Genomic DNA, 60,948 nt, shown 5'->3' with positions numbered 1-60,948 from the left:
TTTACATAAGTATTCATACCCTTTACTCAGAACTTTGTTGAAGCTCCTTTGGCAGCGATTAAAGCCTTTAGTGTTCGGTATGATGCTACAAGCTTGGCACACCTGTATATGGGGAGTTTCTCCCATTCTGTTCTCTACAGATCCTCTCAAGCTCTGTCAGGTTGGATGGGGAGCGTTGCTGCACAGCTATTTTCAAGTCTCCAGAGATATTCGATCGGGTTCAAGTCCAGGCTCTGGCTGGGTCACGCAATGACATTCATAGACTTGTCCCGAAGCCACTCCTGAATTGTCTTGGCATTGTCCTATTTGAAGGTGAACCTTTGCCCCAGTCTGAGGTCTGAGCGCTCTGGAGCAGGTTTTCATCAAGGACCGCTCTATAGCTTGCTCTGTTCATCTTTCCCTTGATCCTGACTAGTCTCCCAGTCCCTGCCACTGAAAAACATCCCCACAGCATGATTCTGCCACCACCATGCTTCACCGTAGGGATGGTGCCAGGTTTTCTCCAGGCGTGACGCTTGGAATTCAGGCCAATCTTGGTTTCATCAGACCAGAGAATCTTGTTTCTCATGGTCTGAGAGTCTTTACGTGCCTTTTGGCAAACTCCAAGTGGGCTGTCATGTGCCTTTTACTGAGGAGTGGCTTCCGTCTGGCCACTCCATCATAAAGGCCTGATTGGTGGAGTGCTGCAGAGATGGTTGTCCTTCTGGAAGGTTCTCCCATCTTCACAGATGAACTCTAGAGCTCTATCAGAGTGACCATCGGGTTCTTGGTCACCTCCCTGACAAAGGCCCTTCTCCCCCAATTGCTCAGGTCACTGTGTTCTTGGGGACCTTCAATGCTGCAGAAATGTTTTGGTACCCTTCCCCAGATCTGTGCCTCTACACAACCTTGTCTCGGAGCTCTATTGACAATTCCTTCGACCTCGTGGCTTGGTTTTTGCTCTGACATGCACTGTCAACTGTCCCCGTCATTTGCGTGAAGAGAAGACGGAGAAAAAGGAGGTCTGGCTGCGTTCTGAGAATTCGTAGGCGAGCGAGTAAAACTCCACTGCCGTCCGTTCTATTGGCAAACATGCAGTCATTGGAAAATAAAATTGATGATCTACGAGCAAGATGAATCTACCAACATGACATTAAAAACTGTAATATCTTATGTTTCACCAAGTCGTGGCTGAACGAAAACATGAATATCATGCAGCTGGCGAGTTTTACACTGTATCGGCAGGATAGAACAGCAGCCTCTGGTAAGACAAGGGGTGACGGTCTATGTATATCTGTAAACAACAGCTGGTGCACGATATCTAAGGAAGTCTTGAGGTTTTGCTCGCCTGATGTATAGCATCTCATGATAAGATGTAGACCACACTATCTACCTAGAGAGTTTATCTGTATTTTTCGTAGCTGTCTAAATACCACCACAGACCGATGCTGGCACTAAGACCACACTCAATGAGCTGTATACCGCCATAAGCAAACAGGAAAATGCTCATCCAGAGGCGGCGCTCCTAGTGGCCGGGGACTTTAACGCAGGAAAACAAATCCGTTTTACCAAATGTCCACCAGCATGTTAAATGTGCAACCAGAGGGGAAAGAAACTCTAGACCACCTTTACTCCACACAAAGGGACGCAAGGGATTCGAGGCAAGTAACACCGAAACACGCATGAGAGCATCAGCTGTTTCGGACGACTGTGTGATCACGCTCTCTCCACAGCAGATGTGATTAAGACCTTTAAACAGATCAACATTCACAAGGCCGCAGGACCGGACAGATTACCAGGCTGTGTACTCCGAGCATGCGCTGACCAACTGGCAAGTGTCTTCACTGGCATTTTCAACCTCTCCCTGTCCGAGTCTGTAATACCAACATGTTTCAAGCAGACCACCATAGTCCCTGTGCCCAAGAACACTAAGGTAACCTGCCTAAATAACTACCGACCCGTAGCACTCACGTCTGTAGCCATGAAGTGCTTTGAAAGGCTGGTCATGGCTCACATCAACACCATTATCCCAGAAACCCTAGACCCACTCCAATTTGCATACCGCCCTAACTGATCCACAGATGACGCAATCTCTATTGCACTCCACACTGCCCTTTCTCAACTGGACAAAAGGAACACCTATGTTCCGACGAGACAGCCTATATGGAGGAGGTCAGAGACCTGGCCGTGTGGTGCCAGGACCACAACCTCTCCCTCAATGTGATCAAGACAAAGGAGATGATTGTGGACAACTGGAAAAGGAGGACAGTGCATGCCCCCATTCTCATCGACAAGGCTGTAGCGAAACAGGTTGAGAGCTTCATGTTCCTTGATGTCCACATCACCAACAAATTAACATGGTCCAAGCACACCAAGACAGTCATGAAGATGGCACGACGAAACCTATTCCCCCTCAGGACACTGAAAACATTTGGCATGGGTCCTCAGATCCTGAAAAGGTTCTACAGCTGCACCATCAAGAGCATCCTGACTGGTTGCATCACTGCCTGGTATGGCAAATGCTCGGCCTCTGACCGCAAGGCACTACATAGGGTAGTGCATACGACCCAGTACATCACCGCGGCTAAGCTTCCTGCCATCCAGGACCTCTATACCAGCCGGTGTCAGAAGAAGGCCCTAAAAATTGTCAAAGACTCCAGCCACCATAGGCATAGACTGTTCTCTCTGCTACTGCATGGCAAGCAGTATCAGAGTGCCAAATCTAGGTCCAAGAGGCTTCTAAACAGCTTCTTCCCTCAAGCCATAAGACGCCTGAACATCTATTCAAATGCCTACCCAGACTATTTGCATTGCCCCCCCCCCCCCCCCCCCCCAAGGTGGACTCCAATCAAGTTGTAGAAACATCTCAAGGATGATCAATGGAAACAGGATGCACCTGACCTCAATTTCGTGTCTCATAGAAAAGGGGTCTGAATACTTATTAAAATAAAAAAACAGAAATTCCTTATCTACATAAATGTGCACATTTTTTTGTTGCTAAAAACCTGTTTTCACGTTGTCATTTTGGGGTTTAGTTTGTAGATTTATTTTCCCAGAAAATATCCAAGGCATGTCATGCTCGCTACTACTAGAGCCCCTTCAAATAATTCCAGTGAATAGCAATGGGTTGAAAAATGAACAGTCAATGAACAGTCAGTTTTATTCAGTCAAATTTGGAAATTCTCCATGTAAATGCTATAAAATCAACTTAAGGATCAATGAGGTATCTCACTGTAGAATAATGTTTCCTTAAAAGTTCATCTGAGATTCTATTCATACATTCAGTGCATCCAAATTATTGTTAAATCGTGCTCTAGGTCATGTACACTGTGCTCATGATCATGCAATGCATGCAGATTTAAATTGTTAGCAATAATACTGTACATTTGAAGTTTGATTTCAGTTAACAGTCTGAGTTGATAAATGAAAAACTTTTGAGGTGAGCCTTACAGCTCGCTGTGCTTAATCTTCTCTTGAACCAAATGCACTTTCTCAGGGAGGATCTTTGTCATGAAGGTGAAGCGGTCCCTCTTCAGGTGTTGACCAGGTACCTGCTCCAGCCCTATCCCCAGGTAATCTCCTTCTGGTCCGTACTGTGGCCACTGAACCAGGCCGACCCCGTTGGGAGACCTACACACACACACACACACACACACACACACACACAGTGAAGTTAATAACCTATAACTGTTACCTATTATTTTTGTTTAAACTATGTGTTTTAAAAACATAGAACAAGATCCTACCCTGTACGAGCAAAGTTGCCCCAGTAACTCATCATGATTCTGCTTAGCTGTTCATCTTCCTCTGTACATAAGGCTGAAAGAAAAAAATTCAGAGTTAGTAAACTCAGCAAAACAATAAACGTCCCCTTTTCAGAACCCTGTCTTTCAAAGATAATTAGTCAAAATCCAAATAACTTCACAGATCTTCATTGTAAAGGGTTTAACCACTATTTCAAGCTTGTTCAATGAACCATAAACAATTAATGAACATGCACCTGTGGAAAGGTCGTTAAGACACTTACAGATGTTAGGCAATTAAGGTCACAGTTATGAAAAGTTAGGACACTAAAGAGGCCTTTCCACTGACTCTGAAAAACACCAAAAGAAAGATGCCCAGGGTCCCTGCTCATCTGCGTGAACGTGCCTTAGGCATGCTGCAAGGAGGCATGAGGACTGCAGATGCGGCCAGGGCAATATATTGCAATGTCAGTACTGTGAAAGACAGCGCTACAGGGAGACAGGATGGACAGCTGATCGTCCTCGCAGTGGCAGACCACGTGTAACAACACCTGCACAGGATCGCTACATCCGAAATTCACACCTGCGGGACAGGTACAGGATGGCAACAACAACGGCCCGAGTTACACCAGGAACGCACAATCCCTCCATCAGTGCTCAGACTGTCCGCAATAGACTGAGAGAGGCTGGACTGAGGGCTTGTAGGCCTGTTGTAAGGCAGGTCCTCACCAGACATCACCGGCAACAACGTCGCCTATGGGTACAAACCCACCGTCGCTGGACAGACAGGACTGGCAAAAAGTGCTCTTCACTGAAGAGTCGCGGTTTTGTCTCACCAGGGATGATGGTCGGATTCGTGTTTATCGTCGAAGGAATGAGCGTTACACCGAGGCCTGTACTCTGGAGCGGGATCGATTTGGAGGTGGAGGGTCCGTCATGGTCTGGGGCGGTGTGTCACAGCATCATCGGACTGAGCTTGTTGTCTGAGCTTGTTGTAACGCACAGCATTGAGATTGCAGGCAATATGTTGAAAGTCACTGAGCTCTTCCGTATGGCCGTTCTACTGCCAATGTTTGTATATGGAGATTGCATGGCTGTGTGCTCGATTTGATATACCTGTCAGGTACGGGTGTGGCTGAAATAGCCGAATCCACAAATTTGAAGGGTATATATAGTGTACATTATTTATGGCAAAGATCAGGGGTATTGCAGGTAGAGTTGGTAGAGTATTTCTTTACCATCAATTGTAACATGTGATGTTGTGAAGCAGTATCCAAAAACAAACATAAGCTCATCTCCATGGTCAGACCCAACGAAACTCGGCCTCATCTTCTTAAGCATGCTGGGAGTTTGCTGGAACTCATACAGGTACACAGGCACACCTGCATCTGTTGGGTGGGATAAGACAATAACAATTATGGAAAGATTGCACACAACCATCTCGACAAACTAAGAACATTGATGAAACATAACTGCAAGCAGCCATGGCACGGTTCGAACTATGGCCCCACAATCAAGACAAATTGGACACATCACTCTAGGATGAGCTACTTCTCTACTCTTACCATGCTTGCCGAATATCAGAACTCAAAATCTAACAGATCATGCAATATGCTTTTGATGTACAGGTTACTGCTAAAATAAAGGAAACACTTGAGTAAATGAGTGACACAAAGTATATTGAATGCAGATGCTTCCACACAGGTGTGGTTCCTGAGTTTCTTAACATCCCGTCAAGCTTAGGGTCATGTATGAAAATGTCCAGTTGGCCATTCTTTTGGATACCATGGCTAGACTTTGAAAGAAGGGTCTCACAGGAGCATAAGGGGGTTTAAAGTATGTGTGTGTGTCTCAGTCACCAGATCTCAACCCAATTGAGACAGCGTTTTCAAACAAAACGATGATGGAATTTCTCGTGGAGGAATCCTTCCAATAGAGTTCCAGACATTTGTAGAATCTATGCCAAGGCACATTGAAGCTGTTCTGGCGGCTCGTGGTGATCCAACGCGTTAAGACACTTTACGTTGGTGTTTCCTTTATTTCGGCAGTTACCTGTATTTTGGACTATTTTTTATGTTGTTGACTACTTTAAACGTCTTCTTCTACAGAACTACTGGACGAATTGGTACCAAATGTGGTATATAGCTTCTATAGACGCACGTCTTTTTCCCCCAGACTCTACCTTAAATAACATGGCCACTATAAGCAAATGAGCTTGCATGATTATTTTTTCCTGTCCCAACAGCGCCATCATAAGTTCAAACCTAGACTCACATCCCTGAGCATGTTTGAAAAATGGAATCGCAGAGTCAAATAGATCAAGAGATATAGCGCCACTCTATGGTGGATCTCAATGTGCGTGCTTATGTTGAGTCTTAATAGTGTTTGGAACATGTGTATCAAGTTTTGTTACAATTAGAATATTTGTGTCTGATTTATATGCATTTATGTGCCAGACAACTACCTTGTTAATGTTAATGGTAAGTAGCGGCCATGTTGTTTGACTAACCTTGGTCCATAGATGCTATATATCAAGTTTCGTGCAGATCGGTCATTTGGTGCCAGAGGAGTTAAGTGTTTTAAAAATCCATCATATTGGGTTCTTGAGGCAAATTTGTTTAATGTGATGAGACGGATCAATGTACCAAATTTCAGGACTCTAGACCTTTCAAAAATGTGCATTTTCTTCTTTTTTTTACCCTTTTTTCTCCCCAATTTCATGGTATCCAATTGGTAGTAGTTACAGTCTTGTCTCATCGCTGCAACTCCCGTACGGACTCGGGAGAGGCAAAGGTTGAGAGCCATGCGTCCTCCGAAACATAACACAGCACAACACAGCCTGGGCTCGAACCCAGAATCTCTGGTGGCACAGCTAGCACTGCGATGCAGTGCCTTAGACCACTGCGCCACCCGGGAGGCCCCCCCCCCAAAATAAGTGCATTTTCAATTGCTTGTTATAGCTCCACCATGTGGCCAATTGGCATGGCATTGTGTGAGAGGGTGTGTCCCATGACTCTTTACCATCATGCAGGGCTGCATCCTCCTAGGCCTTATTATCTCACGGGAATTTGTATTTTTTCACCAAATTTAGTCCGAACCGGATTAATAACAATCAACGGCAACAAATACAATAGGGTTTCACCCAGTTTAGCTCCTTGAACCTCTAATAATTAATAGATTAAAAGGGAAGTTCAGGATTTTCCAACTTGATTTACAAGAATTTCACTACGCCCGCAATAACATTTGCTAAATATGTGTATGTGACCAATAAAAATGTATTTGAATTTGATGTCAGATGGAGTTGAGTTTTGTTGATTTGGTCATGATGAAATGTAGAATATTGGACAGTTCCCCCTATCACTTCCATTGATTTTATCTAGCAGTGACTAAAGTTAGTTTAAGTTTGTAGCGGCTTGGATTAGAGTTTCTCCTGGCCCATTGACTACTTTCAGGGTGAGGAAACATCTACATCCACTTTAATGTCCTTGACTCCTGAGCTTACCTCTGTGGAAGCCTGCTGTCGTAAGAGCAGGAATGGTAAACAAAGCATCCCCAACCAGCTCAATGAACCCATCACGGTTTTTAATCCGATCTCCAGAGGTTCCCAGGTATTCATCTGCTATCAGCTCAGTTATCCACTGATCCTTGGGCTGAATGAGACAAAGACCATTCAGTGTAGCCACAGAATGTATTGTAATCAGTAATGAGGCATTTCATCTGAGCAATTTCTTGGCAGGTGGGACTGCATATACTTACATCAGGGTAACATAATGCCAAAAGAGGCATGACCTGCTCCCGGTCTATTCCATCCACCCAACCAGGAGGTGCCATCATCTAGGGAGTACAAGGAGTACAACATTCAACCATTGCAATTGGAAAATTAAAATCAAGTCACAGTGACACTTTACATTGTCACTCTTAAAGGGATAGTTCTGGATTTTTGCAATGAGGCCTTTTATCTACTTCCCCAAAGTCAGATGAACTTGTGGATACCATTTTTATGCATCTCAATGCAGTTTGAAAGAAGTTGCTAATTAGCTCTAGCGCAATGACTGGAAGTCTATGGGAACAGCTAACATGCTTGTTAGAATTGGCTTGCGAAACTACCTCTATGTACCTTCATATTGGATGCAGATACATAAAATGGTATCCACGAGTTCTTCTGGCTCTAAGGAAGTAGATAAAGGGCATTGCAAAAATCCAGAACTATCCCTTTAAACATGTGTTGCTCTCCTTAGTAACGACATTGTATTAACATTTTACACAGTACGAGTGGAAGGTTTTTTGTTATTACAAAAGTGAAATAGTGACTTTCCCCTCATACCACTTGTATATTAATAAAAACATTACTACTTTCCTATGCATTTGAAAAGCAATTGCTAAAGAACGATTTATAACATGTTAATATGGCCTAAAGCTGTTACTATATGTGTTGAAACCGTCCCTAATTAGCAGAAAGAACAACTTTCTGTTGTTAACTTAATGTTCTTAACTTAAAGTGTTATCCAAGTCACATCCAATATTCAGTTGTTATACATATTGAAATACATGTTCAAAGCTGACTTACGTTTGCCAGTAGCCAACCTTCGTCAGTATTGGTGCCCGTCATAAACGGCAACTTGTGCATCTCATGGTTATGGAAACTCTCAGTCAACAACTTGGGCAAGAAATGCCCGCCAACAGTCACACCAATTCGCAACATTTGGTTCTTTAAAAAGACAAATGTTGAGAACATAGTTATTCAGGGGCTGCCAGTTAAAAAGTGCAAAATCACACTGCATTCAAGCAGTACGCCAATGGGGAAGGTTTATGCTCAGTACTCGCTCACATACATGGCTCGCTGGAAAACACTGTAGGCTATGTTGGGCCGGCTTTAGCCTTTTGGATGCCCTAAGCAAGATTTGGTTGTGGGGCTTCACACCTTGTGGCAAAATATGTTGGTGGCCCTCTCTTGATGGTGGAGATAAATATTTTAGTTTTAAAGTACATTTCCAGCAATTCTACACATTTTGTAATGACTTATGCCATGTTAATGTGATATCTGAGTGAAAATTACTAACAAAATCCTTTGTCGATATTCGGCCATGATTACTACAAGTTTAGATAACTGGCTAGACTAACTATCAATCTAAAAATGTTGACTGTCAGTGACTGGCATAACAAGAGAAAATGGCACCTGGTGTATTCTACTATTCCAACTCTCAATAGTAAGCAGAGACCCTGACTGAGTTACAACAAAAAAAAAGCTAATATAACTGAGCCTAAAAGTTTGTTGTGGCTTTTATATCAGAGAACAGTGCTCAAATAGTTCTGGTGTCCAGGACATCTCACCTGTTTATGAACATTAACTATGTCATCAGCAGTCAACTTCTCCACACAGTCTGCAATCTGCTCTGTGTTGCTGCTGTTACAGCCCAATATGGTTGCCACCATCTATGACACAAACAAAATAATCACTTGCCATGGTTGTGATGAAAAATTGATGGTGTGATGTATACCTATGACAGTGTTTACCTTTTTTTTGTGGAGAGAAAGAGTTTGAAAATACCTGGGCTACAGACAGGGGGTCGGAATTTATGATAGCGTCCATAGCTGCAGTACCACTCTCAGCTATCGCACGATGGAACAGACCAGCAGACAACGGTGAATGAAGCTAGCAGAAAAAATATATTTTTAAAGCCTGTTCAACAGCACAAACAATCTGTGTGTGTATATGTGTGTGTGTGCGTTTCTGTGTGTGTGCCCTTCTGTGTGTGTGCCCTTCTGTGTGTGTGTGCGCGCTTCTGTGTGTGTGTGGATCCTCACCAGTAACGATACACTCACTCCACCAGCAGACTCTCCAAATATGGTGACCGACTTGGAGTCGCCCCCAAAGTTGTGGATGTGCTCCTGGACCCACCGCAAAGCTTCCACCTGGTCAAGTAGTCCCATGTTCCCTGGGGCATACTTGTCTCCTGTGCTGTATGGAAGAGATGGGAAATCAAATAATGTCTTCAACATAGACCCAAAACAGGTGAAATAGACATCAAATACACTCATTAACTATGCCACCAAAATTAACTTTACAGTGTTGATCAGTGGTGGAAAAAGTGCCCAATTATTATACTTGAGTAAAAGTAAAGATACCTTAATAGAAAATGACTCAAGTGAAAGTCACCCAGTAAAATCCTACTTGAGTAAAAGTAAAAAAGTATTTGGTTTTAAATATACTTAAGTATCAAAAGTAAATGTAATTGCTAAAATATACTTTATTAAAAGTAGAATTATAAATCATTTCAAAGTCCTTATATTAAGCAAACCAGATGGGACGATTTTCTTTTTCTTTTTGTATTTACAGATAGACAGGGGCACACTCCAACACTCAGACATAATTTATAAACAAAGCATTTGTGTTTAGTGACTCAGCCAGATCAGATACAGTAGATATGACCAGGGATATTCTCTTTAAGTGCGTGAATTAGACCCTTTTCCTGTCCTGTTAAGCATTCAAAATGTAATTAGTACTTTTTAGGAATGTAGTGGAGTAAAATAAAAGTTGTCAAAAATATAAATAGTAAAGTACAGATTCCCCCAAAAACGACTTTAAAGTATTTTTACTTAAGTACTTTACACCACTGGTGTTGATACTGAAAACCCATTGGTCATTAAAGCCTATCCAACTGACAGCAGAGTCATGTCTTAAGTGTAAAACTAACAGTGACTCAATGATTCTGTGACTAGGGTGGGTCATCTAGGTGTTTGTGTGTCTATGTTGGCCTGTTATGGTTCCCAATCAGAGGCAGCTGTTTATCGTTGTCTCTGATTGGGGATCATATTTAGGCAGCCATTTCCCCTTTGTGCTTTGTGGGATCTTGTCTAGGTATAGTTGCCTGTGAGCACTACTCTGAGCTTCACGTTTCGTTTGTTCGTTTTGTTGTTTTTGTTCTTTTAGTTTTCTATTCCAAAATAAAGGATGGAAACATACCATGCTGCATCTTGGTCCGCTCATTCCAATGATCGTGACAGAAGATCCCACCACAAACAGACCAAGCAGCGTGGCCAGGAGGAGAAGACATCCTGGACTTGGGAGGAGAAAATGGCAGGAGACGAAAGCCTTCCATGGAAGCAGACGCAGGAGGCAGCTAAGGAGGATCAACGGCGACTCCGAAGTTCACGACCACGAAGGAAGCCCGAGAGGCAGCCCCCACATTCTTTTGGGGGGGGGGGGGGGGGGGGGGGGCACACGGGTTGGTCGGCGAAGCCGAGGGGCGAGTCTGAGAGCGAAGAGGAATGTTGGGATAGACTGAGCGAGGAGTATTGTGAGATAATTGAGCGGAGTGATGAGGTAGAGTGGATGTTTTGGTGTCTGGAGCAAGACAGTCGCCGTGAGGAGCGTGGGACCAGTCAGGCACCATGTTTTGCGGAGATACGCAATGTGTCTCCGGTGCGCATCAACAGCCCAGTGCGTCCTGTGCCAGCGCCCCGCACTTGCCGGGCTAAAGTGAGCATCCAGCCAGGACGCGTTGTGCCAGCTCTACGCTCCAGACCTCCAGTGCGCCTCCACGGCCCAGTATATCCTGGGCCGGCCATACGTACTGTGTCTCCAGTGCTCCTTCACAGCCCAGTGCGTCCTGTGCCTCCTACCCGCACTCGCCCTGAGGTGCGTGTCATCAGCCCGGTGCCACCTGTACCAGTCCCACGCATCAGGCCTCCAGTGCGCCTCCACAGCCCAGTGCGTCCTGTGCCTCCTCCCCACACTCGCCCTGAGGTGCATGTCATCAGCCCGGTGCCACCTGTACCAGTCCCACGCATCAGGCCTCCAGTGCGCCTCCACAGTCCAGTACGTCCTGTGCCTCCTCCCCGCACTCGCCCTGAGGTGCGTGTCATCAGCCCGGTGCCACCTGTACCGGTCCCACGCATCAGGCCTCCAGTGCGCCTCCACAGTCCAGAGCTTCCAGCGACAGTTCCCAGTCCAGAGCTTCCGGCGACAGTTCCCAGTCCAGAGCTTCCAGCGACAGTTCCCAGTCCAGAGCGTCCGGCGACAGGTAGGTCCCAGTCCAGAGCTTCCGGCGACGTTTCACAGTCCGGAACCTCCTGGCGACGGTCCACAGTCCGGAACCTCCTGAGACGGTCCGCGGTCCGGAACCTCCTGAGACGGTCCGCGGTCCGGAACCTCCTGAGACGGTCCGCGGTCCGGAACCTCCTGAGACGGTCCGCGGTCCGGGAACCTCCTGAGACGGTCCGCGGTTCGGGAACCTCCTGAGACGGTCCGGGAACCTCCTGAGACGGTCCGCGGTCCGGAACCTCCAGCGACGATCGGCGGTCCGGTGCCTCCAGCGACGATCGGCGGTCCGGAGCCTCCAGCGACGGTCTGCGGTCCGGAGCATCCCGCGACGACCCGTGGTCCGGTTCTTCCGGCGACGAGCCACGGTCCGGTTCCTCCGATGACGTGTCCACGAGCGGAGTGGGTACTTCGCCCCACACCGGAGCCACCCCCGACGGTAGATGTCCACCCGGACCCTCCCCTATTGAGTCAGGTTTTGCGGTCGGAGTCCGCACCTTTGGGGGGAGTACTGTCACGCCCTGACCATAGAGAGCTTTTTATTCTCTATGTTGGTTTGTTCGGGGTGTGACTAGGGTGGGTCATTTAGGTGTTTGTGTGTCTATGTTGGCCTGTTATGGTTCCCAATCAGAGGCAGCTGTTTATAGTTGTCTCTGATTGGGGATCATATTTAGGCAGCCATTTCCCCTTTGTGCTTTGTGGGATCTTGTCTAGGTATAGTGAGCACTGCTCTGAGCTTCACGTTTCGTTTGTTCGTTTTGTTCTTTTTGTTTTCTATTCCAAAATAAAGGATGGAATAGACACTGCATCTCGGTCTGCTCATTTCAACGATCGTGGCAGATTTATGCCTTCTGAGAGTGCTATAAAGTCAAAACATTATCGGCAGAGGTAGAAAGTTGGCTGTTAGAAGTTTTACAATATACGTTATTTTAATCCGTCTATCTGCATATTTCAAGACATGGCATATGAGGCTGCGGAAAGATACCCCATTGGGTTGCACCGTTGTAGTGAACACTCAATGAGAAAAAGGTGTAGATTCACTCGCAGAGCGCGGTAGGTGTTTAATACACCTTCACAGAAGGAAGGAATCGTGGTTACAGGCAGGCAATGGTCATACACAGGTAGGCAAACAGGCAAGTGAATCAAAACTAGGACTGAAGGCTATTATTGGTTCTCACAAACGAGCTAGGAAAAGGCTTAGTAGAGTCAAAACGAACAATACCTCACAAAGGCACAAACAGAATGAACTGAACTAAATAAGGAGCTGATGAGACCAGGTGAGTAACTAACACAGGTGAAACCAATGAACAAAAATGAAAGACAGGGCTACGTTCAAGAACACAAAGAAACAGAACACAAGGTTGACTAAGAAAATAAATACAGAACCTTACAACTGTACTTTTCTCGTCAATCATTTAGAAACAAATCTAATGACTCTCCATTGTTAGGACAGTGGATGAATCAAATGCATTATTATCTAAATATTGAAAACTACTGGGCTAGAGAGACAAACAAAATAGTAAAATTTGAAGCCATAAAATTTTACAAGCACTGGAGACATGCAAAGGATGAGGAAGGAGAGAAAATATTATTACGAGATGGGCAGCATGGGTGTGGATACGGTGGGAACATGTTGGTCTGAGCAAGTGTGATGTCATTAATGTCTGTATAAATGAATGTACGTAACTGTTAAGTTGTCTATTGTCTTCGTTTATTTTTGTATTGTAAGAAAGAAAAAAAAATTAAAGGTGTTGTGCCAAATATTTGTCAATGACGGCTGCAGAAAAGTTGGTTCCAATTGTGTGCGGTTCAGTAGTGGTTCAGTCTTACCTGAAGAACCCCAGCAGTCCCAAACGGTATTGGATCAGCACCACAACCACATCCTGGTATGCAGCCAAAGCAGAACCATCATATGTTGATGCAGAGCCCATGATGAATCGTCCACCATGGATCCAAACCATGACCTGAGAAACACAAGCAATACATGCTGATCATCTGAACACAAGCTGTACCAGAGCGATTGATGATGATTAATTGATTAGTGGTCTACCTTTAGTAGGCCCGCGCATCAATTTCCCTCAAAACAACAAAATGTTTAGTTTTATTAGGAACTCAGTCTGGGCCTTAACTTACTGTTAAGAGTTAGAATAGTAGAATACACAATGTGCAATTTCAAACTTCTGTTGTGCATCAGCAGTTTTTCTCTTGTTAGGTCCGTCACTGACTTTACATTTGCATTGCTCACTTTTGGGGGTTTTAGGCTGGGTTTCTGTATAAGCACTTCATGACATCTGCTGATGTAAAAAGGGCTCAATAAATACATTTGATTGATTGAATGACAATCAAAAAAAAAAAAATCGATTGGAAAATTAGTCTAGCAGCCAGCTATCTAAACGTGTAGCAATCATGGTTGAATTACCAACTGGGTTGCCCTCATTGATTTTGTTAGTCACCCTCACTCATATAGTATATTCAAAACTACAAACATTTCTCTCCACCCCATGGCAAAATGAGTAGAATTGCATGAAACGAATTGCTAAATCTTATTTTCGCTGTCAAGAGTATTTTGCTAAGCAATGGAGATGCCCCTCAACAAACTTTTGCTTAGGGCCCCACGCTAGCGGCAGTTCTGACTGCATGTATGGGTATGGATGAGGGTGTCATGATGTTGGCTTGATGGGGGAGATTTATGATCCCCATAAATACCTTTCCCCTTTTTCCTCTCTCTACTCTACCGATGTGACTTGAAAATCCCTTTGTTAACATGGAGAGTCTGGTGACATCAAAAGATGGGAAACGGAACCATATTTCGGTAATCCAACCAGTTGAAAATATGCGTTGGTACTTAATGAATATGATCTCAGATTAGTTGTTGTCTGAGACATTATTACTAATGACAGGATGACATAAACTGTATCTTGGAAAGTCGACACATTCTAGTTATCAGATTCACATGGAATGCAATTTGTGCAATTTAAATGTTTAAATAAGAAACTATTTGTGAAAAGATGAAATGTAATTTTAGCTTCTTAATGAGAGAACGGTTTGTCAGAAGAACACCACTCTGCTCACACAGAGGCCCCGCCCATGTGAACAGACACTGGGTGTAAATCTATGAAACACGGCCCCCTCTCCCAATCCTATATAAGCCCCTTGACGAAAATGAAACTTTCTGTTCCGAGAACGTTAGGGCCACGGTCCTACTTTAAAAGGGCTCGGATAATAACCTGTTCCAAGGACGTATGGACTTGAGGTCCCCACGTTGAAAGGACAAAGACCACCTACAGAACTAAGCCAACCTAACAAAATTAGCATCAAATTTCAATGTGAAGGTGACGACCTACACGCCGGAAGCATGCATTTTAACTATACTAGCCAGAATATAGCATGGGCATATAGCATGGCAACTTGGTATGAACTTTGAACTCTTATTCACTAAAGAAGTGATACCTCCTAGCCGTCGCATTAGCGCAGCAGCTGTAGACGAGGGCTAGGAGAGGACGGACAGAGTATCTGTTCTACCACAATACGACGGTACTACCAAGTATCCATTCTACCATCAGACATTCTTCAAAGGACAACCCGGCCTCACATCTACGACCAACCGATTGAAGCGCAGCTCAGAGTAAATATTTATTGCATTTTCCTTTTTCAAATTGGCGGTAATTTAGAATGCATAAGATACTGTATTTACGATAGAGTAGCTGCCTACGGCCCGATAGAGACATAGCTTCTCCCTTTGTTCCTCAGTCTTCCCGCTCTTTCATTCAAAACCCCACCCCCTTTCTTTGTGTAACCAGCTGTCATATCTGTTCTGTCCGCTAAGGACGTTTTCCTTTATGACATAATTTGTAATCAATGTATGATACATTCTGTGTATATGTAATTCTGTGTGATTATTTAGGTATTTAGTAAAAAAAATATTTAACCAAATTTTGTATTGCTGATTCAACTTGTTAGCCAGGTGTAACGGCTTTCTTCCTGGGATGAAAGAGAGGACCAAAACGCAGCGCGGCTAGTGTTCAACATGATTTAATAAAGAATATAACGTGAACACTACAAGCAACAAAACAATAAATGTGAAAACCGAAAACAGTCCTATCTGGTGCAGTACACAAAGACAGGAAACAATCACCCACAAACCAACAGTGCAAACAGGCTAACTTAATATGGTTCCCAATCAGAGACAATAACAAACACCTGCCTCTGATTGAGAACCATATTAGGCCAAACAACAAACCCAACATAGAAACACAAAACATAGAATGCCCACCCAGCTCACGTCCTGACCAACTAAACAAAGACTAAACAAAGGAAATAAGGTCAGGAACGTGACACCAGGGTTCGTGAAGATAACCAAGAATTTACAACTTTCAGATGAGACTAAACAAGGTGACGATTAAATATTGACTGCTATTGATGTAAAAGATTACTAGGTCTTTAAGAGTTTATTCGGAAGATAACATCTCTATAAACATTCTTTCGTGGTGCCCCGTCTTTCTAGTTAATTACATTCACCTGATTAGTTTACAGAGAAATTATTTTATAGAATAGCATGTCATATCACTTAATCCGGCATAGCCAAAGACACGACAAGGGTAAGCAGACCCCCCCAGCCACTGCGGCCCCTCATGATAAGTTCAGATTTTTTTGTGGCCCCCAGCCCCATCAAAGTTGCCCATCTATGGCCTAGTTGAATCCTGTGTGTTAGTGCATGGCTAGAACAAAAATGTGCACCTCTTTGGGTACCCAGGACCAAGACTTGATAACACAAAGTTATAATCTGTGTGTGTCTGCTATTAAACTTACAGGAAGCTTGGTATTCTCAGCAGGTTTAGCCGGGGTGTATATGTTGAGGTAAAGACAATCTTCTGACACTGCTGGGATTTCCACTTTGATTGACCAATTGGACTCAAGGTCTACTGTAAGCTGTCTGTCTTGAAGACACCTGTAAAACATGAAACACCTTTTAATGTCCAAGTTTCACCAGGTCTCTGTGCGCATTGTGTGAGCCAGGTAGTGGTTTGCACATTCTGCTTGCCTCACTGTGTACATTGACTGTGCTGGATTTGTTGATTTATCAAATTATTGTTGATTGATGATCTAACCTTTCTTCAACCAACCAAGAACTTCCTTGAGATGAATTGTGTGTTCATGACCTTGCTGATCTTACATGAGAGGCTGCTGGGTGGCGTCCCTTACTCTCTCCCATCCCTCCACAGGCTGGGGCGGGGTCAGTCTCAGTGGGCCAACAGGTGGTTTGGCAAACGGCACACCCAGGTAGGCCTGTACCACAGTCTCCTTCCCCTTTACGCTCACATACTGCCCTCTCAGACCCCCCAGTTTGGTCTGGACCACCGGCCCAGTTTTTGGCCTGTTGAGAAATCCACAGTTGACATTGCTTTACAAGAACTCTGAATGATGTTCTTCAGTGGAAAATGACAATGTCGGAGGTAAGGATACATTCAGAAAACACACAACAAATATAACAAAACAGGCATTGGATTGCAACTACAAGGACAGAGAAAGCAGGGAAGGCCATAAAACAACTAGCAATGCTCCACTTTACAAGAACAAAAGCCCTTCGGCTGAAAAGAGTAGGCTTAAGAGCCCTGGTGGATGCCCTAAGATCCTAAGGGGACCAAGAGGATTAAGTCAAGTAAGTCAAGTAGTCACTGTTTTAACTCAAGGAATTTCGTCAATCAAATTATTCATTCCCTTAAGGAAATGGTATCTGTTTGGATGAGGGGTATTAAAAGGTAATAAAAGGAGTACACCTGTGTCCAAAACAAAGGCCCCATCTCTTGACACCTTGAAGTTTTTCTCCACACATAAATTATATCGGTGCGATTACAAATCGGATGAAGAGGAAGAATTGGATGAAACGGCATCCGACACAAGGTCAGATTGCTCAAAACTCTAAATCACAAAGAAAGAAATGGTACTCAGTTGTCCCACGTCTCCCTGATATACAGTGCATTCGGAGAGTATTCAGACCTCTTGACTTTTTCCACATTTTGTTACATTACAGTCGTATTCTAAAATGGATTAAAACCTACACACAATCTACACACAATAACCCATAATGACAAAGAAAAGAACAGGTTGACATTTTTGCACATTTATAAAAAAGAAAAGATAAAAATATCACATTTACATAAGTATTCAGACCCTTTATTCAGTACTTTGTTGAAGCACCTTTGGCAGCGATTACAGCCTCGAGTCTTGGCTTTGACGCTACAAGCTTGGCACACCTGTATTTTCTCTTATTCGTCTCTGCAGAGTTGGATGGGGAGCGTCGCTGCACAGCTATTTTCAGGTCTTTTCAGAGATGTTCGAATCATGTCCAATCACCTGAATTTACCACAGGTGGTCTCCAATCATGTTGTAGAAACATCTTAAGGATGATCAATGGAAACAGGATGCACTTGGGCTCAATTTTGAGTCTCATAGCAAAGGGTCTGAATACTTATGTAAATAAGGTATTTCTGTACCAAACATTTTTTTTACCTGTTTTCGCTTTGTCATTATGAGGTATTGTGTGTAGATTGATGAGGACATTTTTTTATTTAATGCATTTTAGAATAAGGTTGTAACATAACAACAGGTGGAAAAAGGGAAGGGGTCTGAATACGTTCCGAATGCACCGTAAATGAACACAAATAAAAGAATGGCACCCTACAGATCACTGTGCTCCATCTTCTCTCGACCCAAACGCAGTTTCTCAGGAACAGTCTGTGTCAGGAAGATGAAGCGGTCCCTCTTCAGGTGTTGACCAGGTACCTGCTCCAGCCCTATCCCCAGGTAATGTCCTTCTAGTCCGTACTGTGGCCACTTAACCAGGCCGGCCCCATTAGGAGACCTACACACACACACACACACACACACACACACACACACACACACACACACACACACACACACACACACACACACACACACACACACACACACACACACACACACACACACACACACACACACACACACACACACACACACACACACACACACACACACACACACACACACACACACACACACACACACAATTGTAAATAATACTCTGTTCCTAAATATTAATTTCGTTCTACAGATACAGTGGCAGCAAAATATATTAGCACCGTTACACTTTTCTTAAATAGTTCCATAGTTCTTGTCAAATAAGTTAGAATAAAAAAAAAAAATTGTGACGTGGTGGAGATGGACCCAGGTGCAGAGAATGGACCAGACGAGGAATCAATGGTTTAGGATAAACGTAAATACTTTACTGAAAATAAGGTAACAGAAGGATCACAGTAATACTGAAAAAACAACAAAGGAGAGACTCACCGATGGAGAGGAGACACTCACCGATGCCCCCAGCAGAGAGCAGAAGGTCTTCCAATACCGTAAGACGAACTGGGGCCCCCGATCTGAGACAATGTCCTGGGGAAGTCCGTGTAGTTGAAAGACATGGGTAATCATAAGATCAGCGGTCTCTTTTGCTGATGGCAACTTGGGTAAGGTGATGAAATGGGCTGCCTTGGAGAACCGATCGACGACCACCAGGATAGTGGTAAGCCCTTGAGATGGAGGTAGCCCAGTGATAAAGTCTCCCGACAGATGAGACCAGGGCCGGCTGGGGATGGGCAGAGGTTGGAGCAACCCGGCTGGTCACTGACGTGAAGACTTGCTTTGGGCACAGATGGAACAGGCCGCAACAAAGGATCTCACATTCTCATTGATGTTGGGCCACCATTATTTCCGCCTCAGGAACTCTAGTGTCCGATTAACCCCTGGATGCCCAGTTAATTTAGAGGAGTGTCCCCATTGTAATACTCGGGACCGGGCTGATCGCGGAATGTAAAGTCTGTTAGTGGGTCCCCCGCCGGGGTCAGAATCTCTGATCTGGGCTTGTCGGACCGTGGTCTCAATACTCCATATCACAGGGGCCACAATGCATAAGCTGGGGATGATGGGCTCGGGGTCCCTCTCCTCGTCTGCTTTTTGATTCTTGGATCCCGGGCGATAGGTTAGTGTGAAATCAAACCTGTTAAAAAACAGAGCCCATCTAGTCTGGCGAGCGTTCAACCCCTTGGCTTCTTGAATGGTGATCAAGTTCTTATGGTCCGTCCAGATCACAAAATAATGAGGTGCCCCCTCCAACCGGTGTCTCCACCCCTCAAGGGCCCACTTAACTGCCAAGAGCTCCCGGTTGCCTACATCGTAGTTGCGTTCCGCTGGCGAGAACCATTTGGAGAGAAAGACGCATGGGTGCAGTTTCTTGTCCTCCTAGTTCTGCTGTAAAAGGACCGCCCCCACTCCGGTGTCCGAGGCATCCACCTCCACCACAAAGGGACAAGTCGGATCAGGATGAACGAGGATGGGTCCAGAGGTGAAATGTTCCTTGAGCTCCATGAATGCCCTGTCAGCCTCGGGGTCCAGCGAAAACAGGTCTGGGACTTACGGGTTAGGACCGTGAGAGGCGCTGCCACCGCACCAAAGTTGCGAATAAAACACCTGTAAAAATAGGCAAACCTGAGGAACCACTGGACCTGCTTGAGTGAGGTGGGACGGGGCCAGTCAGCGACCGCCTCAATCTTAACGGGATCCATTTGGATGCCTGCAGTAGAGATAATGTGACCCAGGAAGGAAACTTGGGATACGTGGAACTCACGCTTCTCTATCTTGACATATAGTTGACTCTGCAGGAGGCGTCTCAGGACTTGGCGAACGTGCAGTATGTGTTCCAGAAAGGTCTTGGAGAAGATCAGGATCTCATCGAGGTAAACAAAAACGAATCGATTCAACATATCCCTAAGAGCCAATTGACCAATGCTTGAAAGACTGCCGGTGAGTTTGATAATCCAAAGGGCATGACTAAATACTCATAGTGGCGACTAGGGGTGATTCTCACCAGATTGTAAGCATTGTGGAGGTCCAGTTTGGTGAAGAATTGGGCCGTTTGGGCCAACTCCAAGGCAGCGGAAATCAGGGGTAGGAGGTAACAATTCTTGATTGTCATTGTGGCCGCTTGCCTCTTACTGAAGGCCTCCCGGAGGTCGAAGTATTCGGGAGGGAGAGAGGAGAAGTCTTGGTCTTCAATGGATGCAGGAGAACACAGTGAGGCTGTTGGTGGGGGTCTGAGACATTTAGTAGGTGACCCGTGGACCAGGAAAATAGTGGGTTATGTAGCGTTAGCCAGGGGTACCCTAGGATAAGGGGGTTCTCGGGAGCCGTTATCAAAAGAAAACTAAGAGTCTCTGAGTGATTCACCACAACTTGCAGTAGAATGAACTCTGATATTCCACCTGGCCGGAGCCAATGGGGCGTCCATTGAGGGCTCTGCAGAGGGATGGGACATTTCACGCAGGAGATTTGTAATTCGAAGTCTTGATCAATGAAGTTATCTGTGACCCCGGAGTCCACGAAGGCTTGAATCTGTTGCTGACGGTTGTCCCAGTGGAGGATTGCGGGTAGTAACAGACGGTGACTGGGTAACCGGGAAGTAACTGAACAGCTAGTCAGGGTCTCCCCTTGTCCTGGCGAGCCCTGGCGTTTCCCTTCAGCTCTGGGCATGTAGCACGCAGATGACCGCGACCTCCACAGTAGAGGCAGCAGCCTTCGCACACGCACCTGTCACGCTCTTGTGGGCTCAGACATTTGCGTCCCAGTTGCATTGGCTCGGCAGGTAGCCTAGTGGTTAGAGAGTTGGGCCAGTAACCGAAATGTTGCTGGATCGAATCCCTGAGCTGACAAGGTACAAATCTGTCGTTCTGCCCCTGAGCAAAGCAGTTAACCCACTGTTGCCCGGGCGCTGAAGACGTGGATGTCGATTATGGCAGCCCCCCGCACCTCTCTGATTCAGCGGGGTTGGGTTAAATGCGGAACACACATTTCAGTTGAAGGCATTCAGTTGTACAACTTTCCCTTTCCTCAATGCTGAGTTTGGGGGTGCAGCCACTGGTCTGGCCACCTGGCGGAATCTGAACAGTCGGCTTGCTGCTTCTCTTCCGCCGACTGGGTGGTCGAAGACTCGACGCAGCTCAGCAGTTAAGGCTAATATGGAGCTGCAGGATGGTGGTTGCTGTTCCCACACGGCCATTGCTCATGGGAGGGCCCTGCCCGAGAGCAGAGAGATGATGTAGGCAATCATGGCCCAATCGGTGTAGAACAAGGAGGACTGTAGCTCGAACACCAGAGAGCACTGAGTGAGGAAACCCTTACATCTTCCTGGGTGGCCATCATACTGCTCAGGGGCTGGGATCTTGGGATCCCGGTGCAGGTTCCCTGGAGGAACTACCGCGACGCCTGTAGCACTAGGCGATGAGACTTGGGCATTGGCTCCTCCTGGGTTGGGGGTGTGCCGTGGACGGAAGGAATCGGTGAGTGCCCGGAGGGTTTCTCGGAGATCTGGGAGAGTTGTTCTTGCTGTCTTCTCAACAGTGCTCCTTGGTGGGTTATGACCTCTTTAATCTGGTTGATCTCCACTGGGTCCATGTTGGGGCAGAATCTTGCTGTGACGTGGTGGGGTTGGACCCAGGTGCAGAGAATGGACCAGATGAGGAACCATTGGTTTAGGATATACAGTACGTAAATACGTTACTGAAAATAAGGTAACAGAAGGATCACAGTAATTCTGAAAAAATAACAAACACTAGGACTAGAAAACTTACTCAGGAGACAAACACACGGGGCAACCGAAATCAAGCCTCTGCAAACAAGGACAGAAAACACACCTCTTTAAAAAGGGAAATCATAACAAAATCATAAGCAACACCGGAGTAACAAAAAAGTCTCTAGGGCAGTCTCTGCCGGCCTCTGGTGCCTGGAGAAACCATGACAATAATTTGGTCTCCACATATTGCTATTGGATTTTTAACATTGCAGAATCAATTTTGGTTTTTGAAACTTAAGTTCACAATTTTCATTTAGAAAAGAAAGAGAAGCTCAGTCTTTGGCCAAGATAACTGCTGACAAACACTTCTTGTAGCCATCAATGAGCTCGCTGCACCTTTCTAATGGATGTTTGCCTCATTCTTCAGCTGCAAACTGCTCCAATTCTGCAATGTTTCAGGGGTACCCTCCAACAACTGCTGTTTTCAGATCTCGCCATTGGTTTTCGATGGGATTCAGATCTGGACTCAGCGCTGTCCACTCCAGAACAGTCTAGCGTTTCCTTTTGAACCATTAGTGGGTGCTTTTTAAAATGTTTGGGGTCCTTGTCCTGCTGGAAGACGCACAACCTTTGACAGGGTCCCAGTTTTCTGGACACTGGGTTGAACATTGGACTCCAAAATAGATTGATAACCTGCTGATTTCATGATGCCTTGCACACGTTCAAGGCCCCCAGTACCAGAGGCAGAAAATCCACCCAAAAGTATTATCGAACCTCTCTTGTGCCACCTGTTGGCATTATCAAACCTACTTGAAACACCTGGTGCAGTTTGATATTGAAGAGTGGGCCAAACTTCCATTAGAAAGGTCAAATAAAATAAAATAAAATGTTATCGGTTACTTACACATATTTATTGGATGTTATTGCAGGTGTAGCAAAATGCTTGTGTTCCTAGCTTCAACAGTGCAGTCATGTCAAACAATACACAACAAGACACACAAATCTAAAAAAGAAATAATGGAATTAAGAAATATATAAATGAGCAATCAAATCAAATCAAATTGTATTTGTTACATGCGCTGAATACAACAGGTGTAAACCTTACAGTAAAATGCTTACTTACAAGCCCTTAACCAACAATGCAGTTTTTAGAAAAAATAAGTGTTAAGAAAGTATTTACTAAATAAACTGAAGTAAACAATAAACTGGGATAATGGGATAATGGCCGGGGCACAGGTTAGTCGAGGTAATTGAGGTACATGTAGGTAGAGTTAAAGTGACTATGCATAGATAATAAACAGAGAGTAAAAGCAGCGTAAAAATGTGTGTGGGGGGGGATCAATGCAAATAGTCCGGGTAGCTATTTGGTTAGCTGTTCAGGAGTCTTATGGTTTGAGGGTAGAAGCTGTTAAGAAGCCTTTTGGACCTAGACTTGGTGCTCTGGTACCGCTTGCTGTGCGGTAGCAGAGAGAACAGTCTATGACTAGGGTAGCTGGAGTCTTTGGCGATTTTTAGGGCTTTCCTCTGACACCGCCTGGTATAGAGATCCTGGATGGCAGGAAGATTGGCCCCAGTGATATACTGGGCCATACGCACTACCCTCTGTAGTGTCTTGCGGTCGGAGGCCGAGCAGTTGCCATACCAGTGAGGATACTCTTGATGTTGCAGCTGTAGAACTTTTTCAGGATCTGAGGACCCATGCCAAATCTTTTCAGTCTCCTGAGGGGGAATAGGTGTTGTAGTGCCCTCTTCCCGACTGTCTTGGTGTGTTTGAACCATGACAGTTAGTTGGTGATGTGGACACCAAGGAACTTGAAGCTCTCAACCTGCTCCACTACAGCCCAGTCAATGAGAATGGGGGTGTGCTCGGCCCTCCTTTTTCTGTATTTCCACAATCATCTCCTTTGTCTTGATCATGTTGAGGGAAAGGTTGTTCTCCTTGCACCACACGGTCAAGTCTCTGACCACCTACCCATCGGCTCTCATCGTTGTCGGTTATCAGGCCTACCACTGTTGTGTGATCTGCAAACTTGATGATGGTGTTGGAGTCATGCTTGGCCATGCAGTCATGGGTGAACAGGTAGAACAGGAGGGGACTGAGCACGCACCCCTGAGTGGCCCCCGTGTTGAGGATCAGTGTGGCGGATGTGTTGTTACCTACCCTTACCACCTGGGGGCGGCCCGTCAGGAAGTCCAGGATCCAGTTGCAGAGGGAGGTGTTTAGTACCAGGGTTCTTAGCTTAGTGATGAGCTTTGAGGGCACTATGGTGTTGAACGCTGAGCTGTAGTCAATGAATAGCATTCTCACGTAAGTGTTCCTTTTGTCCAGTTGGGAAAGGGCAGTGTGGAGTGCAATAGAGATTGCGTCATCTGTGGATCTGTTGGGGCTGTATGCAAATTGGAGTGGGTCTAGGGTTTCTGGGATAATGGTGTTGTGAGCCATGACCAGCCTTTCAAAGCACTTCATGACTACAGACGTGAGTGCTACGGGTCGGTAGTCATTTAGGCAGGTTACCTTAGTGTTCTTGGGCACAGGGACTATGGTGGTCTGCTTGAAACATATTACAGACTCGGTCAGGGACAGGTTGAAAATGTCAGTGAAGACACTTGCCAGTTGGTCAGCGCATGCTCGGAGTACACGTCCTGGTAATCCTTCTGGCCCTGCGGCTTTGTGAATGTTGACCTGTTTAAAGGTCTTGCTCACATCGACTACGGATTGCGTGATCACACAGTCGTCTGGAACAGCTGGTGCTCTCATGCATGCTTCAGTGTTGCTTTCCTCTAAGCGCACATAGAGGTAATTTAGCTCGTCTGGTAGGCTCGTGTCACTGGGCAGCTCACGGCTGCACTTCCCTTTGTAATAGTTTGGAAGCCCTGACACATCCGATGAGTGTAAGCAGGAATCAGGGGGATAGAGTTATGGTCAGATATGCCAAATGGAGGTAGAGGGAGAGCTATGTACCCATCTCTGTGTGTGGAGTAAAGGTGGTCTAGAGTTTTTTTTCCTCTGGTGGCACATGTAACATGGTGGTAGAAATTAGGTAAAAATTGATGTAAGTTTGCCTACATTAAAGTCCCTGGCCACTAGGAACACCGCCTCTGGATGAGCATTTTCTTGTTTGCTTATGGCCTTATACAGCTCGTTGAGTGCGGTCTTCGTGCCAGCATCGGTTTGGGGTGGTAAATAGACAGCTACGAAAAATATAGATGAAAACTCTCTTGGTAAACGGTGGCAGATGTCAGCATTTGAAGTCAGCGTTCTTGTGACAGTGTTTATTTATTTCACGTTGCATTTTATGTGACGTTCCACAAGTAAACTAGTCAATTTATGATGAGGTTGAGCAGTGCTTGATATTGTATATGCCGTTCCACAGAATTGTGTCGAAATGCAGTCAATGAGCTTCAACTTCCCTCACACCCCCCTTTGCCATACCCAGGTTTAGCTGAACTGACGCCACTGTGGTTACAAAAAGTGTTTGTCAGAATTAAACATGGCCAAAGGCTGCGCAACCAAGTATTAGCTATTGGATGCAAATAATTTTGTCCTTGCCTTTTCTAAATTTAAATTTTAAACTTAGGTTTCTCAAAACTAAATTGGTTCTGCAATGTTGAAAATCCAGTAACAATGTGTGGAGATCCAATTTTTTCCTTTAATTTCTACTTATTTTAGAAGAAATTGGGAATTATTTAAGAAAAGTGAACGAGTGCAAATATATTTGCCCGCCATTTTATGTTCTAAAAACTGATGAAGAACAGTTCCTTACCCTGTACGAGCAAAGTTACCCCAGTAACTCATCATGATTCTGCTTAGTTGTTCATCTTCCTCTGCACAACCTGAGAAAAAGAGTGAGTAGTTGGTGGTGAGTGATTGTATGAAATAGAGTATTTATGGAGAACTTGGGGAACTGGATTGATGACATGTAGTACAATAGATTCAAGGTTGAGGTTAATTCCTTTACCATCCACTATAAAATATGATGTGAAGCAGAATCCAAAAACAAACATAAGCTCATCTCCATGGTCAGACCCAACAAAACTCGGCCTCATCTTCTTATACATGCTGGGAGTTTGCTGGAACTCATACAGGTACACAGGCACACCTGCATCTGTTGTGTGGGATAAGACAGTAACATTTAGGTGAATTGGCCTCTGGAAATAGACTTGAATTCTCTACGGAGACCTCAGAATGTGATTTCTGATATACAGTGCATTCGGAAAGTATTCAGACCCGCTCACTTTTTTGTTGCTACATTACAGCCGTATTCTAAAATGGATTAAAATGATTTTTTCCCCCTCATCAATTTACACACAATACCCCACACTGACGAAACAAAAACTGGTTTTTAGAATTTTTTGTAAATGTATAAAAATTTAAATAAATGAAAAAAACATTGAAGCAACTTTGGCAGCGATTACTGCCTCGAGTCTTCTTGGGTATGATGCTACAAGCTGGCACACCTGTATTTGGGGAGTTTCCCCCATTCTTGTCTGCAGACTCTCTCAAGCTCTGTCAGGTAGGAAGGGGAGCGTCGCTGCACAACTATTTTCAGGGGATGAGATGTTCGATCGGGTTCAAGTCCCGGCTCTGGCTGGGCCACTCAAGGACATTCAGAGATTTGTCTCGAAGACACTCCTGCGTTGTCTTGGCTGTGTGCTTAGGGTCATTGTTCTGTTGGAAGGTGAACCTTTGCCCCAGTCTGAGGTCCTGAGCGCTCTGGAGCAGGTTTTCATCAAGGATCTCTCTGTACTTTGCTCTGTTCATATTTCTCTTGATCCTGACTAGTCTCCCAGTGTCTTCCCCACAGCATGATGCTGCCACCACCATGTTTCACCGTAGGGATGGTGCCAGGTTTCCTCCAGACGTGAAACTTGGCATTCAGGCCAAAGAGTTCAACCTTGGTTTCATCAGACCAGAGAATCTTGTTTCTCATGGTCTGAGAGTCCTCTAGGTGCCTTTTGGCAAACTCCAAGCGGGCTGTCATGTGCCTTTTACTGAGAAGTGGCTTCCGTCTGGCCACTTTACCATAAAGGCCTGATTGGTGGAGTGCTGCAGAGATGGTTGTCCTTCTGGAAGGTTCTCCCATCTCCACAGAGGAACTCTGGAGCTCTGTCAGAGTGACCATCGGGTTCTTGGTCACCGCCCTGACCAAGGTCCATCTCCCACGATTGCTCAGTTTGGCCGGGCGGCCAGCTCATTTAAGAACGTTGGAGGCCACTGTGTTTTCGGGTACCTTCAATAATGCAAAAATGTTTTGTTTTGTGACACAGTCCAGGATTGAACCTGGGTCTGTAGTGACGCCTCAAGCACTGCAATGGAGTGCCTTAGACCGCGGCGCCACTCAGGAGGCCCCCTGTTTTTTATTTTTAAGAAATTTGCAACAACAAAAAAATGTGTCATAATATTGTGTGTAGATTGATATTTAATCAATTTAGAATAAGGCTGTAACGTAACAAATGCTGAAAAAGTCAAGGGGTCTGAATAGTTTCCGAATGCACTGTACCAGTTCTAATCCTGAACTCTATGGGGCCTAGTGCTCTTACCTCTGTGGAAGTTTGCCATTTGGAGGGCAGGAATGGTAAACATAATGTCCCCAACCAGCTCATTGAACCCATCACGGTTTTTCACCCGATTTCCAGAGGTTCCCAGGTATTCATCTGCTATCAGCTCAGTTATCCACTTATCCTTGGGCTGAAGGAGACAACAACCATTCAGTGTAGACACAGCATGTATTGTTATCAGTAGTTAGACAATATCATCTGGTGTGCTTTTGTCTTACATCAGGGTAGAACATGGCCATAATGGGCATGACCTTCACCCGGTCCACTCCATCCTCCCAACCTGGAGGAGCAAAAAACTATGGGAGAAGACACATTACTACTTGTCTAAAATCCACATTCTTTTCACTATTTAAAGAGAAAAAGAGGAGTACAAAGCCTTACAATTTAATAAATCAACTCATCTTTGGCAATAATATGTTAAAGGGGAATTTCCTTCAGATTTAGTTATTTTATTCTTTAATCTAATATCTCCACCATGAGTGTAATCCTAACTTGAGATGCGTGTAACTGGCGTCACTGTTCTAGTTTAACAGCTTTGCTTCCTCCCTCAACTTGCCTCTGACTGGGCTTGAACTACGGTACTCTGCCTCGCGAACACATGTGACCACCTGCTTGACAATGTACATACCAGTCGCACCACTGAAAATGATCTGATTCAATGGCACGATTTCAAGTTGTGAATTTATCCAGTATGATCTTAATATGGTACATACACTTGATGCGTAAATCATGCAATGGTGTAAATAGAAGATAAAGTAAAATTTGGGTTGTGCAAGCGTTGAGCAAGAGATGTGTCTAACCCAAAGTCAAACTGCACTGAACAAAAATATAAATGCAACATTCAACAATTTCAAAGATTTGACTGAGTTACAGTTCATATAAGGAAATCTGTTAATTGAAATAAATAAATTAGGCCCTAATCTATGTATTTCACATGACTGGGAATACAGATATGCATCTGTTGGTCACAGATACCAATTGTGTTCATTGTCCGTAGCTTATGCCTGCCCATACCATAACCCCACCACCACCATGGGGCACTCTGTTCACAATGTTGACATCAGCAAACCGCTCACCCACACAACGCCATACGGATTCATCCGTGAAGAGCACACTTCTTCAGCGTGCCAGTGGCCATTGAAGGTGAGCATTTTCCCACTGAAGTCGGTTATGATGCCAAACTGCAGTCAGGTCAAGAACCTGGTGAGGATGAGTAGCACGCAGATGAGCTTCCCTGAGATGATTTCTGACAGCTGGTGCCGAAATGATTCGGTTGAACTAACCCACAGTTTCCTCAGCTGCCGGGGGGCTGGTATCAGACAATCCCGCAGGTGAAGAAGCCAGTTATGGAGGTCCTAGGCTGGCGTGGTTACATATGGTCTGCGTGGTTACATGTGGCTGATTGGACATGGAAATGAATATTCAATTCTCTGGTAACAGCTCTGGTGGACATTCCTGCAGTCAGCATGCCAATTGCATGCTCCCTCAAAACATGAGACATCTGTGGCATTGTGTTGTGTGACAAAACTGCACATTTTAGAGTGGCTTTTTATTGAGCCCAGCACACGGTGCACCTGTGTAATGATCATGCTTCTTGATATACCACGTCAGGTATATCGTCAGGTGGATGGATTATCTTGGCAATGGAGAAATGTTCACTAACAGGGATGTAAACAAATTTGTGCACACAATTTGAGAGAAATAAGCTTTTTGTACATATGGAAAATGTCTGGGAAATGTTATTTCAGCGCATGAAACATGTGACCAACACTTTACATATTGGGTTTATATTTTTGTTCAGTATATGTAGCATAGCAATAAAGCTGAGGATGTCACAGGATTATATCCACTCCTCAACATTAGGGTTCATTGAATGCTTTCACTTTGACAATATCAATGCTATTAATCTTAGGCTATTTGTAACTACTAATCTTTCTCCTGTGTCACTAAATCACATTTTCCATAAAACTTTGAGAAAAAAATTATTGAGAGACCGTCTTCATCAGCCTAATGTAACAGTATAACTTTACGTCCGTCCCCTCGCGAACCAGGGACCCTCTGCACACATCAACAACAGTCACCCACGAAGCGTCGTTACCCATTGCTACACAAAAGCCGCGGCCCTTGCAAGGGCAAGGGGAACCACTACTTCAAGGTCTCAAAGCGAGTGACGTAACCGATTGAAACGCTATTAGCGCGCACCACCGCTAACTAGCTAGCCAATTCACATCCGTTACACTCACCCCCCTTTCGACCTCCTCCTTTTCCGCAGCAACCAGTGATCCGGGTCAACAGCATCAATGTAACAGTATAACTTTACGGTGTCCCCTCGCCCCGACTCGGGCGCGAACCAGGGACCCTCTGCACACATCAACAACGGTCACCCACGAAGCATCGTTACCCATCGCTCCACAAAGGCCGCGGCCCTTGCAGAGCAAGGGGAACCACTACTTCAAGTCTCAGAGCAAGTGACGTCACCGACTGAAAGGCTGCTAGCGCGAACCACCGCTACCTAGCTAGCCATTTCACATCGGTTACACTAACATCTAGCATTGATTGTTGAAACAAATTCAAATCGTCTTTCAAAATAAACTCACCTTTGCTAAAAGCCAGCCACCTTCATTGTCATTGGCTCCAGTCATAAACGGCACCTTGTGCATCTCATGGTTTTGAGAAATCTCCATCGCCGATTTGGACAAGAACTGCCCGTCAACAGTCACACCAAAGAATAGCATTTGATTCTTTAAAAAGACAAGATTGATAAAAAGTGAGAAAAACGTGTCAACAAGACATTACAAACAAGCGGAGGCCCTCTAGAAAATGTGTCTGCAAAATATTACCAGATGAAAGGGAGTTGGTTATCATAATCTTTGATATTACCTTTTAATGCTCATGAAACAATTATAGTCTATGATGCAATCTCTATCCACATCATACCTATTTCCTGTCACAATATGCACATTTCTAGGCTCAGTGTTTTCGTTGATCTACCTCCTAATGCAGAACAGCAGAATATGTTAATATGCTGGTTGTTTTGTATGTATATTTTAATTAAGTTAGGTTTTCATTGCATTTTTTATTTAACTTTTTATTTTTCATATCTGAGTTTTGACCACATACAACATGCATGCTGACTCACTGTTGCAGGACTGTGATGGCAGGTCTGTTTGTTGGGCTTGGATAGATAGCTGCCATCACAGTCCTGCAACAGTGGCTAATGTGTAGCTAGCTAGCTAATGTGTTGTAATGTGTTGGATTTTTTGTTTCACCTAACAGTTTTTGTTTCACCTGCCGGTTCCTGTAATGATAGGGACTGTGTGTGGAGATGGGAGGCTGATGAGGCTCACAGTGGGGACTTTTCCCACTGTGAGCCTTGGCACTTCAGCTGTGCATTGGCACTTCAGCTGCTAAGGCATCACCCAGGTGGGTGGTATGCTTTCATCCACGGAGGACTAGGTACCTTCAGAGGAGTGGCTATTGCAAAGGAACTGTGAATGTCCTGGGCGGAAAGGTGCCCTGATAAAAAGCTCCTGACCTGTCTGTCAGACTGACCGTTTTTCCCCTGGCTGTAACATCAATTCCCCCTCTGCTCAAGCATTGTCCAACAGTTCCACTCAAGCCCTGCCCAACAGCTTATTTCAAGTCAACTGCTCAACAGCTTATATATTTAGTTTATTGTGTTTTAGTATCATATAAAATCATACAAAACATTAAGAACACCTGCTCTTTCCATGACATAGACTTTCCAGGCGAAAGCTATGGTCCCTTATTGGTGTCACTTATTAAATCCACTTCAATCAGTGTAGATGAAGGGGAGGAGACAGGTTAAAGAACGATTTTTAAGCCTTGAGACAATTGAGACATGGATTGTGTATGTGTGACATTTAGAGGCTGAATGGGCAAGACAAAAGATTGAAGTGCCTTTGAACGGGGTATGGTAATGGGTACCAGGCGACCCGGTTTGTGTCAAGAACAGCAACGCTGCTGGGTTTTTCATGCTCAACAGTTTCCTGTGTATATCAAGAATGGTCCTCCGTCCAAAGGACATCCAGCCAACTTGACACAACTGTGGGAAGCATTAAAGTCAACATGGGCCAGCATCCCTGTGGAACGCTTTTTACACCTTGTAGAGTTCATGCCCTGATGAATTGAGGCTGTTCTGAGGGCAAAAGGGGGGGTGCAACTCAATATTAGGATGGTGTTCTGAATGTTTTGTACACTCAGTATATTTTCACACTGTAAATTGTACTCGCAATTCTGATGTCCTCATTACAATTCATAGATGTTGTATGATGTTAAGTATAACCAAATGTTAAGATTGGTGTCCTTCCCAAAGACATAGCTAGAACCCTGGCAAGATATGTTACTGTCCGGGATATCCCACCTGTTTCTGAATGTTCATAATGTGATCAGCGGTCAACTTCTTCACACAGTCTGCTATCTTCTCTGTGTTGGTGCTTTCACAGCCAATCAGGTTTGCCACTGTCTATGAGACAAGACCAATAGAATAAATCGTCGTGGTTGTAATGACTATCAGGACATTGATGGATGACAACTATTGATTGGGCAGTACATTTGTTTAAATATGTGCAATGCTATTTATGTCTCTCAGAGTACTGAGTTTGGTGGAGAGAAAGTTTGAAAATACCTGTGCCACAAGCAGGGGATTGGGATTGAAGAGCACGTTCATTGCTGCGGTACCACTCTCGGCTATCGCGCCATTGAACAGACCAATAGACAACGGAGAGAGAAGCTAGCAATAAAAAAAGACAACAGGAATCAAGAAGCTAATCAAGATAGTGATGTCTCAAAACATAAAACCTATATTTCTGTCACAAGAATTATGTTCTCAATGTTCATAAACCCAATTCAATTAACTACTCAGCCTGTAACCCAGAATTTGTAGGAAACTGGTTGAAATGAATCAGACGGAGACCCAACTACAATAGTCAAAAAGTTTATTTACGAGAGCGCTCCTGCGCATATACAAAGACGTTCCTTTTATAATATTCTCTTAAAAACCTACGCCCATACATCCACACTAGCATTAGGATTTTCTCCTGAAGTCTCACCACAGTTTATTACCACTCAACTGACAGTTCCAGTCCCCCCCAGATAAGGGAAACCTGGAGGGGCTCTCCCTGTCCTATCTTATCTCCCCAGAGTTACAGCCGGGTCGGTTCAAACATAGTTTAATGATCCACTTTGTTTTCTTTAGGCCCACACATACATTCCTCTCTTCCCAGGTACATGCTACATAACCTCTTTCTTATGAACTAACATTATTTATCATTCCAGAAAAACAGGGTAGAATTCAGTTAGTTATAGTTCTACGTTACATGTATACATCATTTAGTCATTATTCATAAAATTCATAACAATTTACGGGACACTCCAATTAGTATGATATGTTACGTTTTGTATGGTATGTATTAATTTGGGAATGTCCCACATCCATTTCGCATGATATGTTACGACAGCGGTTCGCAAACTAGGGGCCCGAGAACCCATGTGGGGTCGCCTGATATGAAAATGGGGTCATGGGAAAATTACCAAAATCCTGAATAAAAAAAATATATGCAAAAAATATATATAATATTGTCTTTGTAACTCAAAATCATTGTAATGTGGTTAGCCCTAAAAATTTAAATGAAAATGATTAAAATCTAAAAGATACAATTCAACCAGAGAGCACCCTTATATCATGGGAAAGGCCGCGCTTGACCGTTGCACTTGAATCATTCCCACCATGAATGGCTAGGCTCGCTTCGCTATGAAACCACACACTATTGCAGGGACTTTGATATTACCGCAATTGATATGGTGAAAACAATGTGTGGGGAGGCAGAGGTACAGAAACTCACATCAATACCTTTGTCAGATAGCACCGTTAAACAAATAATTAATACTATTACTAGCAATCAAGAGGAAACTGACTGAACGACTCAAACTCCCCAGCTTTCGCTCTCCAAATGGATGTTAGCTGTGAGGGCCGGAATGCCCATGCATTGACTTTTGTTCGCTATACATGGATGTGGATGCTATTCACAAGAACATATTGTTTTTTCTCACGATTCCACGAGCATGAAACGGCAGAAGGGATATTCAGTGTGCTGCGTGGTTATATTAACGAAAAACAGATTGCATATGTGACCCAATTCATGAAACTAGGCATATGTCGCAAGTCACGACAGGAGAGCTGTTTGAACGTTATTTAGATTTTTTTATCAAAATGCGTTTTTTGGCAGAAATGCCTTTCATGTGCCTTGATAACAAACTTGCATGCCATCTGTAAATACGACAGAAACCTTCCCACTAGCCATGACTGGCTGAGATAATGAGTGGGCTGGACATGCCGAGAGAAGAGTTCGGATTGGTCAGCCATATAGAAGGCTTCTGTCTATTTGAGCTGTGGAATTAGAGTATGAGATGGATAAAACACCTGTCTCCGGATTACATCTTCAAACTAAGGTTTTGTGGCATGGCATCCATGACAGGGAGACGCGTCCATCATGCATGATGATGTATACAGGTAAGATAGTCTACCGTTAGCTAGCTACATTTTCAGATATTACATGTTTCTAATTTTAACAGAAAGTGGTTTCATTTCAAGCTAAAGTGTACTGTTAGCTAGCTTGGTAACGTTAGCTGGCTAGCTCCCTTGCTGATGTTATTACTCGTATCCCAGATCTGTTTGCTTTGCTAGATAGAGCCAAATGTTAGCTAGCTAACATTGAACCTGGTTGGTTAGCTCCCAGCATATTCATGCAGTATAGTAAGGACATGATTTGGCACTATATTCATTGTTGTTTAACTAGCTAACTATAGCTGGCTGGCTCGTTAGCTAATGTTACGTGACGTGTGATTTTACACGTTGTTTCCCTAGCTAGCTACATGTATTAGGCTAAAGTGTAATGTTAGCTAGCTAACGTTAGCTGGCTGGCTCCCTAGCTGACGTTGTTATTCGTATCCCAGAGCTGTTTGCTTTGCTAGTTACAGCCTAATGTTAGCTAGCAAACATTGAACCTGGTTGTTTAGCTCCCACCATATTCATGCAGTGTAGTATGACATGATTTGGCACTAAGTTCATTGTTGTTTAACTTCCTGACGTTAGCTGGTTGGCTCGTTAGCTAACGTTACGTGACGTGTGATTTTACACGTTATTTACCTAGCTAGGTTCATTGTTTACCTAGCTAGCTAGCTACATGTCTTAAGCTAAAGTGTACTGTTAGCTAGCTAGCTAACGTTAGCTGGCTGGCTACCTAGCTGACGTTGTTATTCATATCCCACAGCTGTTTGCTTCGCTAGTTAGAGTCTAACTTTACCTAGCTAACATTGAATCTGGATGGTTAGCTCCCAGCATATTCATGCGGTGTACTGTAGTAACAACATGATTTGGCACTATGTTCAATGTTGTTTAATTAACTAGCTGGCTGGCTCATTAACTAACGTTGCATGACGTGTGTTGTTACAAGTTGTTTACCTAGCTAGGTTAATTGTTTACCTAGCTAGATTCATTGTTTACCTAGATGTCTTAAGCTAAAGTTTACATCACGCGTTGAATATGGCCGATGTCAGTAAACATCTGCAAAGAAGCGTAATGAAATTGTTGCAGTCTGTTTTCATGTTGTCCATAGGTAAACAAATCATCGGCCAGAGCATCAAGTGTGCACTCTGAACGCTCCGAGGTCGAAACAAGATGGGTGGGGCTAAAGCTTAAGAGGGTGTGAACGATGCTGAATGGGTGTAGACAAAGAAGAGCTCTTCACTAGATACCAAAACATTCAAAGGTCATTTTCTCATAAGTGAGTTTACAAGTTTATCATCTTTCAAAGCAGAATTACTTTCCCATTGTTCCTCAACAATGCAGTATGATATTCCATTTTGTAGCTCTGAGTCTGTACTTTTATCCAATGTAAAAAACACAATTTCCAATTTTGCTACATAAGACCGAATCCAGGTGGTGAGTCACATATGGTATTGAATGGTGGACTTTTGCACAGATGGGGCTACATCTATCATTGGACGGCGGTCAGGCCTCTGCACTCTAGTTATGAATGTGTTTCCCTCTGCCATATGGACGCATTGTATGATACATTGAGAGCAACTGGCAGAAAAAGAGTGCAGCAGGTAACTTCGATTGTAAACTACATCAAACCACATTCACTGCACGCAGGTCTGTTCGCCAAAATTTGTGGAGATATGGGATCAGAGCATGACAATGTTCTATTTCACACCGAGGCTTGGTGGTTATCGAGGGGGAGAGTTGGAAAGATTTTTCTCATTCAGAGAGGAACTTTTGTCATTCACTTCGGATTAAAAAAAAACAGACTTGGTTGACGTTCTGTGTAATGAAAATTAAATAACAGAAAACATAATCAGTAAGTGTCCCACACGAGTGATAACTGCTCACCTCCAATGCTTGGAAGAGCACTTTGGGATGGACCTACTTCCCAATCCGTTTGACTGTGATCCTGGCTCATTTGACATTCCGGTAATTTAAATCAAACAGCTGATCGAGCTGTCATGTGACCGATTGCTGCAGACAACGCAATCACGGGTCACTACGGAGGAGTTTTGGTTCCTGACTCAAAGGGAATAGCCTGGCGTCTCCCTCTGAGCATTAATGACGCGTTCAAAACAACTGGGAACTCAGAAATCTCAGACATCAGTGCGTTCAAGACAACTGGGAACTCGGAAAGAAACGAGCTCCGGGTGGGAAAAAATATTTTGAATGGACATCCAACTCGGAATTCCAACTAGGGAACTCGGGACTCTGTCTAGAGCTCTGACTTTCCAACCTAAAGATCATTGACATCATGATTTGACCTCGTATTTTTCCGAGTTCCCAGTTGTCTTGAAAGCACCATAAAATTCATTGTAGGCTACCGTTCACCAGCTCATATCTGTGTGAAGCTGGATTCAGTGCTTTTGCCTGCATCAAACCAAATATTGATCCAGGTTGGATGTGACAGCGGAAATGAGTTGCGTATTGTCGACCACACTCACTGACATTGAGAAGCTCCGTAGCCATATCCCCAAATAAAAAAAGTAAACATCGGTTGTTGATTTTTTTTCACATGGGTGGGGACATGAGAATTTTCAGATATCAAAATGAGGTCATGGGCCAAAAAAGTTTGGGAACCCCTGTTACGAATTACAATTTGTATGATACTGTATGATTGGAATTGCAATTTGTAAAATATGTTACGATTTGCAAAATGATATGTTACGAATTCCAATTTGTTGCAACATACATTTTTGCCTGAAGTAACCTTCTGTCCTATGTATCCATTCCAAATGGAACATATCATACTAATTTGAGTGTCCCGGATTTACCTTTACTATATTACGTCTAGTCTATGAGACCAGGCTGATATTTCACTCAAAATATTATGCAATATACTGTATTGATGGAAATATGTTTTCATACAAAATTATTTGGTAAAATAAGTGTTACAATATATAAATTATAGACAAAATGTTTGAAGCATTATATTTTACAGTTTACATAAATTGCTAAATATGTAATATATTTTGGATCTGTCTGTGTGTGTGTGTGTGGATCCTCACCAGTAACGATACGCTTGCTCCACCAGCAGACTCTCCAAATATGGTGACCGACTTGGAGTCGCCACCAAAGTTGTGGATGTGCTCCTGGACCCACCGCAAGGCTTCCACCTGGTCAAGTAGTCCCATGTTCCCTGGGGCATACTTGTCTCCTGTGCTGTATGGAAAAGATGGAAAACCAGTAAAACAAGCCCAAAACAGTGACATGTTTTATTTAACTGAACAAGTCAGTTTAGAACAAATTCTTATTTTCAATGACAGCCTACCCCTGCCAAACCCTCTCCTAACGCGGACGATGCTGGACCAATTGTGCGCCGCCCTATGGGACTCCCGATCACGCCCAGTTGTGATACAGCCCGGGATCGAACCAGGGTCTGTAATGACGCCTCTAGCACTGAGATGCAATGCCTTAGACCGCTGCACCACTTGGGATCCCTATTTTCAACCAGTAACTATCAGGAAATAACACTGATCACACTTTGGGAGTGTTAGTTTCATCAGCTGTTGTTCAATATGATACAAAACAAAAGAAAAACTCATTTTGGACTGCACTGGGCCTTTAACAGTATAGCTTCTTTCCTCACAAGTCCTTACTGGCACTTGAACTTGGATCCTCTGCCTCGCAAAATCACACTACAGCATGTTCTTAGCCAGTTGCGCCATGGCAAAAATATCAGTTCAGCAACTCAAGTGGAGACAAATCCAACACTTGTATAGGGGCAACCGTGCAATGTTAAGAAAGGCCAAATCATCTTTACGGAATGTCAAACCAAATAATCAAGTTGATTTGACCATGACATTTAGAAAATTGCAAAGTTGTCCATATCACTTCCATTGATTTCTAGTTAGCGGAGGCTAATATTAGCTGACATTTGTTGTGGCTGTTTAAAGAAAAGCGAACCATGGATTACAGTTTCTCCTGGCTCATAGACTACTTTCAGGGTGAGGAACCGGTTGTGAAATACTGCACATCCAAATCAAACCAAATTTTATTGGTCACATGCGCCAAATTCAACAGGTGTACACTTCACAGCGAAATGCTTACTTACGAGCACATTCCCCCAACAGTGGTGCAGAGTTAAAAATTAAGACAAAAAAATAAATAAGCAAATCGTAACGCAACAAAAACAATAACGAGGCTATATACAAGGATTACCCCTTTAAAATCTCCAATTGTGTGCGGTTCAGTAGTGGTTCAGTCTTACCTGAAGAACCCCAGCAGTCCCAAACGGTATTGGATCAGCACCACAACCACATCCTGGTATGCAGCCAAAGCAGAACCATCATATGCTGATCCAGAGCCAATGGCGAATCCGCCACCATGGATCCAAACCATGACCTGAGAAACACAAGCAATACATGCTGAAAAAAGTAAATACCAGCTGCATTTAGATTCACTTTGCACTTATCATCGTACATATGTTGTATTATATGGTTTCAGGTTTTTTGTATTTTTTTACTTATTTTATGTTGAACTCAAATTGCCCTTCGGGGACAATAAATATTTTCTGAGCTGAACTATGCTTATGTGTGGCCTTGTAGCCTTTGATAATCTGGACGTTTTTAGCAGTTATCGTTAACTTTGACTAATGATGAAAACATCTTCCCTACACAGCTTCACTGCACATTGACAAGTATTCCACTAAGCATGAGTCATTCACTACGATAACTGACTGAAAAAGTATGATTATTTGTCATAATACAATTCACAAACATAATACATTTAAGTAGCCTACACACACCTGACAAATTTGGATTGAAAAGTGCATCGCTGATGAGAATAACATTAAAGCACTAAAATGTTTTTTTTTTAAACCCAGTAGGCCTACCGTAATACAGGAAATATCGTCTTTATTATTAAATTCTGCCACTACCGCGGTGTGACCTAACTTTCTGGAGCCCGCAACTCTATATTGTTTCAACGGCATCACTGGGAAGTCAATCAACTGTTGGCTATATGTGTCTGATATTACTTACATGAAGCCTTGTTTTCTCAGCAGGTTTAACTGGAGTGTAAATGTTGAGATAAAGACAATCTTCTGACACCTCTGGGATTTCCACTGTCATGGACAAATTGGAGTAAAGGTCTTTTGTAATTTGTCTGTCTTGAAGACACCTGAAAAACATAAAACTCATTGAGAAGTCTGATTTTATTCAATCTCATTGTTTGTCTAACCCTTATTCAAATAACCAGAAACTTGAGATGAATGGTTTGTTTGTGACCTTGCTGGGTCTTACATGAGAGGCTGCTGGATGGTGTCCCTCACTCCCTCCCATCCCTCCACAGGCTGGGGCGGGGCCAGTCTCAGGGGGCCAACAGGTGGTTTGGCAAACGGCACACCCAGGTAGGCCTGAACCACCGTCTCCTTCCCTTTTACGCTCACATATTGCCCTCTCAGTCCCCCCAGTTTGGTCTGGACCACAGGTGCTGTTGAGATGTTAAGCAGTTAGTTATAGGTGTGTTACATTTACATTACATTTAAGTCATTTAGCAGACGCTCTTATCCAGAGCGACTTACAAATTGGTGCATTCACCTTATGATATCCAGTGGAACAACCACTTTACAATAGTGCATCTAACTCTTTTAAGGGGGGGGGGGGGTTAGAAGGATTACTTTATCCTATCCTAGGTATTCCTTAAAGAGGTGGGGTTTCAGGTGTCTCCGGAAGGTGGTGATTGACTCCGCTGACCTGGCGTCGTGAGGGAGTTTGTTCCACCATTGGGGTGCCAGAGCAGCGAACAGTTTTGACTGGGCTGAGCGGGAACTGTACTTCCTCAGAGGTAGGGAGGCGAGCAGGCCAGAGGTGGATGAACGCAGTGCCCTTGTTTGGGTGTAGGGCCTGATCAGAGCCTGAAGGTACGGAGGTGCCGTTCCCCTCACAGCTCCGTAGGCAAGCACCATGGTCTTGTAGCGGATGCGAGCTTCAACTGGAAGCCAGTGGAGAGAGCGGAGGAGCGGGGTGACGTGAGAGAACTTGGGAAAGTTGAACACCAGACGGGCTGCGGCGTTCTGGATGAGTTGTAGGGGTTTAATGGCACAGGCAGGGAGCCCAGCCAACAGCGAGTTGCAGTAATCCAGACGGGAGATGACAAGTGCCTGGATTAGGACCTGCGCCGCTTCCTGCGTGAGGCAGGGTCGTACTCTGCGAATGTTGTAGAGCATGAACCTACAGGAACGGGTCACCGCCTTGATGTGAGTTGAGAACGACAGGGTGTTGTCCAGGATCACGCCAAGGTTCTTAGCGCTCTGGGAGGAGGACACAATGGAGTAACACATGGAGTGTTACTTTCGAAAAACAGGGGAGATGTATGGTTACTCCTTTTCATTGAGTAAAAATTGGTTTCACAACACCCTTTAAAAGTGTATAATTCAGTATGTTTATCCAGATCATATACCATTCTTGTGGACAACTCATGTCAACAGCTTTGAATGTAACCCTCTGTCCATACTGTATATCTGTGCTATGGCAATAGGCCACAGTATGTTGAAAGTACCTCTCCCATAGCACTAGCATAATTTTTTATTTTTATTGCATGAACACAAAGTACATTATTGCATGAGGAAAAAAATCCAGAACAAACTAAGGATTATTAGACAAAGAAAACACATAAATAACTATAAGGGGGTTATATTTCAAGGGATACGGAATTTCCATTGGAGCAGAGAATGGTCACATTAAAATAAAAAAAGGTAGTGAGACATTGACTGACAGCAATTACTTCTCAGATGTTTTGTTAATTAATAATGATTCGAAAATGCCTTTCCAGTTGCATGTATATGATATTTACCCATATTAATGATCACATTTATTACATCAGAAGTGGTATTTCAGGAATGACCTAAATCAAGTCTCCAAAAACCTTGTGCTTATTTCAATCCCATTATAAATGTGTTATTAAACTGTCTGGTAACCTGTGGAATAGACACCGGCGGGAATGCACTTTTAACCAATCAGCATTCAGGATTAAACCCACCCGTTGTATAATACAGGAGTCACATCAGTTAACACAATTTGAATTAACATTCTACAGTACCATGGAAATTATTACAGTCATTGCGAGTGAAAAATGAGATTACCAGTCAAATTGCCATGGTTAGTGGTTCCAAGCCTGTTCTATTCATGCTATTTCTATGTGTGCTGCTGCTGCATTGTGGTCATTCAGTCAGCTGTTCATTCGACCCCCCCAAAATATATTTTTCCGGTTATGATGGTTATTTTATTTTCATGGCGTCTTCATCGGTTACACGGTTATACGGTAATTGTGCCAGCCCTAGCCTATAATGTGTAAACTTAACTACCAACCTGCTACACAGCCTACGGTAGTTAGGCAACATCCTGTATCTTCTATATTTCCTGACCACTGTTGTTGGCCTATGCAATGTTTCGACGATTGTTATCAGCTTACTTACCATTGGATTCGGCCAAAGTATACAGAAATAGTAGGCCAATTGACAGGGAAAGTCTCAGTAAGCCTGTAGGTTCCTTCATGGCCGCAACATTCAATGATTGAGTGCTCAGCGACACGCCTATTGTTATGCAACCCCAGACTTCAACAGAATGCGGGAAAGAGTAGTACTGAAAGGATTTGCTTAGGCTTTATAGAGTTAACCTTACAGGTGTGCCGTTTACCTTTGTACCTAATAGGGAAGGTGGGGAAATTCATTGTTGGTGTGAGTTGTTGTCCTTAAATGACCAAAGACATGACTTTGAGGCCATGTCAAATGCGTATGTACACTCAGCAAAAAAAGAAATGTCCCTTTTTCAGGACCCTGTCTTTCAAAGATAATTCATAAAAATCCAAATAACTTCACAGATCTTCATTGTAAAGGGTTTAAACACTGTTTCCCATTTTCCCAAACACTGTTTACAGATGCACAATCGAGAGCATCCTGTCGGGCTGTATCACCTCCTGGTACGGCAACTGCTCTGCCCACCATCTGCAAGGCTCTCTAGAGGGTAGTGAGGTCTGCACAACGCATCACCGGGGGCAAACTACCTGCCCTCCAGGACACCTACACCACCCGATGTCACAGGAAGGCCATTAAGATCATCAAGGACAACAACCACCCGAGCCACTGCCTGTTCACCCCGCTATCATCCAGAAGGTGAGGTCAGTACAGGTGCATCAAAGCAGGTACCGAGAGACTGAAAAACAGCTTCTATCTCATGGCCATCAGACTGTTCAACAGCCACCACTAACATTGAGTGGCTGCTGCCAACATACTGACTAACTCCAGCCACTTTAACAATCTAAAAATTGATGAAAAAAATGTATCACTAGCCTCTTTAAACAATGCCACTTCATATAATGTTTACATACCCTACATTACTCATCTCATATGTATATACTGTACTCTATACCATCTACTGCATCTTGCCATCTTGATGTAAGAAATGTATCACTAGCCACTTTAAACAATGCCACTTTTATATGTTTACATACCCTACATTACTCATCTAATATGTATATACTGTACTCGATACCATCTACTGCATCTTGCCTATGCCGTTCTGTACCATCACTCATTCATATATACTTGTTGGTTATTACTGCATTGTCGGAACTAGAAGCACAAGCATTTCGCTACACTCGCATTAACATCTGCTAACCATGTGTATGTGACAAATACAATTTGATTTTATTTGATACACCCTAAAGTTGTATGATATTTTTGCTGCACTTGTTTCACCTTACCAGTGTCGTCACTAGGCTATACTGTATACACCACAGCTCTAGGCTACAGTATATATGGCTCTGACACCATCTGGCTGAATACCTGTCACTCACTTACTTAACTAAACCTTTGTACTATGCCCTATTATGCTATAGGGTACACAGACTACTTGTCATTGTTTGTCTATCAGTTAATGATCCACCATTAGCCTGCCCTGCACCTTTGGCCTGCATTGTAACAGGTAGGCCTATGTCACACCACAACAAAAATTGTGATGTTTTGAAATTAATGCGAGTAGACTACATGAAACTTCACATGGGCTATGCATTGCTTGAAATGACTGCATTATGTGTAATTTCCATGTCAATTCATTCAACTGAAATTCTTTGAGGGAAATTCATAGCTTCCACCCCATATGACTTGCATGAATACAACCAACTGTTCTTGGACCTCGCCTACAATCCACTGCAATTCCTTTTGTATCTTTTGACTTAGTCTATTTTCTATGAATTTTAATTGACTTTACATTAAAAAAATACTTCCTTAAAACTTAAATAGCTTTCTGTCACGAGAGACTAGGTGCGTGAGGAAGAATCAGGCGCAGAGAGCATAAGTTCCACAGGAAGAGGTGCACTTTAATAACGCACCGAAAAACAATGCCCACAACACAGGGCGCGGAAAAAATGTGGACCAACCCAAACACACAGGGTACCAGGTCCGGAGCACGAACACCAAATATCATACACACGTAACATAAAAATAATCCCGCACAAAACTAGGGCGGGTAAACGTACTATAAATAAGGAAGCCCATCAAGCACACAAAATAGACACAGGTGCAACTAATAAGACAAAACAAACAGACAACGAAAAAGGGATCGGTGGCGGCTAGTAGACCGGTGACGACGACCGCCGAGCACCGCCCGAACAGGCAGGGGAGCCAACTTCGGCGGAAGTCGTGACACTTCCATTCCATTTGACTTGCATGAATACACCCAACTGTTATTGGTTCAGGGACCTCTTCCCTCCAATCCACGGCAAAAGTTTTTTGACTTTGTAATTTAAAAAAAATGAATTTTAATTGAATTAAATGAGAAAAACCTCTTTAAAGCTGCAATATTTAACTTTTTGAACGACGTGACCAGATTCACATAGAAATACGTGTTATACATCTGTCATTCTCATTGAAAGCAAGTCTAAGAAGTGATAGATCTGATCTATGTGCACTATTTCTGTGCTTCCCGTTCTTAAGTTTAGTTTTTGCATCTTTTACTTTCGGGTTTTGAACACCAGCTACAAACAGCTGAAAATACAATAGTTTTGGTTATGGAAAATATATTTCACAGCAGTTTAGATGGGACAATTATTATCTTCACAATACTTGCTTATTTTGTCACATAAACTGAAATTAGGTGAACTATTACAACCAAGAAATTCTAAATTTTTGTATTTAATACCATTTTAAATTTAAAGGATTTCAGTTGGAGGAGTTAGCGTATTTTTTGTTGTTGTTTGGGTGCCATTTAGGTTTACTCGATTTGTGACTCCCCACCTGGATTCGGTCTTATGTAGCAAAATTTGAAATTGTTTTTTTTACATTAGATAAAAGTAGAGACCCAGAGTCACAAAATGGTATATCATACATAGCATTTTTGAGGAACAATAGGAAAGTATTTCTACTTTGAAAGTTGACACACTTGTAAACTCACTTTTGAGAAAATGGCCTTTGAATGATTTGGTACCTACTAAAGAGCTCACCTTTGTCTACGCCCATTCAGCATTGTTCACACTCTCTTAAGCCAGCTCCACCCCTCTCTTTAAAGATTCACACGAGGTCATGTGAGTAGTGTGGTAAAGATTAATACTAAAAGTGGTAGTAGCCCACAATAAGGAAAAATTCCAGGTAAACAGAAAGTGTCCAGAAAAATATATTTTATAAATATTAGATGATGCTTACCCAGACACAATAGTCTAAATTGATGGGTAATGTGAAATAAACGCTTTAACCCCCAGCCACATCCAGTGGTGGAAAAATTACTAAATACTTGAGTAAAAGTATAAATCATTTCAAATTCCTTATATTAAACCGGACGGAACAATAATTTTTTGATTACATTTTTTATTGACGGAAAGCCAGGGACGCCCGGGTTTACTTCTCTTCCTGCTCCATCTGGGCCCAGTCAAAGACACCCAGAACACCACCCTTATGGAATGCTCCTTCCCCTGCCGGTTCCACAATGGCCCTGGTCTCACCTCTCGGTGGACTTTGTCACTGACCTTCCCCCCTCCCAGGGGAACACCACCGTTCTCATTGTTGTGAACAGGTTTTCCAAAGCTTGTCGCCTCCTTCCTTTGCCTGGGCTCCCGTCAGCCGTACAAACTGCCGAGTCTCTTTTTACCACTTCTTCTGGGAGGACATTGTGTCAGACCGTGGCCATCTGTTCACCTCACGCGTATGGAAAGTGTTCATGGAACGCTTGGAGGGTCACAGTCAATCTCACCTCTGGGTACCGTCCTAAAGCTAATGGGCAGGTGGAGAGGGTCAATCAGGAAGTGGGCAGGTTTCTGGTGTCACTGTCAGGACCGACCAGGGGAGTGGGCGGATTTTCTACCTTGGGCTGACTACGCGCAGAATTCCCTCCGCCACTCCTACACTAACCTCAATCCTTTCCAGTGCGTGTTGGGGTATCGTGTTGGGGTATCGTCAGTCGAGGATGCCTGGTCGTTCTTTAAAAGTAATTTCCTCACCATCTTAAATAAGCATGCCCCTTTCAAAAAAATTCAAACTAAGAACAGATATTGCCGTTGGTTCACTCCAGACCTGACTCCCCCCGATCAGCACAAAAACATCCTGTGGCGGACTGCACTAGCATCGAATAGTCCCCGCGATATGCAACTTTTTAGGGAAGTCAGGAACCAATACATGCAGTCAGTCAGGAAAGCAAAGACTAGCTTTTTCAAACAGAAATTGGCATCCTGTAGCTCTAACTCCAAAAAGTTTTGGGACACTGTAAAGTCCATGGAGAATAAGAGCACCTCCTCCAAGCTGCCCACTGCACTGAGGCTAGGTAACACTGTCACCACCGATAAATCCACGATAATCGAGAATTTCAATAAGCATTTCTCTACGGCTGGCCATGCTTTCCTCCTGGCTACCCCAATCCCGGCCAATAGCGCCGCACCCCCCGCAGCTACTTGCCCAAGCCTCCCCTGCTTCTCCTTCACCCAAATCCAGATAGCAGATGTTCTGAAAGAGCTGCAAAACCTGGACCCGTACAAATTAGCTGGGCTAGACAATCTGGACCCTCTCTTTCTAAAATTATCTGCCGCCATTTTTGCAACCCCTATTGACAGTCTGTTCAAACTCTCTTTCGTATTGTCCGAGATCCCTAAAGATTACAAAGCTGCCGCGGTCATCCCCCTCTTCAAAGGGGGTGACACTCTAGACCCAAACTGTTATAGACCTATATCCATCTTGCCCTGCCTTTCTAAAGTCTTCGAAAGCCAAGTTAATAAACAGATCACTGACCATTTCGATTCCCACCGTACCTTCTCCGCTGTGCAATCCGGTTTCCGAGCTGGTCACGGGTGCACCTGAGCCACGCTCAAGGTACTAAACAATATCATAACCGCCATCCATAAAAGATAGTACTCTGCAGCCGTCTTCATCGACCTGGCCAAGGCTTTCGACTCTGTCAATCACCGTATTCTTATCGGCAGACTCAATAGCCTTGGTTTCTCAAATGACTGCCTCGCCTGGTTCACTAACTACTTCTCAGACAGAGTTCAGTGTGTCAAATCGGAGGGCCTGTTGTCCGGACCTCTGGCAGTCTCTATGGGGGTACCACAAGGTACAATTCTCGAGCCGACTCTTTTCTCTGTATATATCAACGATGTTGCTCTTGCTGCGGGTGATTCCCTGATCCACCTCTACGCAGACGACATTCTGTATACACCTGGCCCTTCTTTGGACACTGTATTAACTAACCTCCAAACGAGCTTCAATACCATACAACACTCCTTCCATGGCCTCCAACTGCTTTTAAACGCTAGTAAAACCAAATGCCTGCTTTTCAACCGTTCGCTGCTCGCACCCGCCCGCCCGCCCGCCCGACTGACTAGCATCACTACTCTGGACGGTTCTGACCTAGAATATGTGGACAACTTGTCATACTTGAGCCAAATTGGAATATTCGGGGGGAATGCGTACGGTGGAGACCTGGTCTGGACTTTCCACCGTCGTAGCACCAACGGAAACCCCTAAACACCTCCCCGAGCACTCACGCGATCACCCAGTAAGAGTCCTCCGCTGCCACGAGACAGTGGGGTCATAACAGGCTAACCAGGGAAGGCCTAGCACCACGGGAAACGCAGGAGAGTCAATGAGGAAGAGACTGATTCTCTCCTTGTGACCCCCCTGCGTCACCATACCCAGGGGAGCGGTGGCCTCCCAAATAAACCCGGACCCTAAGGGTCGGCAATCTAGAGTGTGAACTAGGAAGGGAACAGCCACTGGAACAATGGGGATCCCTAAACTATGAGCGAATGCTCTGTCTATGAAATTCCCAGCCATGCCTGAATCGACGAGCGCCTTATGCGGGGAAAACTTAGGAAAAATGACATGCAAAAACAGGTGGCAACAGAGGGCTCTGGGTGAGAATGGTGCCGGCTCACCTGGGGTGACGCTAGAGTGCCCTGCCTGCTGCCTCGACCCCCAGAGGAACCAACTCGACACCGGCCGGCAGTGTGACCTCTGCGGCCAGATGGTGCATGCGAAGGCTCCTCCTCCGGCATCCCTACGCGCAGCACCTCCCAGCTCCATAGGTATCGGAGCGTTGGTGCTGGAGGATGGAACCAACAGAGCCCGATCTGGATGTCCGCGGGTTGCCAGCAGGTTATCCAGCCGGATGGACAGGTCCACCAGCTGGTCAAATGTGAGGGTGGTGTCCCTGCAGGCCAACTCCCGACGGACATCCTGCAGCGATAGTGGTCGATCAGGGCCCTGTCGATCAGGGCCCATCCAGCTCCGGCGGCCAGGGTCCGAAAGTCCATAGCGAACTCCTGGGCGCTCCTCGTCCCCTGCCGCAGGTGGACGAGACGTTCACCTGCCGGCGGGTGGTCGAAGACTGCTCGGAAACGACGGGTGAACTTCTCGAAGTGGTCCAGCACCGCATCTCCTTCCACCCACACGGCGTTGGCCCACTCCAGGGCTTTCCCCGAGAGGCACGAGACGAGGGCGGACACCCTCTCACGGCCCGAGGGAGCCGGGTGGACGGTCGCCAGGTATAACTCCAACTGCAACAGGAAACCCTGGCAGCGGGCAGCAGTCCCATCGTACTCCCTGGGGAGGGCGAGACGAAGCCCACTGGAACCGGGTGCAGGGGAGCGAGTAGTGGAGGCCCCTGTTGTGCTGGTGGGGGTGCTGGAGGGACTCCCTGTCTCTCCCAGCGGTCCATTGCTTGGACGACGCGGTCCATGGCGGCGCCGAGATGGTGGAGCATCACTGCGTGCTCCTGGACGCGCTCCTCTACCCCTATAACAGGGGCACCTGCTCCTGCTGACTCCATCGAGGTGGGGTATTCTGTCATACGGTGGGTGTAAATGGAAGTCAGGTGCAGGAGAGCAGAGATGAGTGAACAAAGAAGCACTTTACTGAGGCAATAGTAAGAACAGAACGCAACCGCGTCACAAAAACAAATGCCCAAAGAAGTGAGGCAGCACAAAGTACAACAGCCAAGTACAAAGTACCGGCTTCCACAAATCACGGGTACAAATAAAACCCGGCGCAACCCAGCCGGAAGCGTGCCGACCTAGACGATAAACAATACCCCACACAGACATGGAGGGAACAGAGGGCTAAATAGACATAGTAATCATGAGGAGATGTAAACCAGGTGTGTGGAAAACAAGACAAAACAAATGGAAAAATTAAAGGTGGAGCGGTGATGGCTAGAAGACCGATGACATCGACCGCCGAACGCCGCCCGAACAAGGAGAGGGTCCAACTTCGGGGGAAGTCGTGACACAACTACAAATACCTAGGTGTCTGGCTAGACTGTAAACTCTCCTTCCAGACTCATAATAAACATCTCCAATCCAAAATCAAATCTAGAATCGGCTTCCTATTTCACAACAAAGCCTCCTTCACTCCAGCCGCCCAAACATACCCTCGTAAAACTGACTATCCTACCGATCCTCGACTTCGGCGATATCATTTACAAAATAGCTTCCAATACTCTACTCAGCAAACTGGATGCAGTCTATCACAGTGCCATCCGTTTAGTCACCAAAGCCCCTTATACCACCCACCACTGCGACCTGTATGCTCTAGTCGGCTGGCCCTCGCTATATATTAGTCGCCAGATCCACTGGCTCCAGGTCATTTGTAAGTCTATTCTAGGTAAAGCTCGGCCTTATCTCAGCTCACTGGTCACGATAACAACACCCACCCGTAGCACGCGCTCCAGCAGGTATATCTCACTGGTCATCCCCAAAGCCAACACCTCCTTTGGCTGCCTTTCCTTACAGTTCTCTGCTGCCAATGACTGGAACAAATTGCAAAAATCACTGAAGCTGGAGACTTATATTTCCCTCACTAACTTCAAACATCAGCTATCTAAGCAGCTAACCGATCGCTGCAGCTGTACATAGCCCATCTGTTAATAGCCTACCCAATCTACCTACCTCATCCCCATATTGTTTTATTTACTTTTCTGCTCTTTTGCACACCAGTATCTCTACTAGCACATCTGCTCATTTATCACTCCAGTATTAATCTGCTAAATTGTAATTACTTCGCTACTATGGCCTATTTATTGCCTTACCTCCTCACGCCATTTGCACACACTGTATATAGACTTTCTTTTTTTCTATTGTGTTATTGACTGTACGCTTGTTTATTCCATGTGTAACTCTGTGTTGTTGTTTGTGTCGCACTGCTTTGCTTTATCTTGGCCAGGTTGCAGTTGTAAATGAGAACTTGTTTTCAACTAGCCTACCTGGTTAAATAAAGGTTAAATATATATATATTTTAAATCAGCCGACCCTGGCACCTTGGCATCTGAGCCAGACTGAGGCCCCTGCAGTGAACGAGTGTTTTCGGTGTGCTGAGGAGACCTGGAATGCTGCGAACACTCGTCTCCAGCAGGCCGTGCGTTAGCACAAGGAACAGGCCAACCACCACCGTAGTGAGGCACCTGTTTCTTCTCCAGGCGACCGGGTCTGTCTCTCTACCTGGAACTTGCCCCTCCGCCTGCCCTGCCCGAAGCTGAGCCCACGGTTTGTGGGGCCGTTTAAAGTCCTGAGGAGGGTTAATGAGGTAACCTACCGTTTGCAACTCTCTGCTGATTACCGCATTAACCCGACTTTTCATGTGTCTCTCCTCAGACCAGTGGTGCCTGGTCCCCTTGCTGAGGCTGGACCCAGTGACGCCCCACCTCCTCCTCTGGACATCGAGGGAGGTCCGGTGTACTCGGTCCGTGAAGTCCTGGATTTGAGGCATCGGGCGCGGTGTATCCAGTACCTCATCGACTGTGAGAGGTATGGCCCAGAGGAGCGTTGCTGGGTTCCTGCGGGGACATCCTGGATGCTTCGCTGACCAGGGATTTTCACAGTTGGCGCCCTGACCGACCCGCACCGCGTCCCTGTGGTTGTCCCCAAGGCTGGTGTCGTCCCACTGCTGGTGCAGCGCGTCAGGAGGAGGTACTGTCACGGATCCCCCCCGTAACTGCTGCTCATTCCGTTCACCAGCTCCAGAGGGCGTCACTGAATTAGATTCAGTACCACCGACCCTGGACTGTCTTGTCTCATTACGCACACCTGGTTCCCATTCCCCCTGATTAGTATGTGTATACTGTATATGTGCCCTCTGTTCCCCATTGTCCTTGTTGATTATTGTCCCATGTCCGTTGGTCTTGTGAGTACCTGTGCTCTGTTGTATCGGCTTTAGTGCTACGTGTTATTGTGCACTTGTTATGACGTGTCTCGTCCCGTATTATTTAGAGGTTTACATCTCGCTCTTTTGTTTGGGTTACATCCCTGTGTTATATATATATATAACTTAGCAAAAACATCTGAGACATAACGTGACCAAGTTCCACGGACATGTGACTAACATAAATGGAATAATGTGTCCCTGAACAAAGGGGGGGAGGGGTCAAAATCAAAAGTAACAGTCAGTATCTGGTGTGGCCACCAGCTGCATTAAGTACTGTAGTGCATCTCCTCCTCATGGACTGCACCAGATTTGCCAGGTCTTGCTGTGAGATGTTACCCCACTCTTCCACCAAGGCACCTGCAAGTTCCAGGACATTTCTGGGGGGAATGGCCCTAGCCCTCACCCTCCGATCCAACAGGTCCCAGACGTGCTCAATGGGATTGAGATCCAGGCTCTTCGCTGTGCATGGCAGAACACTGACATTCCTGTCTTGCAGGAAATCACGCACAGAACGAGTAGTATGGCTGGTGGCATTGTCATGCTGGATGAGCCAGCAGGAAGGGTACCACATGAGGGAGGAGGATGTCTTCCCTGTAACGCACAGCGTTGAGATGGCCTGCAATGACAACACGCTCAGTCCGATGACCCACCGCCCCAGACCATGACCCTCCAACAAATCGATCCTGCTCCAGAGTACAGGCCTCGGTGTAACGCTCATTCCTTCGACGATAAACGCGAATCCAACCATCACCCCTGTTGAGACAAAACTGCAACTCGTCAGTGAAGAACACTTTTTGCCAGTCCTGTCTGGTCCATCGACAGTGGGTTTGTGCCCATAGGCGACATTGTTGCTGGTAATGTCTGGTGAGGACCTGCCTTACAACAGGCCTACAAGCCCTCAGTCCAGCCTTTCTCAGCCTATTGCAGACAGTCTGAGCACTGATGGAGGGATTATGCATTCCTGGTGTAACTCAGGCAGTTGTTGTTGCCATCCTATACCTGTCGCACAGGTGTGATGTTCAGATGTACTGATCCTGTGCAGGTGTTGTTACACATCTAACCAGACACCTAGATATTTGTAGTTGTCCACGTATTCTAAGTCAGAGCCGTCCAGAGTAGTGACCCTGGGCATCTTTCTTTTGGTGTTTTTCAGAGTCAGTAGGAAGGCCTCTTTAGTGTCCTAAGTTTTCATAACTGTGACCTTCATTTTTTTTAACTAGGCATGTCAGTTTATAACAAATTCTTATTTTCAATGACATCCTAGGAACAGTGGGTTAACTGCCTTGTTCAGGGTCAGAATGACAGATTTTTACCTTGTCAGCTCAGGGATTCGATCTTGTAAATCCAACGCTCTAACCACTAGGCTACCTGCCACCCCTATTGCCTATCGTCTGTAAGCTGTTAGTGTCTTAATGACCGTTCCACAGGTGCATGTTCATTAATTGTTTATGGTTCATTGAACAAGCATGGGATACAGTGTTTAAACCCTTTACAATGAAGACCTGTGAAGTTATTTGGATTTTTATGAATTATCATTGAAAGACGGTCCTGAAAAAGGGACGTTTCTTTCTTTACTGAGTTTATATATATATATATATATATACACAGTTGCAGTCGGAAGTTTACTTATACTTAGGTTGGTGTCATTAAAACTCGTTTTTCAACCACTCTACAAATTTCGTGTTAACGACTATAGTTTTGGCAAGTCGGTTAGGACTTAGGATCTACTTTGTGCATGAAACAAGTAATTTTTCCAACAATTGTTTACAGACAGATTATTTCACTTATCATTCACTGTATCACAATTCCAGTGGGTCAGAAGTTTACATACACAAAGTTGACCATGGTGTCATGGCTTTAGAAGCTTCTGATAGGCTAAATGACATCATTTGAGTCAATTGGAGGTGTACCTGTGGATTTATTTCAAGGCCTACCTTCAACCTCAGTGCCTCTTTGCTTGACATCATGGGAAAATCAAAAGAAATCAGCCAAGACCTCAGAAAAAAAATGTAGACCTCCACAAGTCTGGTTCATCCTTAGGAGCAATTTCCAAACGTCAGAAGGTACCACGTTCATCTGTACAAACAATAGTACGCAAGTTTAAACACCATGGGACCATGCAGCCGTCTTACCGCTCAGGAAGGAGACGCGTTCTGCCTCCTAGAGATGAACGTACTTTGGTGCGAAAAGTGCAAATTAATCCAAGAACAACAGCAAAGGACCTTGTGAAGATGCTGGAGGAAACAGGTACAAAAGTATCTGTATCCACAGTAAAACAAGTCCTAAATCGACATAACCTGAAAGGCCGCTCAGCAAGGAAGAAGCCACTGCTCCAAAACCGCCATAAAAAAGCCAGACTACGGTTTGCAACTGCACATGGGGACAAAGATCGTACTTTTTGGAGACATGTCCTCTGGTCTGATGAAACAACAAAATAACTGTTTGGCCATAGTGACCATTGTTATGTTTGGAGGAAAAAGGGGGAGGCTTGCAAGCCGAAGAACACCATCCCAACCGTGAAGCACGGGGGTGGCAGCATCATGTTGTTGGAGTGCTTTGCTGCAGGAGGGACTGGTGCACTTCACAAAATTGATGGCATCAAGAGGACGGAAAATTATGTGGATATATTGAAGCAACAAAATTGAAGCAACATCAAGAGGACAGAAAATTATGTGGATATATTGAAGCAACATCTCAAGACATCAGTCAGGAAGTTAAAGCTTGGTCGCAAATGGGTCTTCCAAACGGGCAATGACCCCAAGCAAACTTCCAAAGTTGTGGCAAAATGGCTTAAGGACAACAAAGTCAAGGTATTGGAGTTGCCGTCACAAAACCCTGACCTCAATTCTATTGAAAATTTGTGGGCAGAACTGAAAAAGTGTGTACGATCAAGGATCCTACAAACCTGACTCAGTTACACCAGCTCTGTCAGGAGGAACGGGCCAAAATTCACCCAGCTTATTGTGGGAAGCTTGTGGAAGGCTACCTGAAATTTTTGACCCAAGTTAAACAATTTAAATGCAATGCTACAAAATACTAATTGAGGATATGTAAAAAAAATAATAAAGAAAACAAAGATAACTAAGGCCAGGGCATGACAGACCCACTGGGAATGTGATGAAAGAAATAAAAGCTGAAATAAATAATTCTCTCTACTATAATTCTGACATTTCACATTCTTAAAACAAGGTGGTGATCCTAACTGACCTAAGACAGGGAATTTTGATGAGGATTAAATGTCAGGAATTGTGAAAAACTGAGTTTAAAAGGTGTATGTAAACTTCTGACTTCAACTGTATATATTCACGTGTTTGTTTTGGGTTTCGTCCCTGTCGTTTTCATGACATACTTTTTTTGGGGTGGAGAAATAAAAAAAAACTATTATGTATTCCTGCGCCTGTCACCTATCATTTTACAGCGTGACACTCTTATCTGCTTGTCATCCCCTTATGCCAAATTTTGTACATCTCAGTAGAAACCACATTATTTTAAGCATGTCAGCCATATCAGCATTTTTTTTTAAAAGGCAGTAAATGAGGCTGAATGAACTTAAAGGATCCCATAATTGGGAAGACAGGACCAGGTGTTAATGTTAATCTATGCAAGAGACTAACAAATTATTTATCGGTATATTCAACAGAAATGGTTGCGATAATTGTTGGATTGCAGTGGATAGAGGAGGTGTAACCAAGAATGTTATTATTTTGTGAAATGTATGATGTAGAAAGATTGAGGTTGTTTTACAGGGTCAGAGAGGTTGGACGGGAATGGGAAGTGGGTGATATTTTGGGTGGGGGTGATGGGAGTAGTTAAGTTTGTAGGTAATTATTACATTTTGTTAGAAATTCAGGGTTAGTTATTAAGAGAATATAGTGGTATAGATTGGTCGTGACCGGCCTCCCACTCCTGTACAGTAGGTGGTGGTGTATGCACATGTCAGTTGGTTGCGATCCCACACCCCCCCCGAAAAAAAAAAAGAAGTCGAGGAAGCGAGCCGACGTTCAGCCTTTTTCTCTCGCGAGGAAGGACGCCGTTATCGGAATCCCTACAAACAACACGAGAATTCATCATTCACACGGTAATATAACCCAATCTAACACCGTACATATCTCGTGAGCCAGAAGTGGAGATACTGGGTGCTTTCAACCCGCATTCAAAATGTTATTTCACAGGACTATTAATATGGTACCAACTGCAACATACATCTATTCCGCTGCCACGGACGGACATTGAGGCCTAGCTAGCTACCATTGCGCGATTGTGTCTTCTGGCTAGTAGCACGCTGCAGCTATTCCATCTACAACTCGCTAATGTGCGCTAGCTAGTTAACCTGATGGAATGGCAATGGTTTCCCCCGGATACATGGCATCTACCTACACTGCTATCTGTGACTGAATTTTTAGCCTGTTCTGGAAGATATTTGTCAGGGATGTGTTTCCCTATTTACCCTGCATAGATACTAGCCCAGTTAACTAGCAACGTAGCGCACGCCTGCTAACGGCTCAGAATGGTTTCCAATTCACATTTTAAACTGTTAGCTAAGAACCAATAGCAACTACATTACATCACAATGCATTGACTAATCTAGGCCTATCTAGAATATAAATGAGACTTGTCAGCAAGTTAATGTACAACTCACAAGCTAGCTAACGAGACATGCAATGGCGGACAGTAATGATTTAGGACAAGGCGGGACTCTTAAAACACGTCACTTCGATACAGCTACGACCGGAAGTGACTTTCCGTTACATGTTAGGAGAGCATTTTCGCGAACCCTTTAACTAACCATAACCTAATTATGCTAACCTGCTGTGTATGTTCTCCTAACCAACTGTAAATTATAACCCGCAACGAAAAAGTAACTTCCGGTCGTAGATGTGTCGAAGTGGCGTGTTTTTAAGGAGTCCCGTTTTAGATTGCTTAAAAATAAATATCAAGAAGACCTATAATACTTGTATCTGCAACTTCGTCTTAAAAGTTAGCTTTCTAGCTAACATTGTCTACAACCATGATCTAGCTAATGTACATGAACAGCTCTGGAGCCAGAGCTGGAGCCTCTGGTCCATTTGATCATGTTCAGAAATAATTTGAGTGCCTGTCATTTATAGTTATGTTGATATTGTCAACATGGTAATGACCATTACTCAGTTTAAATTGTTAATGAATAAAGTAATTTATTTTTTATACCCATTCACATCAAAATCGACAAACCTATTTTAATTGAGGTAGTGGTTGACTTTGTGTGCCACTAGGCACTACACAATATCCCATGATTAGCAGGCAAAGTTAGACCATGACACATGCACTCACTGAACCGTTCTCCAGTATATTCAACTAATTAAACATCTGTGTGGAACTGTGAAAGAAGAGCAATTAATGTGCAAACTGAACTTTTCAAATATGTTTATTTCAAGGAACCATAGGGTACGTCATTCTCAGTAGTATAAAGTAACTTCCTTTCCAGATGCACCCACATTAGGAATCTTGCTCAACAAGAAGCCAACATGATTGAATAGCTTATAAATAATAAATACAGTTATTTGTTCTATGACTCAGACACACTCAGGTAAAACTTCACCCCAGCACACAGTGAACAGAGTGGGGAAAATAAAATGCTCTTTCTCAATTGTCTTTGATTCCAGGGCCCTGTCCAGAAACACCCCCTACACTCTGAACGCTTCTGGAGATTTGAGAGGGTTGAACAGGTGTAAGCAATATGGCAAACATTCTAGCATGTCAGAGGTCAAGGTGGATCTATCACCATGTATACAGTACCAGTCAAAAGTTTGGACACACCTACTCATTCCATTTTTTTTACTATTTTCTACATTGTAAACTATGAAATAACACGCATGGAGTCATGTAGTAACCAAAAAAGTGTTAAACAAATCAAAATATATTTTTGATATTAGATTCTTCAAAGTAGCCATCCTTTGCCTTGATGACAGCTTTGCACACTCTTGGCATTCTCAGAAACAGCTTCACCTGGAATGCTTTTCCAACAGTCTTGAAGGAGTTCCACATATGCTGAGCACTTGTTGGCAGCTTTTACTTGAGTCAGACTTACACAAGAGGATTAGGGGACACACTGAGTGCCTTTATGCTGATTATTACAATAATGATGATGATTCCCTTTTTTATCACTGAGCTACCACCACTTGGCCCTATACTTTGGGTGCTGCATTACACTGCAAAACAGTCCCTAAGTCATTCTCTGTGCGTGATGTGCTATCTGATGGAACACTTAACTTCTTTTGGCTGGGGGCAGTATTGAGTAGCTTGGATGAATAAGGTGCCCAGAGTAAACAGCATGCTACTCAGAAGCTAAGATATGTATATTGCTAGATTTGGATTGAAAACACTCTGACGTTTCTAAAACTGTTTGAATGATGTCTGTGAGTGTAACAGAACTCATATGGCAGGCAAAAACCTGAGAAAAAATCCAACCAGGAAGTGGGAAATCTGAGGTTTGTAAGTTTGCCTATCCAATATACAGTGTCTATCCACTAGATCTCAACAGTCTTTAGAACCTTGTTTGATGCTTCTGCTGTGAAGGATGAGGGAATGAGAGCTGATTGAGTCAGGGGTCTGGCAGAGTGCCACGAGCTCACTCAGGCGCGCCCCCGTGAGTAGTAGCTGTGTTCCTTTTCGTTTCTAAAGACAAAGGAATTCTCCGGTTGAAACATTATTGAAGATTTATGTTAAAAACATCCTAAAGATTGATTCTATACATTGTTTGACATGTTTCTACGAACTGTAATGGAATTTTTAGACTTTTCGTCTGGCCTGCGCGTCGTGAATTTGGATTTTTGAACTAAACGCACAAACAAAAACGAGGTATTTGGACATAAATTATGGACTTTATCGAACAAAACAAAAATTTATTGTGGAACTGGGAGTGCATTCTGATGAAGATCATCAAAGGTAAGTGAATATTTATAATGCTATTTCTGACTTCTGTTGACTCCACAACATGGCGGGTACCTGGGCTTGTTTTTGTGTCTGAGCGCCGTACTCAGATTATTGCATGGTGTGCTTTTTCCGTAAAGTTTTTATGAAATCTGACACAGCGGTTGCATTAAGGAGAAGTTTATCTAAAGTTCCATGTAAAACACTTGTGTCTTTTATCAATGTTTATTATGAGTATTTCTGTAAATTGATGTGGCTCTCTGCAAAATCACCGGATGTTTTGGAGGCAAAACATTACTGAACATAACGCGCCAATGTAAACTAAGATTTTTGCATATAAATATGAACGTTATCGAACAAAACATACATGTATTGTGTAACATGAAGTCCTATGAGTGTCATCTGATGAAGATCATCAAAGGTTAGTAATTCACTATCTCTATTTCTGCTTTTTGTGACTCCTCTCTTTGGCTGGAAAAATGGCTGTGTTTTTTTGTGACTAGGTACTGACCTAACATAATCAGATGGTGTGCTTTTGTCGTAAAGCCTTTTTGAAATCGGACACTGTGGTGGGATTAACAACAAGTTTATCTTTAAAATGGTGTAAAATACTTGTATGTTTGAGGAATTATAAATATGAGATTTCTGTTGTTTGAATTTGGCGCCCTGCATTTTCACTGGCTGTTGTCAAGTCGTTAACGGGATCTCAGCCGTAAGTAGTTAACCAGCATGGCTACCACAGTATTATGCAGCGATACTCCATCCCATCTGGCTTGCGCTTAGTGGGACTATCATTAGTTTTACAACAGGACAATGACCCAAAACACACCACCAGGCTGTGTAAGGGCTTTTTGACCAAGAAGGAGAGTGATGGAGTGCTGCATCAGATGACCTGGCATCTACAATCACCTGACCTCTACCCAATTGAAATGGTTTGGGATGAGATCAACCGCAGGGTGAAGGAAAAGCAGCCAACAAGTGCTGAGCATATGTGTGAACTCCTTTAAGACTGTTGGAAAAGCATTCCTCATGAAGCTGGTTGAGAGAATGCCAAGTGTGCAAAGCTGTCAAGGCAAAAATCAAAAATATATTTTGATTTGTTTAACACTTTTTTTGGTTTCTACGTTATTTCATAGTTTTGATGTCTTTACTTTACGTAAACAACCGCTGAATTGCAGAGCGCCAAATTAAAAAGAAAATACTAAAAATATTTATAATCATGAAATATACCGAAACACAGCTTAGCTTGTTGTTAATCCACCTATCGTGTCAGATTTTGAAAATATGCTTTACAGCGAAAGCAATCCAAGCGTTTGTGAGTTTATCAATCACTAGACAAAACAGTAAGAACAGCTAGCCTCAAATTAGCTTGGTCACGAAAGTCAGAAAAGCAATAAAATTAATCGCTTACCTTTGATAATTATCGGATGTTTGCACTCACAAGACTCCCAGTTACACAATAAATGTTATTTTTGTTCGATAAAGATTAGTTTTATAACCAAAAACCGCCATTTGGTTTGCGCGTTATGTTCAGAAAACCACAGGCTCGTTCCGGTCCTGAAAGGCAGACAAAAATTCCAAAAAGTATCCGTAATGTTTGTAGAAACATGTCAAACGTTTTTTATAATCAATCCTCAGGTTGTTTTTAACATACATAATCGATAATATTTCAACCGGACGGTAACCTATTCAATACTACAGAGAAAGAAAATGTCGAGCTACATCTCTCGCACGCAGGAACTAATCAAAGGACACCTGACGTGTTTCGAAAAATCTCGCTCATTTTTCAAAATAAAAGCTTGAAACTATGTCTAAAGCCTGGTCACAGCCTGAGGAAGCCATTGGATAAGGAATCTGGTTGATACCCCTTTAAATGGAGGAGGGGCAGGCAACGGAACAGGGATTTTTCCAAATAAAAGGCACTTCCCGGTTGGATTTCCTCAGGTTTTCACCTGCAAAATCAGTTCTGTTATACTCACAGACAATATTTTGACAGTTTTGGAAACTTTTGAGTGTTTTCCATCCTAATCTGTCAGTTATATGCATATTCTAGCATCTGGACCTGAGAAATAGTCCGTTTACCTTGGGAACGTTATTTTTCCAAACATAAAACTTCTGCCCCCTAGCTGAAAGAGGTTAACACCCGCCTGCTTAACCTGGAAGCCAGCCACACCAATGTGTCGGAGGAAACACCATTCAACTGGCAATCGGGGTCAGCCTGCCGGCACCGGGTCCGCCACAAGGAGTTGCTAGGGCGCGATCAGCCAAGTAACATGACCCAACCACTATTGAAACAAATGCATCCCAGACCCCAATCAAATTGTAATTGTCACGTGTACACTTTAGTTAAATGCTTAATTACAAGCCCTTACCAACAGTGCAGAGGTAAACAATTATAACACAAATAATAAAATGCACAAGAGTGAAGCCATATGGAGGGTGTACCAGAAACATATCAATGTGCAGGGGTACTTAAGGTAGATATGTACAGTTTAAGTCGGACGTTTATATACACCTTAGCCAAATACATTTAAATTCAGTTTTTCAGAATTCCTGACATTTAATCCTAGTAAAAATTCCCTGTCTTAGGTCAGTTAGGATCACTTTATTTTAAAAATGTGAAATGTCAGAATAATAGTAGAGAATGATTTATTTCAGATTTGATTTCTTTCATCACATTCCCAGTGGGTCAGAAGTTTACATACACTCTATTAGTATTTGGTAGCATTGCCTTTAAATTATTTAATTTGGGTCAAACGTTTCAGGTATCCTTCCACATGCTTCCCACGGTAAGTTGGGTGAATTTTGGCCCATTCCTCCTGACAGAGCTGGTGTAACTGAGTCAGGTTTGTAGGCCTCCTTGCTCCCACGCTTTTTCAGTTCTGCCCACACATTTTCTATGGGATTGAGGTCAGGGCTTTGTGACGGCCACTC

General features: G+C 44.1%; 2 protein-coding genes across 4 annotated transcripts in view; one reads left to right on the top strand and one right to left on the bottom strand.

Annotated features, from left to right (window-relative positions):
- Nucleotides 1–3,106: 3,106 nt before the first annotated feature.
- On the bottom strand, nt 3,107–42,059 carry ces2b (carboxylesterase 2b). The gene is made up of 25 exons (XM_071416473.1): nt 41,905–42,059; nt 39,731–39,920; nt 39,470–39,608; nt 38,698–38,831; nt 37,496–37,649; nt 32,571–32,675; nt 32,307–32,408; nt 30,520–30,663; nt 28,141–28,218; nt 27,905–28,052; nt 26,323–26,469; nt 26,128–26,197; nt 18,446–18,625; nt 16,937–17,137; nt 16,573–16,711; nt 13,594–13,727; nt 9,528–9,681; nt 9,271–9,375; nt 9,054–9,155; nt 8,290–8,430; nt 7,479–7,556; nt 7,225–7,372; nt 4,961–5,110; nt 3,726–3,798; nt 3,107–3,609 (listed from the first exon to the last, which is right to left on the bottom strand). The coding sequence occupies exons 1-25, from the start codon at nt 41,981–41,983 to the stop codon at nt 3,426–3,428; spliced, it is 3,279 nt and encodes a 1,092-aa protein (XP_071272574.1). The 5' UTR covers nt 41,984–42,059; the 3' UTR covers nt 3,107–3,425.
- A 12,940-nt stretch (nt 42,060–54,999) lies between these two features.
- Nucleotides 55,000–60,948, top strand: part of LOC139584513 (protein BANP-like) — a 93,342-nt gene continuing 87,393 nt past the window's right edge. Inside the window, exon 1 of one of the 3 annotated variants that reach the window (XM_071416470.1) lies at nt 55,000–55,183. The gene's annotated coding sequence lies outside the window, so the exon portion shown is untranslated. Of the gene's footprint in view, nt 55,184–56,783; nt 56,811–60,948 lie in introns of those variants that run through there. The other 2 variants (XM_071416472.1, XM_071416471.1) reach the window with 2 other exon arrangements.

The sequence above is a fragment of the Salvelinus alpinus genome, chromosome 9 (genome assembly GCF_045679555.1).
Source record: "Salvelinus alpinus chromosome 9, SLU_Salpinus.1, whole genome shotgun sequence".
NCBI lineage: Eukaryota > Metazoa > Chordata > Actinopteri > Salmoniformes > Salmonidae > Salvelinus > Salvelinus alpinus.
This window is presented reverse-complemented; position numbering and strand designations above follow the sequence as displayed.

Bases quoted from the DNA above. Each gene is read 5' to 3' on its own strand.
- ces2b (XM_071416473.1), bottom strand. From the start codon at position 41,983: ATGAAGGAACCTACAGGCTTACTGAGACTTTCCCTGTCAATTGGCCTA. The intron at 9,682-13,593 runs GTAAGACTGAAC...TCTTCCATACAG, and splicing joins GGACTGCTGGGGTTCTTCAG to CACAGGAGACAAGTATGCCC. The intron at 3,799-4,960 runs GTAAAGAAATAC...TTTTTCTTTCAG, and splicing joins ATCACATGTTACAATTGATG to CCTTATGTACAGAGGAAGAT.